The following is a 64,867-nucleotide window of genomic DNA, read 5'->3' as shown; positions in this document are numbered from 1 at the left end:
TATAGTTCTTTTGAACCAACATCATATACAATGTGTCAAAAATGGATAAAAATAACTCGGCTAATTGCTGTTAAATGTGCTTAGCAATTCTGAGGTTTCAGCAGCGTTATAGCTGCTGCTGTGTTTCCCTGTTATTTACAATATAATTGATTTGTATTTGTTTGATTTTTATATTGCTAAGAAAGAACTGACAACAAATATTACTAAATACCACTCCAGGCAATGAAGAAAAAAATATCAAAATGGGAATATAAATTAAAAACTAGCATTTCTTGCCACTTGAAAGTGAAAAGATAAAAAGGAAATTCTTGCAGATGTAACGAACAAATAAGACAGATTTCTTTTCTCAGTGTAAGGAGTCTTTAAATAGTATTGCAATTAAGTGCCTTACTGGCATATGAATTTCTGCACTTAAAGATGTATATACATGAGTACACAATTTTAGAAAAACTTTGCACTATCACAAACCCAGTGTTGCTGATCCAAGTGACAAAACTGTAATCTGCATCTGGGCCAAAAGTGAGATGGATCTTCAGGCTGTAATTCAGTATCTTTAAGTATACAAACTCAGCCTGCAGGAAAAAAAAAAAATCAAAGGCTGTCCTTGATAGCGTTGCCACCATGGATTACTCTAATGACAATTAGGCTAACTTTTGTTTGCTGCTTTGTTACTCAAGCTTTCCTCATTGTTTTCATATATGTGCTTCCATATACGTGGAATGTGTAGGTTTTGATACCCAATTGTTTGCAGAACAGCTCCAGGTATCTTTTGGAATTGCAGCCCAACATTAGCAGAGTATTTTAAAAGCTATCCAGCTGGCAGTGTAAGCAGGACTGCCAGCTGTCATTCCATGAACTGTATGCTCTGTTCTCTCTGATTATTAACAGCTGCATCAAATAAAAAAATCAATATACCAAATTTAGAGCACTGTAATGAAACTGTAGAGCTGAATGAATCATCTTTCCCCAAAAGCTAGGATGATACAAATCTTACCGAAACTTCACTGCATGTTGAATATCCTGTGTTTTGATGCAAGACCATTATTGCCTGCACACTCACACTGGAAAAGGTAATTACTGAGAAACGTTCATGCAGAGATCCAAGCAAAGAAATAAACCCCACAAATTTTCTATTTTCTGGCCAAACATAACAAAGAAAAGATAAAAAGGAATAAAGTTATCTGCGATTTCAAAATAGAAAGTGATTTTCTAGTGAAACAGACTGATTTTGGGTCAATTTTTTTATTTTGTTTGATTTAAAGAACTTAATTTTCATTTCAGGATTTAAAAAAACTTAATTATGAAATATAGCTATTTTCCAAAATGTCTGAAATGAAAAATGAAATGGCTTAATTTTGAAAGAGTTGAAATGAATATTTGACCTCTTTCAATATATTTTCTTTCTTTCTTTCCATGACTGCTTTTTACCCAAATTTATTCAGTTTTCTCCTCCCTACAACTGTTAGTCAGTTTTCTGTGGTGAAATAATAAAAATACAACTTTGTTCACTGTATTCTAAGGCTGCCTTCAGCTGTGAGTAACATCAGACTAGACATTTTTAATGTTGATTTAACATGTAACCATGATAACTTGTCAGATCTAAAGCAGAGTATCAGGGAATACAAGCCACTTATTTAAGAGCTGGACACAGCAAAGTATCTTCAGCCAGAATCAGTGACATAAAAACCCTGCAAAAACTAAAGAGAACTCTTAAAAGAGTTTGTAACACTTCATTTGGAAATGAGGTGGGCTAACAGCTGTTGTGTCTTTATCTTCAAAAGTGCACTTTATGTGCATGAGCACAGGAAGTAAAATACAAGTTCACCCCAAACAATTAAATCCCAGGTTATTTTGAAAAAAAAAAAAAAGAAAAAGTAAAAAGAAAAAAAGAAAAAGAAAAAGTAAAAAGAAGAAAAAGAACAAAAAAAAAAGGGAAAAAGAAAAAGTAACAAAACCCATGAAATCTTATACATATATACATATACTCTGGAGGGCCTGTCTGTGGAGGTATCCCTGTGGAGAAGGAAGTGGGATTTCCACAGAAGAGTAAGAAACAGCCATTGGTTAATCCTTGGCTTCACACTGAGCCTTTCAATTAAAAAAAGAGTAAAAGAAAATGAATTACATACAAATATCTGCAGGCAGGCTATTCAGCATTCTGCAACTTGGTCTCTGTTAAAAGACTTAAGTAAGGATGGAGGCAGAAGTTGGAAAGAGAAGTTGCATTCTCTAAAAATGTGAGCTTTTCGTTTTTACTTGATTTTCCCAGTTAGGCTAGGTTTGTTAAAGCTTACAGAAGATAAGACTTGGAATATCAGTATACAATTTATAAAATCCTAAGGTTTGTGTGAATTGGGCATTGAGGTGAACTGACCAAACCAGTGGTGTTAATAAACTAAACCTAATACATTCAATTCTCATTAACAGTTTTTCAGGGAAAGTGAACTTCCTTCAGCATTTAGAATTCTGAGTTTTTTCAGTAATACAGTAAGGCCAAAGCTATATAATACTGGGATTACTTTACTTCCCAGAGATATCCTCAACATAAGCAATTCTCATGTTTTAATTTACACATATTTACTTCTTAATTTATCTCATCTGTACCACGTCTTTCTATTTAAGACAGAACCTTATCTGCTTTACACTCAGTAACTGTTTCCTTCATGAAGAATGGTCTATTTTAAATAATTTTTGGAAATTAAAAAAAGGAGGAAACCTCAAAATCTCTTTCAAAAAGCATTTCCAGAGACTAAGGCACTTATTTAAGCATTCCCCAAAAGATTATCTCAATAAAGTATTTGTTCAGAAATCCTGCTGACTCCAAAGTTTGGCAAGAAACGGAAAGGATCTTTTTTTCATACGGGCAATTTCAGAATTGGTCATTCAGGCCAGAGACAGACCAAAGAAACACTTTGCCCTCTGTTACAGTCTACGCCATGTCCAGTGGTTAGCCTGGGACACACCTGGGATCTTCAGAGACAACATTTTTTATTCCTAAGGAACATAAACTATCGATTTCTATTCATTAATCAAATCACATAGAAGCATAGAATAATACTATTGACAGGCACGTCTCCTCTACCCTCTCTCTTACTCTCCTACTCTCATTTATGTCTTCTCACTGTAAAACGGCCTGTACACTGGAATTTATTCTGCCTATATAAACCAATAATCCTCACTAAAAAAATGTTATTTGAAAGAAGTATTTCATTAACACACAGTGATCTATAGCCAAAGAACTGGAATGTGATTCAAGCCTAACAACATGCATCTTAGATGATTCCTTCTTCATTGTTTGCTTTCTAGCACTCGTGCTGGGACTGTTTACTAAACCACTGCATTGCCTCATAGTACTGTGTTCTGGGACACACATCCTCGGGAAGCTGAAACATTCCCAAGTCTTGCTGGACACATTTCAGAGCCCTTCCTGTAAGGAATGTAGACTGGTATATTTATTTAATAATGCTGCTTGTGTTGGAAATGATCTTGTACATTTATAAGAGGCAGATACTTGACATCTAAAGCTGCTGGATGTTCGTTGCCAGATATAGTTTTCTCTCTTGCCTTGCTGGAAAAATGGACTGAAAGAAGGACTATGTTTTGTGATGCCGAAAATGTAGGCCCCTTGAAACAAAATCTGGAGCCTCCTCTATGGCACTGAAGCACCCTATGCCACATCAGACAATGAGGCTGTATTTTGATGAATGCTCTAAGCTATGTCACGCTGGCAGCACCACTGAAATAAGTTGTTATTCACCCCTGCTGAGACTACTGACCCTGCTGCATGCCACCCCCTCCTGGGATGGCACACTGTTTTTTGACCACAGGATGAACTGGACTGGAGAAATAAGCCAGCTAAAGCCAGCTTTGCTCAGGGTTAGTTTTTAAGCTGGTTCATTTCCCAGTCTAGATTGCCACGTGGCTGCACAAATAGGCAGGATACAGGAGAAACAGGGAAAAGAAGGGTAGATAGGACAGTTTCTTTAGAGACACCACTACACTATCTGTGTGTTCTTGGTGTCTCTTTGGCATCAGGGTTTGATGAACTACAGACTTTGGCATCTCAGCAATGTGACCTGGAACTATTCTTGTGGTGATTTTCAATGCTGCTTAGAAGTCTGTGCACTGGACAAGATACCGCCTACAGTTACTAAGAATACAGTAAATGTAAGGTTCAGATCTGCTCCTCTCCAGGGCCTGGCATTGCGCCAAGGATAGAAAGAAGAAATTTTTATTTGCCCAGGGTTTGTAGCATGTTTTTTTCCCCAATAACTTTGTGGGGATCACTAAGGATGGGAAGTGGTACAGCAGTCATCATTCCTTCTAGGTAGGCTAGCTGCCAGACAAAGTGCAAAGGACTGGGGCACCTGGGTTCACTGGGCTCACAGAGGTCAAACACATTTCTCCTGGTTGCTGGAACAGTGCTTTTACCACATGATACTAGTTGCTGTGGTACATGAGATCTTTGTTCTTAGAATGTGTGTAAACTTCCCAAAGAACTCAGGAAAAAAAAACCAGTCATAAACAGGAATCATGATTGTACCCTGCTATTATTAGGGGAAGTATTTGTGTGATAATGCGTGAACAGAATACCTAAGCCGGTCCTTGAAGAACAATTTGAAATTTTATTTCTTTTTTTTTCCAGGCACTAATAATAATCTACAAAAGCATGAACCATTCTCCAGACTCTGCAAATCTTGAAGACAAGCAGGGAAGGCATCACTAGCCTCTGTTGGCTAGGTTTTGAAAGAAAGCACAAAATAAACTGGATAGTCATGGAACATTATTCTGTCTGAGTATGAAAGTAACATACACGCCATCAGAACACTTCCGTGGCTGAATGTGGCTTCTAAGCATTATCAAGCTAAAGCACTCAGAACTGCCAACATTAAGATGCTACTAGATCTGTTTGAAGAATGAGACTCCTTTGCAGCTGGGGTACCTCAAGGATCAGACGGGCACTGAGCAGGATTTTCATTACGACAGTTATGATCTAAGTACCTGTCCTGGTTTCAGCTGGGATAGAGTTAATTATCTTCTTAGGAGCTAGTACAGTGCTGTGTTTTGGCTTTGATGTGAGAACAATGTTGATAAGGCACTGGTGTTTGTAGTTGCTGCTAGATAATGTTTATACTAAGTCAAGGACTTTTCAGTTTCTCAGGCCTTGTTAGCAAAAAGGCTGGAAGGGCACAAGGAATTGGGAGGGGACACAGCCAGGTCAGCTGACCCGAACTAGCCAAAGAGGTATTCCATACCATGGGACATCATGCTTGGTATATATACCTGGGGGGGTTGGCTGGGGTGGACAGACTGTTGCTTGGGGACTGGCTAGGTATATGTCAGCAGGCGGTGTGCAGTTGCATTGTACACCATGTGTTCCTTTCTTCCTTTCCTTCTGGATTTTATTCTTCTCTGCCCCACCCCCCCTTTCATTATAACTATTATTGTCATCATTGTTATTATTGTTCTTTCATTTTTATTCTATTTCAATTATTAAATTATTCTTATCTCAAGCCTTGAGTCTTACATTCCTTTCCAATTCTCCTCCCCACCCCTCTGGGTGAGGGGGGAGTGAGTGAGTAGCTGCATGGTACTTAATTACCAGCTAGGGTTAAACCACAACAGTACCTAAATTGCATTTATTTCCTTCATTGGATTGGTTCTAACTTTAAAAGAACCAAAATACTCTCACTCTAAAGGTAATGCCATGAGATTCTTAACAGTAACTGTCCAGAAGCTGCGGGATGGTCAAATTGTTTTGGTACTGATAAAAGGTAAGTGTATGGCTGTAAACCTTCTTCCAGCTTAAACAGTATTTCCTGCTGCAGATGTGTCCTAATCCTGTGCTGCCAGAAGGGTCATGGCTTTCTTTTGAAGTTGCAAGTTCAGATTTCTAGGCTCATCAAGACTATCATTTTCCTGAAGAACAAGTTTAGTATCAATGCAGACTGCTCAGAGAAATCCCGAGAGTTTTAAAGCTCCTTGTAGTCTATGCTACACTTCTTGATTTTGCCTTTTAGCTAGATTCTTCAGTTAGGAAATCAATGCTTTTCCTTTTATTCTGATTCATATGTGGTTAACACCAGAAATTCACAGCACAGCAGAAATCAATTAACATATCAACTCTGAGTCAACTCCATTTCAGTTAAGGAACCTGGCCCAGTTCAGTATCTCCAAGAAATTTCCTTCACCAAACAAGCACAAACACAATCCCAAAGCAGGCCATATAAACAGATTGGCGTTGCCGCATTCCCTGGAGCTCAGAGAAATAAGGCTCTTTCAGATCAGCAGTGACTTTCCCACATGACCATGGTTACTGGAGAACAGCCTGCCACTCTGACATTTAAATCTGAAATCTGATGTACTTAGGTCATATCATAATCACCTCCTCCTCCCTGGCTACTCCAGCTAAACCTCTCCCTTTTACTCATTAGTAACCAACTTTGTGTTTATAAAGCAATAGTAAACATAGTTATCCATTGTCAAAGCAGAGAATGATTTAAAAAAAAAATCTCGAATACAAGGTCATCCACTTATCTTAAAAAACATTTGAAACTGCCATAATAATTACACCATGGGTAAAATTGCCACTCAATTCGGTGGCACAAGGTGATTGCTATCCAAGCTGAGTGCAACCCCAGACTCCCTTTGTATAGTCAATGAAAACAAAAGTTCTGAAAACCTTGAACTGGCTGTTCTTGTGCCGGCCTCCTCAAGTGTGCATGCAGAGCCCGACCGATTCCACTGCACTGCTTTCCTGCTATACAGCCCTTCCTGCTCCTTTTGAGGGTAACATTTAAAAGAGTAGGCAGCTTAGTTTTAAAGGAAACCCGAAAGCAGTATGCTTTATTTTTTGCTTGGCCTAGGACATAGACACTGCCCAAATTTTATTCATGACTGCAATGCATCTATGATGAGTACCTAAATAGATAGTAAATCTTGAATTTAGTCAACTGTGTCAGACTGATTGTCTAGAATCTTGGGTGCATTTTGTGCTCCTGAATCTAAGAGCTATTAGTGAAAGACGTGGTACTTTCACCCACCCATGCTGAAGCCCACACACTTCATACCTGCCACCTGACAGCTCCCATCATAAGTCTTGTCTGTCCTAGCAACATGATCTGTGCAACAAAATGTGTCACAACTCTCTCAGGATGCGTAAGACTCTTTCCTTTAGTTACCTACCTGAAGAAGGATCAGTCAGTAACCAAAGCTTTTTCCCCTCCCCTTCAATGAGTTGCCAGTGCTCAAACTGATCATCACAGAAATAAAAATATTTTTTCCCCAAAGCAGCTCTTCCCTGAAATCTCTTTCAAAAATGAGTGCCCACTGGCTAACACAGCAAATGCTTGCAACCACAAGTCACTTCATACCAGTCCACATTTCATGACTTCTCTAAGCTGACTTGCATCCTAAAGCTCTCCTCCCTTTCTTTCTCTGTGCTGGAGGGAGTTGTCAGTTTGGTTCCCCAATCCAACTCACCAAGCACACACTGTGGTCAGCCAAAGGACTTGAAAAAAAACTCAAAGAAACCTTAAACACTTACTGCAGAATGAAGTTGGTGTCGCCTGTAGACTGCCCATCGATGACTTTGTTGCCTGATTCTAGGTGTGTCTGCCATGAAGCATTTTTACGACTCTATATACTGAAGGGTTTATACATCAGCTGTGCTCCCCTAGGAAGGTGGATGAAGCCCTCTGCTTGGTAAAAGATGGCTGCCTGCCCCTGGGCCCTCACCCCCTGCCCCATGATGGTGGGCTCCCTCCGAGATGGTGGGCTGCTGCTGTCCCAGGGAAAGGGCCACATCACCACCATCTGCCACATGGTATTCCAGAGTTTGTCCAGAAATTATTTCTTTGAATGTGGCACCTCCATCACCAAAGGGCCTTTCTGTCACTGCATGCCTTTTGCCACAGCCTGGTAAGAAAGACCTCTTCCTTGTAATAGAAACATGTAACTCCAGAGAATGTGGCTTAAAACAAACAAATGAATAAATGAATGAAACAAATTTGCCAGGATTCACTTGAGGATGCCAAGTCTTGATCAGTTTACCTCACAGAAAAACCCGGAGGCCAAACCAGAACCTTCCAGCTGAGTTCAGAGATGGGTGAAAAAGAGGTGCAGTGGAGTGAGGCAATGGCCGCCTCGAAGCCTTCCTGCCCGCCCTGAAGGCCCGGCACCGGGCAGCCTTTCCCAGCACCCCGCCGCTCCCCACCTTTTCTGGGATTTTCCCCATTTTCCGTCGAACGCCACCTGCGGGTGCTGCCCACGGGCTGTCCGCCAGGGCTGCCTCAGCGCCCGCAGCCGCGGGGTGGCGGGAAGCACCCCGGCGGGACGAGGGAGGGCGGCAGAGCGCGTCGCCGCGGGCGGGTCCCGCCGCTGAGCGGGCGGTGGCGCACGGCGGCCGCCCTCCTCCGCGTGATTTCCAGGAAGGCGGGAGGCGTCGCCCGAGGGGACGCGGGGCCCGGCAGTGTGACAGCGCGGAGGGGTGGGGGGCCGGCCAGCCCCTCCTCCGCCAGCGGCAAAGCGAAAGCGAAAGCTGCGGGGAGGTGGCCGGGTAGGGAGTGCAGGGGCTGCGGCGAGCCCGGCTGCGAGCCGAGGGACGTGTCGCCGTGCGGGGACCCGCGGCTACTGTAAGGTGTGTGAGCCCCGGCTGGCCGCCTGCGCCCGGGGGGCCGCCGCTCCCACCCGCTGGCAGCCGGCGCGGTGGCTCTGGTGGCGCCGGGCTGGTGCGGCCTTCCCCGCGGCCTCGGGGCGGCAGCGGCCTCCCCGCACGGGAGAGCGGGCTGGGGCCGCGCTGTCGCCCGAACCCGGGAGGCGAGGGGCTGCTGCGGCTCTGAGCGCGGCCCTGAGCCCGGCCTGCGGCCTCCCGGAGCGCCGGGACAGCGGGGTGGTGCGGCGGAGGCCGGCCTCGGCTGCCGGCCGGGCGCTCGGGGGGGGGGGGGGGGCAAGTGAAGGTGCTTCTCAGTTACCCAGCTTTACTCACCTAAATCAGGAATCGGTACCTAAGTCAGGACATTTTGGTTACTTAATGCAAACCAGAAAGGGATTCCTGGCTCCTCAAACCAAAGATGGCCTCAATTTTAAGCCTTGTTGTTGAATGTGGTTGGTGATGTCAGGTAAAAAACCAAGCTCAGAATTACCAGGTGAGAGCGACAGAAATGTCCCGCTGGGTCAGGACGAGGGCTGGCTGCTGCTCACAGCTGGACAGCTGTGCGACAGCATTGCCGGAGTGCCTCACCCCTGGCATGCTGCCCCGGCATCCGTGGGCTCCATTTGCTTGGGCACCTGGGTGCCTTGGCATCAGCGGGCCGGGAACGGGCCTAAACCGCTTTTTATCTGCCTCCACAAAATGTGGCAACAGATTCCAGATTTTACATGATCTGCTGTATAGAAGAAGTGCTTTCATTGGTGTGAAGCAGGTTTAAGGGTTATAATCACTGAAGCATAGGGCATATGGGATGCTAAGCATGTGTGTAACAGTACAAAAGTAGCATAAAGGTATGTACATAGGTTTCGGAACAGAAAAATTTAAGTTGTGCAATGCAGAATTCCTCACATATGTCTCTGGGTTTTATGCCTAGTAAGGAAGGAAGCTTCAGGTATCCAATATATATCACTTTTGCTTATAAAGTGAGACAACATTTACATTTAAAAATTCTTCTAGCGCAACACAGCTTCTGGTGCACCTTTCTGGTAGTCTATTCTGCTGGAAAAAAAAGTGCCAATACATGCAATATTATGATTTTTTTCTTTCCTGTTCCCTCAGGTTTCAATGGATTTAACAAGTCCCCCACTATCTTTAAAAGATAATGGTTTTGTAAGTATTTCCTGATGTACTGCTTGGAAAAAAATATCTGTATTTGACAATAGTATCTCTGAATGAAGGTTTGTGCAAGGACTGTTAGGGCAGTGCTTCTGAAACTTCTTGTCTCACTTTCTTCCGTCCTGTAGTACTTTGGACATTCCTTATTCCTGCCTCCTGTTTGCATAGGGAGAGGCCCATTCCAAAGTGTCCATTACAGATTCTGTTAGACTTTTTCTGTCCTACCTCACTTGCTCATCTGTCTCGGTGGAGGTTTCTCAGGGGAATTTCCTTTTTCCTGGTGCCTCCCTTGACTCAGTTCCTGCAGTGCGGCAAGTGGTTTAGATGGGATTTTCCCTGGGTTTTCTTGCATTCTCCATGTTATTTTTTTTCCTGCTTTCAGGTTGAAAACTATTGTCTTAGACCATTTTTCAGTAAAAAACAAGGATCCTTTCTTATCAGCTTCCAGCTGCAGCACGTGCATCCTTCTGCTTTCCTGCACTCAGTCCCTTGAGCGAAGGAATTTTTTTCTGGTTTTAAGTTATACGCAGATGGAGATTTCGCTGTTGCTTAATAGGTGTTTGAAACTGGACAAAGTCGTGGAAAAAATTATTTTATGTTTTATTGTTTTTAGGAAATACCCAGCATTACCAAGAGAATTGACAAGATTATCTAATTTAGACCTTTTCCATGCCTAAATTTCGTGGTTCACATTCAAGTTTTATGTAATCTTAAATAAAAGGGAGGGATTGTTTCAATAGGTCTCTTTGGATTCTTTTTTTCTTTTCTGCAGAATATTGCAGCCATAGAAACAAAACAGAACAGAGAAGATTTTCTCTCCTCTTGGGCTTTATCCAATTGTAGTTTTCCCATGCTTGTGAGCTTCTGCAGTGAAGTACTTAAATTCTGAAGTGCTTCTTTTATCGGCTTCCTCCTGCTTGATGTTACCTTTCCCTGAGCCTAGTTTTGAAATTTTTTTTCTGTTTGGCCTGAATACTCTATACATTCTGTTAGAGGAACTGATGAGAAAGCATATAGATAAACATCTGTGGGTTTGATGGGCTTAGTTCCCTGTGGAAGAACATAGAGGCAACTTGTTTTCATTATTTATCAAAATATTAGCCTGTGAGTTAGGCAAATAATGATTACTGACCAGGATCCGTTTCTTACATTCTTGTCCTGTCCAGCCATTAAAATAGTTCAATGATTTGACCTAAGTGCCTGAATGCATTTTTAAAAATTATGTGATATGTGCTATCCTCTGGCATGCAGGTTCTAGGTTCTAGGAAGATAGAACTACAAAATATAATTGATCTCTCAAAATGTTTGACTTACCACAAATCTTGCCTGCATGTTTGGAGAAAAACAGCAAATGGGCACACAGGCAAAATACATAGGACTTTCATTAATGGACATACATTGAAAACTACTATGGCAAAATTCTTCATCCAGCTGCAAAGGGTTTTTTTGTTTGTTTGTTTTGAAGAACTCATTTGAATTGTTTTATGTGTCTTAGTTACTGCCTAATAGAGGGAAAAACTAGTGTGTACCTCTTCTTTTTTCTCCAGAATGTGACAACCCCTGACCCATCAAAAGATGAGATGGAAAGACTTAAAGAAGAACTGAAGAAATGGAAGGCAAGTTCTATAAAGCATATAGAATTGTGAAAATTAGCTGAAAGATACTTGGAACGCCTTTAGTCTGTCCTTCTAAAATGAAATAAACTCTCCCCCAATTATATAACATCGTTGTCTAACTTGTTCTCTATTCTTCAATGCTACCTGCTTCTGTTGATCTCAACAGTAACTATACTTGTAAGTCTAAGAAAAATATTTACCCAAATATTAAAAATAAATAAAGGGCTTACTTAAGGTTTTGTATGTTACCATGGAAGAAATTTTTTTTTTCTTTTTACTATCCAGGAAAGAGTTGAAAAAGCTGAAAAAACAAAAGCTCATCTTCTTTTCTGTAAATTAAGTGCTGATAACGAGTATGATAAAGCAGAGGAGGAGCTGAGAAAGATAAAGGACCTTCAAGAGAAGCAGCATAAGGACATTATTATGCCTAGGGACACTTTTGAGGTATGGAGAAGCCTTACTTACAGCTGTTAGCATTTGTGGAGTTGTGAAGGAGGTGTTGATTAGATAAAATAAGAGTAATACTGCCTTTTCAGTTTAAACAGCTTTACAGGTTTGCAGACTGTATGACCAGCATGTTCTACACATAGTTTTTCAGTGACAGATTAAGAACCAGTGCAAGAAAATAAGTCTTATGGCAATGTTGGAAGAGCAAAGGCAAAACTGAGACCTGTTTTGTACAGAGGGTGAAGACTGACAAAACCACTCTTCCAAGATTCTCCACTAACAGATGAGTTACAGCTTTGTGTGATGCATATAAAATCGAATGGCTTCATTCCAGTGCTTTGGCAACTCCTAGCCCATCTTGCAAGATGTTACAGCACCCAGGGGATTAACATTTAAGTGAAAATGAGTTGGGCAAGAGCCAGAACCTGTTTGAAGAGGGCACTTCTTTCTAGAAATAATTGGTTCTAGAACTGACTGGTCATTACCTCAATGTGCCACATGCAGTTGGTACAGTAACAGGCTAAGTTTGCATAGGCTGTCAAAGAGGTGGTTTCAGCAAAGTTTGGTTTGGTCTGTAAATCACTAGTGAGAAATTATGGCTTCAATATTGCCAGCTATTACATATAATTAATAGGTTAAGTACATTCAGGTTGGTGTGAGATTTTTCTGAAAGCTGGCTTTGGTTCTGCAACCCTAAGTGTTTGGATTTTATATCCAGAAGAGATCGTTATCATCATCTAGCTTTTGGTTACATTGTCTCCTACTGATGGGAACTGGTCTTGTGATGTTCCCAAATGGGAACATTTGTCTCACATGGTTGATGACTTCAAAGGAGCCATCTGCTAATTGTGGATGGTTGGAGCTGACTAAGTCTGTGGTGTTTTGTTCTCATTCAGTTGTGTTCCCTGACCAGGAAATACTGGTTTTAGTTACATAGGCTTTGTGCCCATTTAGGATTCACTGGTGTGGTAAAAGTATGTAGCAGATAGGAGGCAGAAGAGGTGTTACTCTTCCTTCTTTATACTCCTTCAGCGAGGAAAAAGGCCGAGTGTATCAGAACTGTCCTCACCTGGTAAACTTTTCAGAAAAGGGAAAAACTTTTACTAAGATCACACATGGTACAAAAAATAAAATGTTTGTGTGTTGACGTAGGATCTGACCTTGCATGTGTAAGGAACTGATGTAACTATGGAAAAGCACTGTGCAATTTATGGTACACTGTATGTGCTTGGAAACACTAATGCCTCTTTTCAAAAACCCTCTTACTGTAATGTACTTTGACTGAAACTGTTCCTGGGTGAGTGAATTTACCTTGCAGATAGTTAAAGCTATGCAAAAAGTGTATCATGCATGGCTGTCATGTAGAATAATTAAACGTTGAAACTGTTTTTAATGTCTAGAGGTTTTGTTGAAATATATTTTTGTCTTTTGTGTGTTTAATTTTGCCTTTAATACTCTGGGCTGTAGGAAGAACTCTGTCTACTAAACCAAGAAAATGCGATGCTTAAGAAAGAAATTGAAAAGCTCAAAGAAGACCTTGCAGAATGTAGTTTGGTGCCTTTGCGGGATGGTCAGGTAAAGTTTGAAACATTTTGCAGTTTGTCTTTTGGAAGGGCACATTTTCATTTTGCCATTCTAGACTGTTGGGACCAGTCTTCAGCATTTGAACCTCTACTGATTTCAATATGAAATATAATCTGAAGTTTTATTTTCTGATTTTACCTGGCAAGATAATGGGAGGTAGGTAAGAATATGGAAATGAATACAAGCATATGAGATCCTTAAAACACGAGAGGAATGAAGACAAGCAGAAAACTTTTAAATGGAAGACACTGGAATAAAAAACCCACATAGCATTAGTAGTTGTCAAGTAATCACATTTTATATTTCTTGGGCAAGAGGATGGCAGAAAGGTAATAAGTCCATCATATGGCAAATGTAGCATTTATTTTAGCCTATATTGAGCTGGACTTGATTATAGTCTCTCTTGCGGTACTCCAAATCAGAAGTAACTCAATTTGCCACCAGATAAATATCAGTGATACTAAATAGATTTAAACTCAGGATCCAGAGTGTCTTTTGGTGAAACTGCTGCAAATTCTGAGGTGTTCAGGAATTAGAACTTCTGTTATGGAAATTTCAGCTTTTAAAAACCTGTTTTTATTTTGAATTGGAACAAAACCAGATATTTTGGGGACTTTACAGTAAAGTGAAAGCTGATTTTTTTTTTTTTTTTTTTTGTTTTATACAGAGATTGAAACTCTTATAGAAGTGTTACTTTATTTAATGTTAACAATATTACAGTTTAGTTTTAGCTTTCTAAATGACATTTCTAGGTTTAGGAGATGTCAGTTAAGTCTGGCCTCCTAAATTTCCTAGGCAGTCATTGGGCTGGGCAAGGCTATCGCAGAAGGAGATTGGGTGTAGACCGGGACCTACACCCAGTGTCTGAATTATCTTTAGGAAGAGTGTCTCTCTTACCATTGGCACAAGAGGAAATGGAAAGAAAGCAGGCTTACAGATAAGATGCTAGTTGTGAAGATAAGTGGCAGGAATGCTTTAATTACTCTTGTTATTTTATCTTGAGACAAACCAAGATATTTTTCTTCTACACAGGTTTTTATTTTGAAGTTATTATGTAAAGGGGAAAAAAGAGTTATCTAAAACTCCCTAAAGTCTGTCAAAGCAGCCTTTCTTAACCAACATTTTAATGAACAGTTCTAATTTATCCTAGTTACAAAATATGTGGATATTCTTACCTGTTTTACTAAGATGGCAACATACAAAGCTGTTTATTGGCAGACTTCCCATTGCTGTAGAGTAGTGATGCAATTAGGCAAAAATAAATGGCAACACAGTGACTGATGACTTAGCTACCAGAAGTACCTTACTTCTGTAGGTGGAAATCCCTGTGGTCTTCAACTGAAAATTTACTGTGTAAGGTCACGTTTCAGTTCAAAGTTAATTAAAGGGGAAAAAAAAAACCCAATTCACATCTCATTGACAAAAATAGACAAATACAACTAGTCAGTTCATTAGAAATACCTGTTTCACCAGCCATGACTTCAATCTGCTTGACTCTTAAATTTTGAAAAAAAAATATATATGCAGCACTTCAAGAAAAGACTATCGTTAACTTTTCTGTTCTGCAATATATTACAGAAATTATTTTTTTTTCATTCTAAAATACTAGATTAAAAAAAAGGTAGCAGAAATGAAACTGAAGTTTACTCACATGGAAGACATGAAGGATAATTATCAAGATATGAATACTCACTGTGTTTTTCGTGTAACTACAAAAATCCCATTCAGACTGAATCAAAACCAGGCACTGCTTACTTTTGAAGATGAAGAAGGTATGATGCATATTTTAAGTATAAAATTAATGTGTCTGATGTATTTCATTGCCAAAGTGAAAAGATTTATATAAACTTCTTTGGGGAAAAAAAATCAACAACAGCCAAAGAAAGAATACACAGAGAAGCTTTCACTATTATGATACCCATCAGTAGAAGAAAATTCTTGCAGGCACTCTGCATGTTTTTGTTGGATTACCAGATTTCTGCTCTCAACTAATGCAAACAGTACTTGGTGTTTGAAATTGGGAATGTTTCTACCTCACAGAGTATTGTCAAGAATGATTCAAAATGTTTTGACAGCAGAATTTGGTTATTTTCTTTACTCTGGGCAGTACCTTATACTGACAGCAGTTATGTTGGTTAAGTGTACACATCAGATGATGGGTAGATGTGAGACAACAGCGGGATGGTGCAGTCTGTAAGTTGCCTGCTTCCCACTGAGATGCTTGCCTTTGGACAGCCTGGTGCCTGCCTACAAGGAGCCTGCAGGCAGTCTGGCTGTGCCTGCTCGGTGGGTCACTCCATTCCGCAAGTATATTCCAGATACAGAGCTCGTGTCAGACACATTTCTTTCAACTAAAGTCTAACATTGCTAATGGGCATTTTCTGCACCTGGTAGTGATGTGTCTTTGATCCAAGGATATTTTAAATGAAATATGAAATGTCTAATATTAATATTTGATACAATGAGAGCATCTTTTGACAGTATAAAGATTTTGCTATTCTGTACTACCCTAAACATAGTGTAATATTTTACCTGTTGCCTATAACCAGTGAAATTTTATGGAAATAGACATGCCTGAAGACATGTATAGTGGGATGTGGTTGCTTGTTATTTGTTTCTCCTTTATTGTTGCAAAGGGAGATTTTACTTAAGAGACTGGGGAATAATTTTGGTTTTATAATGATTAAACAAGGCTTTTTATGTCTGAAAACTTGTGATTTTCCTTAGTTGCCCAGCGACTAATAAAAATGGGTAAGCATTCTGTGAACATGGACAACAAAATAACAGATGTGAGAGTGAAGCCTTTTACACTTGAAATGGGAATCAAATTTGAGGTAATCAATTGAAATATGAAACTATAAAGATATGAACTTGCAGTATTTAAAAAGCTTTAGGTTCAGGTTTTTGGGTGTTTTCAGTCACAAAGTGCACAAAAATTTTATTTCTTAGCTCCATGTCACTGTTTCTGGAAAGAAGATTAATGTTTCAGAAGTACCTGAGCTATCCATTCCTGAAGACTGGATGAGAGATAAACTCGAGTTGAATTTCTACAAATCTGAGCAGGGAGGAGGAGGGGAAATAGAAAATGTCGACTATGACAAGCAGTCTAGAACAGCTGTTATTACGTTCCTCAGACCTGGAGGTATAGTATGTAATTTTTTTAGCTAGATGTACAGGCCTTACTGTCCATTCTGTGTTCCATTCCATATTACATTCTATGTTAACTTAACCACCACATGTAGCAAATTCTTCCTGTGGAGAGTTAAGCACGTAAGGAAAAGATGTGGGTTTACCCACACATCTATACGTAAAGCAGTATTTAATCATATTCCTTTTTGATTAGACAAGACCTAATATGCTCTTTGCGACCTTTATTTTGTTCTTAACTTTGTCAAAAATCTATTTTTTCTTTGCATTGCTAGACATTTATATTGCAAAAAGAAAATTAGGAAAATGTGTTTGATTTTAGTTTCATGACAATGAAGTTAGACAGGCATTCAAATTGCCCAACTGTATGAAATTCTATGAAGATCAGTGGAGCCACATCCATTTAGAGCAGCTGCTTTAGATTTATTTCAGAAATTTTTGTGGGTATTTAATGATTTTGGAATTTTCTTTTGGAAATGCCAAATAAACTTTTTTAAAAATGCATATGAAGAATCTACAAGTGTGCTATCATATATTATCATATTTCTAAATCCATATAAGAAAGATGAGTCTGTTCTTTGATATACTTACAAAATACATTTTTGATTATATTACTCTTACTCCTCTTTTTCTCATTCTCTGTTACAGCAACTAATGGCTTTGTGAGATGTACCAAACATCCTTTCTTTGTAAATGGAAGGTGCTATAGGGTTTCTGTTTCCCCAAACACCGATGTACACTTGGAAAAGTTTCAGGTAAAAGAATCTAGTTCAGACTAACACCTAAATAAAAAAGATCCGTGGGAAATATGAGATACGGGCAGAATTTTCGGTTCTGAGGACTGCAGAAGCTTTTGTGACATGCACTTGGTGAAACTTAATAGCAAGTGTGAGTCTGCAACATGCTGCTCTGCTGATAATCTTGTTTTGCAATGTGAAAGCTGTAATTTATTTTAAAAGGGTGTGCGTGTCTTTCCTTTATCAAATTATATCATTACTTTACCATAATGTCTGTGCTAGACAGGAGGCAGATACTGAATTGTTTGTGAAGTAGGTTAATAGTAGATGCAACAGTGTTTTTCCAAGTCACAAAGCACTGTCATACTCACCCCTAACAAAAGGCCTTGTTGATATTCTCAGCAGAGACCCTTGTTCTGTGAAACATTTGCTCATTCATTTTTTCATTCACTCATTCAACGCAAATAATAATTTATTTTCCTGTAAAACCAGTCTGCTTGCTAATCGTATTCTCACTGAAATTGTCTTCTACTTTGTATGAATAGACTGTAATCAAGTCAATATTGTATATATAATCAGGCCTTTATAATTAAAGCATTGACTAGAGTGTGTGTGTTTATGAGACACAGCAGCATCTCTGCAGGTGTATATCATGTATTGGCATGGACTTTTATGGAACGATGCTGTCTGGAGTCATCAGAGATCCCAAAATTCAGTGTCTCTGCACATTAAGAAGTGTAGGACACAGCAGTTAAGGAGGCTCGGTGCATTGCCAATTGAACTCGGTAGTGTATGACAGGGTTCAGAACTGCTGCTGTTTTCAGTGACACAAATATACCACACTGTCCAAAGTCTTAAAACGTAATAAAAAATCCTAGCCATATCTGATCAAGGGTACTTTTGTTTCCAGTAACTGCCAGTTCCTTTAGATGTACATGCAAGAGCAGATGTGCAATACACATTTGGTTTTCTTTCCTCAATAGGTCTATTGTGGGATTTCTAAGAAGACCATTCTGTTGAAAGGAATTCAAGAGACGGAAGAGGATGAGGAAAGCGTACAGGACATGATTGAAATTCATTTTCAGAAGCCTAGTAATAGTGGTGGGGAAATAGATAAAATCAAGTATGTATCGAAAGGAGTAACATGGGTTTGTTTTGAGGAGGATACTTAGAATGCCATGTAGGAAATTGTAGACTGAACTCATGAAGATCTGGGTTTTCACTTCATCAGAGGCATTGAAATTTACATGGACGTTGTGCTTTAACATTCTGAAATTTATACTTGGAAAAAGAGGAGCTACCTGTCTTTTTGATTGTAACAGCACAGACTTTGCATAGAAATTCAGTAAAACTCACTGCTTTGTGTTCCACAGGTTCCTGATGAAAGCCATAGAAAACGCCTTTGCCAACACTTGAAACTTAATCCAGGATTGCTTTCTGCAAATTACTGGGTTTTCTTTCTTGCAAAGTTTAGATAGGTTGCGTACTCCCAAGTCGGATAAATCTATTCCTTCTTGCATTTTGGTTACAAAAGCCATATGTAATCCCAATCAAAAGCCTCTTCACTGACTTGCTGTTTTAAAGTGCCATAGCTGCAAAAGGTAGCTCTGACAGAACTCCAGTCCTGCTGAGCCTGCTGTGTGCCACCACAACTTGCATACCTGAAAGCAGTTATTGTGTAGTTTCATAAAATACGCCTTATCAAATTATTGATAAAATTAGAATAGAAAAAGGGAGAGTACAAAAACATCACAGATTTACTCAAGGAATTGTACCTTTTAAGAAATGCCATGGCAGTAATACTGCTTTTAGCTGACAAAATACTGTTACTTCTCTTAGGATCTGATGCGAATTCTGCTGAGTTTCTGTCAAGTTAATAGTGTGGTTAATTGTTTGATTTTTATATTTGTTTCTACAATTAGATTTTTCCTCACTTTTGTTCATGATTTTATTTCCTTTAAAATATTACAGTTAAGAATTGAGATGATTGTTTAAAGCAATTGTAACAGTGCTGGGGAAACAGTCCGATGGCGAATGCTGTGTTTGAGGCATCTATTTCAGTGTGTGTGACTGGGCAGGCTCCTGGCTCTGGGAGGGTATGGGGAGAAGAATCAGTTGGGAAAAAGTGTATTGAGTTCAGGGCAAATTAATTTTTCAGCATGTAAAGTCCCCCTTTTGCTTCCAGTTTATCCTTCCAGTTCTCATTCCAAGAGAACTTTGAAATAAAATGGAAGTGCAAAGTCAGAGGAGGATTTCTTTTCCAAGGAGGAATGTTTTTCCTTTTCTGCTGTCGTCCTTTTTATTTGCTCCCCTTGGGGGCTGAAATGGTTTGGCAACCCTAACCTTAATTTCAAAGCAGCATGGGTCTAACATTGAAAATAACTTATTTTCATAGTATTTGACATCTTAGTATGCAGGAAAAAGACAGTGCACCAAACCAGTGCAAGAAGAGCACGACAAATACACCTCCGGTATTACTATTCTAGGAAACTGTTAGTGGGCAAATAGATACAGTTGAATATGGGAAACCAAAAGGCTGCTAGCACTGCAGTTGATTTTTGATTTGCTGCTGGCTGAGGTACGTGTGACTGTAGCACCTCTTGCTGTTTAGCGCATGCAAAGGCATGGATTGATTACCTGCCAGTATGGAATAAATTAAAAAAAAAAAGTAGTAGTGGAGTATTTATGGAGTTTGTGTACTTTTGCATGGAACGATCTTTAAGATTGATGTTGGTAAGATCAGATGCCTTAAAAATAAAGGCTGGAAAAACCTGATGAAGGTAATAAACACTTTGGATTTTATCTGTACCTCACTAACAAATGTTGAGAAGTAAATCCTTAGAAAAAAAGTTTTACATTTTCCTAGGGTATCACGGTGCATGGGAGTAGTGAGAAGCTATAGGTTTTAAATCAATAGGCTTTAAATCTATAGGTTTCAAATTGAGCTATAGGTTTTTAATTGAGCTATAGGTTTAAAATCAAGGTGAGATGTTAAGAGACGTTGTAAAGCAATCAGTGTTTGCAAATATCTCTGTTTTCTCTCTGATGATGATGGTGTTTCGATGTTAAGAGCAGCAGTGGTGCCATATGAAGGCTGGAGAACAGTCTGAGGGATGAAAAGCATGCGGCAGGGCCTGGGTGCCCTTTCTGTACATGCTCGTACCCTTTGCCCGCCCTTCCCTGCCCCTGGAGGTTGGACGAGGCGCCGTGCCCCTCCGCACCCGCAGCAACACCGGGTCTTTCCACGGCTGCAGCTCCCACCGGGAGCCGAACCCGGGGGCCAGCGGGCGGGCAGCCCTCCGCTGCGGGGAGGGGCGGGACAGCGCCCGGGGGCTTCCCGCCTCCCGACGAGCCCCCGCGGCGGGGCGGCGCGGAGCAGTCGTGTTCCCCCGGCTCCGCCGTTTCGCTTTCAGTTTCAGCGGGGTCGGCCGGGCCCGCGGCGGAGGCGCCGCACAGGGCCGAGGCGGCAGCGGAGCGACGGCTATGGCAAGTGTCTGCGCGGCGGGGCCGGGCCGTGAGGGGATCGCCGGCAGCCCCTCTGTGGCCCTGGCGGCGGGAGGGCCCAGCCTTCCTCCCGCTGCGGGCGGGCCCGGGGGCAGCCCCCGCACAGCGGCGGGCGTAAGGGCCAGCGAGGGGCGCGGGGCGGCGGGATGGGGGCGCGGGAGGCGCGGCGCCCCTCACGGCAGAGGGCAGCCCTCGGCGCACGGCCCGCGCCCCCCGCCCTCCAGAGCTCTGCTTTCCCTCGCACGGCTCTTCAAAATTCTGTTTCTTACTAACGGTGAGGACCGGTGAGGCCTGTGGGTAAGTCTCCATATCGGATCGCTTTGTGGGCGGCCATCCGTGTAGCGGTCTTACCGAAAAAGCGCCGAACGGGTGCCCTGACGGGTACCGGTGCCCAGCCCAGCACAGCTCCTCGCCTTGCCGCCGAAGGCAGCCTTGACTCGCAAGTGATTCAGCACAAACGAACTGTGTGTTCACAGGGTGGTTTTCTTTCTTTTTTTCTTTCTTTTTTTCTAACCCCAGTAGTAGGCATGAGAGTTGCTCCAAAATACCAGCTGGCAAGGTGTGAGATGCTGTCTGGCAGTTGAGTGCTCCTGCTCGTGCGCGGGCTGCGCAAAGTGTGAGAAAATCCTGCGTATAGCTCCGTCAGTCTCAGAAGCACCCTGTTTATATTCTCTTCATGTTGTCTCATTAGTGCAGAAACTTGCTTTCACATGAACGTTACCACCAAAATAATTGCCCGATACAATTAAAGCTCCTGGCTCTTTAAATTTGATGGGTGATAAAGGCCTCATGTCTTTATGAATTAAAAGCTTGCTTGGTTGCAGTGTCTCATTGAATGTGGCTCCTCACTCCCTTCAGAAACACTGCTATGGTGGTCCACGAGGCTTTTGATGCACGTCAACGAAGCATTCGCCCCCAGCAGCGCATTCTGCAGACTTTATAACTGCTGTGCTGGCCCTAATGTATTATGCAGCCCAGGTCCCAAAGAAACTTTGTAAGGGATGTCTGAAGAATTTAGATGGAGCGACTGACCTCAAGTACAGCCACTGAAGTTACTGACCATTCCCATGAACGCTGCCACGCAGACATACTAAATTATTTACTTTCTTCCAAAAAGTCAATGGGCTGTTACAAAATTTACTTGGTGGTCCACCCTTTACAGTAACTCTGCTGTGATATTCCCAGTGAAATATTACTGTTTATGTCTGTGTAATGAGAATGGAAAGAAAACATACTTTTCTTAACAGGACATGGATGCAAATCCTATTTAGGATGGGTTTTTGTGGTTTGCAGCATTGGGAGGTTTTGCTCTGATGAAAATCATGTGTGTAGTTAGTTGTTTTACGCACTGCGAGTCTCAGATGACTGGGATTATGTTCTTTCAGTTTAACAAGGTTATCCATTTAGTAAGTGGAGAGAGATGAATCGAGCACAACCCCTAGATCCCAGCTCTCATGAATTTAATAAGTAAGGACAGTCTGAATCTCACCCTTCCACTCTGAAAAGACAGTCCTTACTGAACAGTACATGCAATTAAAATTTTCATTCTCTTCAAATTTAGGATATTAGTATGAGAGGAAACAAACTTCTCAGCGTGACACTGGACCTTTCATTTGAGAAACTGTTAAATTAAGTTCTTAATTTTACTGGTGTAGGAAAAGAGGATACAGAGGAGGTGTAAATTGCACTTCAGAGTCAGGCCGGGTTTTTTACTGCACAGTCATTAAAGGTGCCTGAGTGAGTCTGGCGTTCACTGGAGTCTGATTCACCGGTCTTCTTAATTACCTACTAAACATGCATGTTGTCTGTGCAAAAGGAAGGGGAGTCGCTTCAGCGATGGAGGTGAATCTGGGTAACCTCTAAGGGAGGTCACTGGTACTCCTTGTGTTTACAGCATGCCATGTTTCTGTGTGCAGGCGACGGGACAAGCTGCTAAATCGGCAAGGACGGTTGTCATCACTGGTGTTCCAGATGGCCTTCTGCACAATGATGTCATGACTGACATACTGATAATTCATTTCCAAATGTCAAAGAATAATGGTGGAGATGTGGAAGAAGTTATGTATCCAACAAAGAAAAAAGGAGTTGCATATGTAACTTTTGAAGATCAAGAAGGTATTTAGATTAATGTACTGTAGTAAATACAGCTGTCCCCCAAAGAATTAGCCCTAGAATGTTAACCCTAAACCAGATGATTTTAAATTGTTTACTGGTACTAGGGTTCTGTAGAACTGGGAGGCTAACACCTCTGTGTTAGTCAAAGTTTTAGGATGTTATTTTTGTTCATTGAAGTCTTGAGTCTACACAGGCTTCATGCAAAGCATTGTTGTTTGTTTTGAGGAATAAATTTATACCATGCATAACAGATACGACTTTTATAGTTGTGCTTTTGAGAATAAATCTCTGCCAATTAACATTCTAAGATGACAGGCTTCTGTCTCTGAACAGTTTTGGCTAATACATAAAATATTAAGCAACCATATGGAATTGTCTGCATGTATGTATGAGAAATTGCAAGGGAAAGCATCAAGAGAAAAACACCCATGAAGTGTTCTGCCATCAGACTTGCAATGACGCATTATTTTACTGCTCAACAAGTGAAGCTGGTTTTCTCTTTAGTTGTAGAGAGTGTTCTAAAGAAGGATGAACATCGACTAGAAGACAAGAGACTGTCCAGATACTATCCGCTGAAAGTGACCCGTTACTGTGAAAATGTAAGCTTATTTTTAATTTATCTAGTTGTACTTTGATTGCTATGTTAACCATTACATAACTTCTCTAATTCAAAATTCTAGGTCTTCAGCTCTGTCACATCTGTCCTCAATATGTCTGTTTTCAAAGATCAATTTGTTTTAGAAGATCTGATACAAGAAATTAAAAAGAAGAGCACAGCTTTGCACTTTGGTCCTTTGCAATCCAATGGGCATATTTCTGTTCAAGGGTCATTTCCAGCAATCAAATTGCTCAGAGACTTTCTCTTACTAAAAGCAAAATCCCTTTCAGAGAAGAACAAAAGAGAAGAAAGTCAGTCCTGTCAGAGACGAGGGAGGAGGCTACAGCAACACAGACTTACCATGGAGATGAGTAATTTCGTTCGTGATGCGGAGGGGGAAAAACAAATGGTTGTTCTTGACACAGATATATTTCACTACATGAAGTACTGTTTCCCCAGGACATTCCTAGTAAATGATGATGTTGTAATTTCTGACATCACTGATGGTGATATAACTACAGTATATATTGAGAATGCTGGAAGTAGGTCTGATGTGAGACAGGTATTAAAAGTCAAAGAGAAAATTGAAAATAAGTTTATAAAACTCCATAACTTTTTACGTAAAGAAAGGATCTACTTTGAGGAGCACACCAGAAATGAAAAGCAGAGATGTAAATGGGCATGTGAAAGTCTAAAACCCCATTACCCTTATGTTTTGGTCATTCCTTATGATACTCACATTGATGTTATAGGAAATGCTGCTGAGATTTTTGCATTTACAAAGGAAGTGAGCAAGAAGATTCAGAGCCTGTTTCAAACCAGGTAGAAACTTAAGTATTGATGTTGATTACACATTGTGCTTCTCACACGGACTGTCCTGGTGCAACCTGTGCACCTCCATGTCACTGCAGATCTCCTGTGTTTCTCCCACTCACAGGCTGGGTAAGTTTGCACATAAGATCTCTATCTCTCCTGAGCTTCGAGACGAAAGAAGTTAGGCTTTTTCTGCCCAGATACAGCCACCTTTTTTCCTTTCATTAACTGCGTTCTGGGCACATGCACACTCATTCTGTCTTGTTGTCAGGGAGCATATGACAACAGAATTTTTTTAAGAGTTCTCAATTAGCATAAGAACTCAGACTGACAAAGCTGGGTGAGCCAACCTGATAGGAAATGCTGCATGGAGGCTGACTTATGTTTCTTTGTGCAAAGAGATGACCACTGAAAACAGGAATGGTGTCCTTTTTCTGTTGCCTTTATCTGCAGAAGGAAGTTCTCATCATTGAGATGCACAAAGAAGATCAGCCTTTGGCACCTGAAGGGATTAAACGCTTATTAAATTTGCAGGCTTGTCATGTCGTGATAAAGACCTGAGAAGGTGGCATTGGAACTTCTTCACAGTAGAAAATAAGTGAGTTTGTTTTCATAGGAGCAATAACTTTTTTTTTTCCCCAGCTGTAACAGCATCAGCAGCATCCCTTGACAGCATGTTATTTAGACAGGAAGTTTTCATGTGGAAATCTTGGGGTATTTAGACTTTTGAATCAGTTTTTTGATTATGCAAATCCGATTCTATATCCATTACAGGGTCCGAATACCTATCCTAATTTAGGTGTTTTAGAAAATGGATTTAGAAAATAACATCTGTTTTGTGATAACAGTGTGTTCAGAATACTGTCTCAAAACATGCAGTGGACCAGCTTTTTTGTTGTATGTGCTGGAAAAATTTTAAGTTTTTGTCATTAAAGAAACTAATTATACAAACTATTGCGTCCATGTTCTATTAACCAACCCCCAGACTTCTGGTTGGAGGCCCAAATTAATTCCTGAGAAAGGCTTTAGGCATTTTCTTGTCATGACTGATTATCCATTGCAGTTATGCCAATGAAAGATAAAGTTGTTAAAACCGTGCCAATGCTGTGTATTAAAATATGCAGTTGAAGTGGGAAGATGATGAGCTTAAGTACTTTGCTGAATTGGAAGGGGAGGAGCAGTATTTAAAGGCTTAATCTCTTTCAAGTTCTGCTGGAATCCATAGGTTCACCGAAGGGGTCAGAGATGGGGTGGAAGACGGATGCCCAGAGGCAGGCCCTGGAAGAGCCCCTCTTCCGTACCCTGTGGAGCGCAGACAGCTCTCTAGTGCCGGGCTGGTGGTTTCAGCTGCTCCTCATAGAGCTTAAGCAAAGATGGAAAGTTTTTCAACCTTATAAAAGAGAAAATCCTGTATAAAGGATAATCCTTTAATGAAATTAGTGAGCTTTTCTAGTGTCTTGATTGGTCTTCCCTTTTCTGAAAAGCCTGGGTTTTCTGATTCCTAACAGTATTATTTCCTGTTCACTTCAATAAATATTTAGGGCTAGACTGGTAAGCAACTGGCATTGATGTTAGTTTGAATCCTGACTGGTTACTGCTGGCTGGGTGTCGCTTTTTGAGTCAGGTTTGACAACAGAACAGCTTGCAGCTCCAGTACAGGTGTCATTCGGGTCTGGCTGGCAAGCAGGCCATTTTTACTGGACGGTTTTCAGTCAATAACTTAAAATCTTGAAAACATCACATTTGAATAAGATTTTATTGTTGAATCCTGGTTCAGTCATGACAGCCTCTCTTCAGATTCACTCCTCAAACACCCCTTTGCCACAGTGGCCTTGGCAGTGCCTGGCTGCTGAGCGCGGGGCCTTTCTCACCCGCTAGCCAGCATTGTCTCATTGTTTCCCCAGCGCTCTCCCATCTGCTGTCTCTGGTCTCATACTGAGGATGTCATTTCTTTAGACAAAAAGAGCTTTGCCATGGTTGTTTTGTTTATGGAGTGCCTAATAAATGGGGGTCTGGGTCCAGGGTGGATTAGTACATAGTAGCTATTGTTATGCTCCAGGCTTTCCAGGGCTACCTTTTCATGTCAGATTTGCATCGGCATCAGCCAGAAACACCCCACCTTTGTCACCTTCGATGGTTCCTTGTAGCTGTGCAAGGACAGGGCAACACAGGGTCTTTACTAGCAATAGTAGTGAGGCTGTGGCATGTACGGCCTGTGACTGAGCTACTCTAATAAGATTTAGCTGTAGAGAGGAACCTGCTTTCTGTAGTGAGAAAAAAAGCTGTGATACACCAGGACAGACTGGTGTTTACTGTAAAAATATAAACAGCATTTCAACAGAATAACATTGTAAGTGAAGCACTATTTGTTCCTTCCTTCATGATGTAGATATGGTGGAAAACAATAGATGTTTAGCAAAACAAACAAACAAAAAAGTACTATTTTGTCATTACCATGAATACTCAAATACAACAAAACAAAACAGTATTAGGTCTGGTAAGAGACTTGCCAGCTCTCAATCTCAGTTATTTTTACAGCAAGCAAAGCACTGCTGTATCTGTTAAACTCCACTTGAGAAAGGCATTTAGTATTTGTGTGTATTGGATAATATCCGGGAAATCATATCAGATGTTACTCCTAGATCTAAACCACCGTTTCTCACTCAGCATTCTCAGCGTCAGGTTTGCACTTCTAATTTGCATAATTTGCTTGTGGGACCTCAACAGAATATTTGTCCTTATTGCTGTGCCGATGCTTGCTGCCCTTCACCAGAAGGGGATATGTAACAATTCATGTTGTATAAATACAAAGCCCAATTCTGACTTCAGGGACAACGCCTATTGGCAAAGCCCAAAAAATAATAAAAAAGGTCACAAATAACAACAGAACCTGAGTGCAGTTCCTGGCAGCGCCCCACTACAGTCAGTGGCCTAAACGCCATTTCCTGTCACCTGGAAACCTGAGGATTTGCGAGACGATATGACATCCCTTAGCAGGGAAAATATTACACAATTCAGAGGCAAAAGGAATCTCCTTGTTGGCTGGAGGGGGTGGAGGAGGTGGATGGAGGAAGAATGATTGACTGGAGACCTTTCGCTGACACAAAGGGCTGCTCTGGGCAGCAAAAGGAGGACAAAGCCTCCTTTAGTCCCCATTGTACCTGTGCATTTAATATGCAATGTAAAAGATGCATTCAATTCCTGCAGGAAGGAGGTTGTTCCATTAGGAAAAAACCCCTTCTTGCAGGTTTTATTGTCATCGAAACTGTCTGTGCCACCTTTGAGTTGCATTGAAACTTTCTGTGTGCTTGTTAAAAAAGCACATGCTACAAAAGACCTGTCACGTCTCCTGAAAGACTGCAATGCCAGAGTGACATTTCCTTAAAGAAGCACTTGCTACTTTTGAGATCCATGTGTCTTATTTAAAAAACAAAACAAAACAAAAAAGAAAACGATGTGTAGGAAAAATAAATAGTGTTACTAGCAAATAACTCATCGTTTAAGACAACTTTTAGGCTTACATCTTCATCTGGCCACACTGGAGACTGGAGCATAAAACCCAGATGAAAACAGATGATATTCATCAGCTGAGTGTGAGCTCAGGGCGGCCGGTGAGTCAGTACCTGCAGCCCACTGGGGTCGGATGGGGACATACTCCCACCGGGAGAGGAGATGAATTTAGCAGTCTGTGTATCCGGAGGAGCTGTGGCTCTCGCTTGGCTCTCACTTGGCTTCGGTTCGGCTCTCAGGAGGCTCCTGTAAACAAACACACACATTCCTGTTTTGTTGCACATCTACAACAGAAAAGCAGCTGTAGAGCCAGGCCAGGCTAACGCTGGGGCAGTTCCTTCTCCAGTGCACAACATTTCTGTTGTGGCTTCTTCCCTCGCTGGTGGGTGTTCATGGGATACATGACTTCTACCCAATTTAATCCAAAGTAACTCATTTCTTATCCTTTGGGCTTCTACCCTTCAATCTGCTGCAGTTACTGATGAAAGGACCTTTTCCATCCCTCTCTTTTAAACTAAGAGTGTAGCGAAATCACATGTAGATACTTTACCATTTTCATCTACCATTAGAGGATGGGAGTCTTCCCTGATTGCTGCAGCAGGCTGCCTGAAGAGAACCAGACAGTTTGGCTAAGAGAAAATAAATAATTCATTACAAATTTTAATTAAGATTTTAAAAAACAAACAAACCAACAGAAAAAATGAGTCAAAACTGCACAACAATTCAGAATTGACAGCACCTGGTCTGGTTGTACTTACTTTTTCCTTAGCTATAGCGAGCTGTGGAACATCTGCTGGAAACAAGTCCCTTTTTCTGCTTCTCCTAACACAGCTTTCCTTTGTCTCCTGACACCCATTACTGACCTTTAAAGAAATCTCCTAAAAGTAACTCAGTTAAGAAGAAATACTACCTCTAAAGGCAGCAGCCACTGCTGCTGGAGCATTACATTAAAGCCATTTTTCAGGTGTATTTCCCCCCTCGTTACTGCTACTACCTTTGTAACAGGAGCAGTATGGATCAGGACCTGCTACACAGAGTACTTTAAAAAAGAAAAATAATGATCTGTACGAAATAGGGGAAAAACAAAGTTCTGTTATCTTTGCACAGGTGAAATCGTTTCATACTCCTTAAATTCCTGACATGGTGGAGGAGGAAGCACATTGCATGCCAAGCGATATACGCACAGATGGCAGCGCTGTCGCTTGGCCCAAAGCGCGCAGAAGAAGGGTGGATCTCCTCCAAGGTAGAAGGTATGGCTGACAGTCACAACTCGTCCTTGATCAAGATATAAGCAGCAGGCTGTGCATGGTGCATATGGAGCTGCACAGCCTATTCCTGAGCCGTGCTCCAGGAACAGCTTGATATTTCCTGGCAAGCTCAAGGGTACCAGAATACAGAGATGGTCCGTGTCGGGTCACGTCTTGACTAACAACTACCGATGCGATCTGCTTCTCGGGCTGGACAGGAGCAGCTGAGCAGGGGCCACCTCCCGCAGAGGGTTCCACCAGCAAGACTTTGTCCCATCCGACTTCTCCTGCCATAAACCCGAGGAGCACAAGAGGGAGCCAGATGCTTTGGAGCTGAAAACCCAAAGTCTCTGCTGGGGTCCTGCCCAAAGGCACCCGGTGGAAGGAGGAGATGCCAGAAGCAGGTCCTGCTTTGCCCCTTAGCCGGTGGAAGCAGAGCCCAGATCACATTTGCTTGGAGCAGATGTTGGGAGTGGTTGCTTCCAGTCTTTCATCGCTCACGAGGTGCTCTTACTTCACCTTCTTTCAAGTTTATAGGAAAACGGGTAAGGAAATTGAGCACTTACTGATTTCACACTGAAATTACAGATGGCTAAGATGACCAGAAGCCCAAGCACTGCTGTAGTTAATCCCTTCTTAAACACTATTACTGCAGCCTGCAGAGCCCTGAACCAGGCCAGCACAACACGGCACCACGCATGGCAGATCACCTTGGTGTGCCCAGGAGCTGGCGGGGACAGCCACCCCATTACCGCTGCCCTGAGACAGAAGGGAGTTACCAGAAGGAGGAGGCGGCAAAACCCAGCAGTTCTGCTCGCTGGGGGTGATTCTCCCTGCTAACCCCCATCCCTGAAAGGTGAGGACCTCCTGTGGAAAGCTGTGCTTGAATCCTGGCTTGCCTGCACTGCTCTTGGGCTTCTGGTCTCCTCCAGATCTCACCACGTATAAGAGCTTTGGTGGAGAGACACCACCAGCTTGCAGCCACTGCTCCATTGAGGAATTTAATCCTTCCTGCACGTAAGAATAACCCATCCCACCTCCTCTTGTCGTGGCTGGGACTGAAGTCAGTGGGCAACACTGGGATACAGCCATGGGTTTGATTTTCAGTTAAGACACCCTTAAAAAAAATTACAAAATCTTCACTTCCATTTTGGCATGGATTCTGACAAATTTTTCCTAGTAGTATGATAAAAGCAACATCTCTCCTTGGTGTTGCAAATAGATGTGCTCTGCCTGCCCTGCACACGGGGACTTATTTTGCAGAAACTCACCATTTTTACCATTGTCTGGGTGCTTCTGTCTATTAGCAGATAGCTCTTGTGCAGATACAGCCAGTTCTTAACAACAGGGAAGTTTTAATGCACACAGTAAACACCCCCATGAGTACTTTCCCCCACCCCCCGTCCAAGTTATATGAACGCTTCCCCCATGAGTTAAGGGATTTGGCATTTCTCTCAGGCATACTTTACATTTTCCAAACTTTCTGAATAACACATTGAGAGACTTAAGCATCTGCACTGCCAAACCAAATGAGAGAAGAAACGATTTTGCAGGCTCATTAATGCCTAGCACTGACAGGCCTGGAGGGGCTGCAATTTTATTTACATAGGGTAGAGACAGGCCTTTAGGGGAGTGCAGTATTATTTACATAGAGAAGAGATGTTCCTTCAGGGGTGGGGTCTCATTTAGATGCAAAAGGGACAGGAATGGAGAGCACAGTCTTACAGAGATATGGTTTTACCTGTGCTTCCAAAAACACACTTAAAACCAGTCATAAATGCTGTTCTTGGTAGCAGCTGGAGTATTTCACCCACACGTGGAGCCGTTAAGAGTTCAACTACATCAGCTATCCCACTGCTGGCAGAGCCCCTGAGAACAAACGGGAGTGAATCAGCTGCAAAGGAAAGAAACAGAGAACTTAAAGATGGAAAGATTAAGAAAACCCACAGAACAACAGTGTGTATAACAACCCAAAGTCTCCTGAAGTCAAAACCAAAATAACTGCATTTATCTAGTCGTGGGCTTGATGCTATTTGCAGAGCTATCCCCTGCCCCCCCAGTGTGTCTAACCAACATGCTCTGAGGTTGCCCCGCCACATCGCAGCCTGCCCACACCACCCACCTCCCCTCAGTCCCTCTCCCCGACCAATGTGGTCTGGTCTTCACCACCCCGGAGTCATCCTCCCAGCCTCCTCGAGAGCTGATGATTAATCGAAGCCAGCTGCTTGGCTCCTGCTCCTTCTTCCCACACCACTTTGCATTCCTCTTGGAGCACACGTGCTGCCCCAGAGCTGCTCTTGGTTGGCTTCCTCGCGCGCGCAGCAGTGATGCTGCAGGAACAAGGCCAGCTTTCATAGCGCTCCTCTGTGGGCTGAGCCGTGTGGGTACCAGCTGTCCGCAGTGGTGAGCTCCCTGTGCAATGTCATCAGCTGCAGAGTCACGGATTTAAAGTCTTGCTGATTTGGGGCCAGTGTTATGTTTTTAGCTTTTTGTGTCGTGTTCTCGGCTTTTTAATGTGGGTAACCTTGAAGAGCCTCCAGACTTGCAGTGCTGCCATAGGAATCACGTAAGGAATATCTAATCAAACAAAATATCCTCAAGAATTCTATTTAACTTAGCACAATTTAGATGCCTGGTGTTAAGTCAGTTGCCTGAATTAACTTTGTAGTTTTTGGGGATAGCAAGCCTCCTTGGAAGAGTAATTTACTCTGCTTTGGAACAGGTGATGTGCAGTGCTGCCTACAGACAGCAGCCGCAGCCTTTCTTACTGTACAGGGTGCCTAGAGCAGAGTGTAGATGACAAATGTAGGTAGTCTTGGATTCTTGTTGCATATTTTAAGGAAGTCCTTTGCCTCTACTTAACTGTCTGCTTTGTTGTCCAGTTGGGACTAAAGGGCTCGCAGTGCCTCTCCTGCAAGAGCCCTCGCTCAGCCTTGCTTGCCACGCGCATCCAGTATCACCCAGGTCAGCCCTTGTGTTTACAGTTTCCATACAGTGTATTTGCTGGGATTGTGGGCTGGTTCATGCATTCCTGCTTAGCATTCTTCCAAGTCTCCCGGTATTTAGAGATAAAGGAAAACCTTCACACATCTTTCAGATCTCTTTCAACTCTAGGTCAAGAGCTGAATGCAGATATACAGCCTAGGTGAGGCATGATTTAGTTTCCCGAGCATTTCAGGTGCCTGGAGCCTGCAATTGCCCTGGTATCTGATAACAGACCTTCCCAGTCAGGTGTCAGGTGCCTGTGCTCCTGACCTCTTTTGCTTGGGGATGAATTCTGCATGCTGAGAGTGCCACCAAGCTGGAGCTTTAAAAACGAGCATGCTGGAGGCCTTGCAAGTGAGCTGCACTTGGTTTGCTTGGCACCTCTGCCTGAGCCCATCAACTCTTGAGTTCTTATCTTCATGTCAACTGACGCTTATCCTGCCTCTATATTAGCCAGTCCCAAGGCACATCCATCACCACTCTGGAGCTTTGCACAAATACAAACAAAAGTAAATAAATACCTGGGTCACAGCACTAAAGAGTTAAGAAAGCCGTGTTCTTCCCCAGGGGAGAGCCTATTGCAACTTGTAAACACTTGCTGTCTATTTCCAGGTGGTAATTAAAACAGCTTCCCCTCACCAAGTCGGTATTACATCAAGAGGCTGACAATTTCCTGGAGAAAACAGCTGTGTTTCCACTAATGAGCCTCAAGATCAGCAAAACGCAATGCCTGTGCACAGTTGTAGCTGCAGCTTTGGCACGTGAGACCCGAAGACCCTTTGATAATTCTTACTGGTATTTCGTAGAGGGTTTTGTTTCTCCTACTGTTGTTATGCCAACTTGCAAAAGTCTGCTCATCATGCTGTGAAGTTTTTTCTTTTAAATATTTACTGTGGGCTGTTGCTAATTCAATCAGGTGATGGTGACACATGGAATGGGCTCTGTTAGGAGCGGGCAAATAAACCAAAGCAGGAGAGGGAGGAGTGTAGGGCAGTGTGTTTCTGGGTTGCTGGAAGAAACGTGTTTTTATATCGTGCAGTTCAATGAAACATAGATTTTTTTTTCATGGGGTGAATTAATTTTTGCACGTCTGGAGCAGGCATGGGAGTTTGAGAAATGGTTTCATTCCCTTCACGTGGCATATTCATGCTTTCACAAATTACTTTGCAAAATCACTGGTGTTCTTTGATAGGGAAGCTGGGCAAAATAAAGCAGAATTGTCAAATATTGCTCCTAAGTGGCCTCTGCAGATTCGTCACAACCATAAAAGGCTGGCAACAGCTAAAAGTGAAGAGATAAAATAGTGATGTTCATTAATCTTAATGGTTATATCAGTGAGTAGATATTAGTAGTCCTGCTATTGGGCTACATAGATCTGGTTTGCACATCCATGTGTGGTGTTGCTAATGGCTAGTTTATGAATTGTGTTCTGCACTGAATTTATACTTGAATTTGTGCTGTTGTATGAATAGGCAATAAATATAGGTATGGCAGGAGCATGGTGACAGCAGCAGATTAAGAGCAAAAGTCCATCCTTCCTGACTCTAGACTGCTGCTGAGGTCAGCCCAAGTTTCCCATCACCTTGAAAGGAGTTGGGACTTCAGGACATGTGGGCACTCAGGGCAGCACGTGAGGCCATGCAGAGCTGTGTCAAACACAGGTAGATCATGTGAAAAAGGTCTCCCCATCTCATGGGCCAGCTGCTTGCTGCTGGCTTGTACTGGTCCCAGCTGCACAATGATGGGGTGCATCTCCCAGGAGGGCGCAGGTTGCCAGGGATGCAGCTGGATTCCTGAAAATGAGGTCTTATGTGAATTCTTGGGGCTTGGTCACATTGAAGCAAGCAGGAAGACTCATGCTTTCATTTTTACCTGATGTGGATTGACTTGGCACCTCCACCAGTACCTCCTTGCTCCCTTGGGAGACTGCTCTGAAAATAATCTCTGTCACCTCTGTTTCTTGGTCTGTTTATCAGTAGTTTCCCACTGCCCTCATGGTGGAGGAGCCAAACCCCCTCGGCTCAAGCAAATCTGCTGCCTAGAGGAGGTTTGGGAGAGGCTGAGTTTTGCCTGTCCCAGGTTGCATGGAGGAACGATGCCAGACTGCCTGTTTGTGGTGGATCTGCAAAGGCAGAGGCACCCAGTGATGGCAGGTTTTGTATTAACTGCTCTTAGTATGGGCACTGCTCATAAGGCATGTGCTAAGGCTGTGTTCCATACCAGTACCAGTTCACCGCCGCTCAGGAAACCAGCTGTACATGTTTCATATATTAAAATATTTCCATAGATTACTAAAGGGAGGACTCTTTTCTTCTGGGCAAGATTCAACCACAGCTGAATAGATCAGTCCCGCTTTTGGCCCCTTTGGGAGAGCGTAGCAGGGAAAGCTTGTGCTCGTTGCGTTAAAAATGAGTATTTTCACTATCTAGACAGAAGCCTTCAATCTCCAGGGCCATCAGTCTGTACCCCTGACAAAGACTGAATGAAAGGCAAAACATAATTACTTACATATTACTCCATCTGACATCTTAAATATTAAGACATCTATCTAGTCTAAAATCATTCATATAAATGTGTTTGTGGCACCTTAGGCTTAGGAAATTTTCGATAGATGAAGTGATAATGTTCTTTGGTTCATTTGGGCTCCTGGTGTAATAGGATTTGGTTTTCCTCAGGTGCAGGGGGTTTGCTACAGCCTCATGCTGTGAAGTTTTAGTTCCACCTGCCATGAGCTTTATGCTATTTCTGTTTGCCTTTGGAGGTATTTTCCATGATAGTCCAGCACATTAACATGAAATTTGAGGCAATGCATCCATTTTTTGAAAAGTAAGCATTATGTAAAATGACTATAAATGCCATGTGTTTTCATAACTGTCAAAGTATTGTAATTCCGTTGTTACTTTATGGATTGAAAAATTGAGGCAAAGAGGGCAAACGCTTGCCTAAGGGTACACATTCAATAGCAAAATAAAAATTGACAATAACACACTAAGGTCAGGCCAGAGAAATATTAACACTTTGTGAGCCTCAAGCACTTGGGAAGCGTGGGACAGGAGACCCCACACCACGTTTATGTTCCTAAAGCCCTCCGCGTCAAGCTCTCTGCCTTTTGAAGGTGTGTATTTGCAGCCCTTTAACTGACAAGCAGATTAAAAAGCCTGAAAATGAAAAGAATTGAAAATTATGAAAATAAGGACTGCTGAGAATCTCTTGTATGTGCAGGAATTGACATTGGCATGAGAACAACAGTAGGGGATATATCATGGCTCATGATAATGCCTGAGCTGGAAAGCGGTGTCATGTAGAGGAATGAAGCTGGGTTAATTATCATTGATAATATACAGCTGTGGGCTGGCTTCAGGGGTGGTGGGTTGGCTGATGTAGATAAGGTGCAGCTGTGGCTTGTTCTGGTAAGTGATTGAGAGCCAATGAAAAGAGAGCAGCCGAGGAAGAAGTAGGGAGAGGAAAGAGTGGGTTCTGGGTGAGATGAGAAGGCAGTAGAGGGGCTGGCATGAAGAGTGTGTTGGTATGAGATGGTAAAAGACCTTGTTGCAGTTTGCTAGTTTGGAGAGTGCTGCGACAATGACCTGCTGGTGTTGAAGCTGGCTGAGTGTGAGCGGGGACACTTGTACAGATTTACCAGGTGCTGAATTTGTGTGTTCACATTCAGACTTTTCCTGATCCTCTCTCCGTAATCAGCTCTGTGCTTTTGCAGTCCATGCTTTGGGCCATTCACAGAGCTGGAAAAAACTTGGTGAAAATTGCATAAATTGAAGAGAAAGAAGAATTTTGAAAACTCTTCCCTAGACAAAGAAGTAAAACTGACTTAGCAAGCAAGACTTCTTCTTGTTTAGGGAAAATAACTGCTATGTTTGACATGGTCCCTTGTGAAATCTGTTTTTATGCAGTACGCTATATATGCCATTCCCAAAACTTGCATGTTTTGTAGCCAAATCACAGAGCATGTTGGTTTATTTTGTGTAATAAACCATGTTTCTGCTCTTCTTTGCCTGAAAAAAAGAATTAACTCCAAAAAAAAGAAAACAGGGGAATTGAATATTAGAAAGTGGAGGTGTGAAAACTTAGGGGACATGGGAATAATTAAAATTATTTTACTACCCACTGGTACTTAATGTGAGCTACACTTCAAACATACACCATTTAAATTACCTCTGTAGCTGTCAGTAGTTTCACGGTGCCTGTGGAAGCTGTGCGGAGCTCGCTACATCGGCCTCTCATAGCCCTGAATCCGGGGGATTTGTTCATCTTCCAGACCACAGAAAAGGGCTGTCCTGTGCGCTAATGAGACTCTCTGGCATTTCAGGGTGAGTGGCTGGAGTCCCGGGGTCCCTGAGTATCACAACTCGGGTGCGGGGCTCTTTTTAAGTCCGATTTCAGCCGCTGCTTGCCATGGAGGCCATAAGGTCAGAAAAGCGACCTGCCATCAGCTAGGGTGGGGGTTGTACATCTGTCTAGGTATTTGTGTTTGATCAGCGTCACAGGGGCTGTAGCAATAGGGGAAGCTGGGGATGGCCCATCTCAGCTCTATAATGTCATTTTAAAAGCTATTATTTTGATGAATTAGATGGCAGCTAATGAGGTAAGCAATAGGCTTTCACTCCTGGCTCTTCCCCGCTGGGGATGGTGATGGTCTAAGGACTTTGCAGGCAGGAAGCAGGAGCATGGATACATACACCTGGGGCACCATGTCCTCTGGGTATCATTCCCGGTGCCCTTCCCAATGTGACATCCCGAGGCTTCAGGACCCCCTATACACAGCTTTACAGAGCCTGGACGTAGTGAGCTCATGTATAAAGCCAAGAAACATGTCTTTTTTTTTCTTTTTTTTTTAACCTCCCCATCAAGAAATGCTAGAAAACAACATTAATAGCACTTCCCAGATTTGTTAGCTGCCACGCTCCTTACTTTCATCTCTGGCAATAAGCAGCTCATTAAACAAATCAAAGGAGTTTTTATGAAACTGCCTTCATCCTGTGAGCCGTGCTTCACCCAGATGCACACACAGCGTGTCCCTGCTGGGGCACTGCGGGTGCCCTACAGACAACAGTGCTGGCACAGGGAACAGGACCATGGGCTTTGTGCCTGGGAATATGTGCTTCAGCTGAATAACTTCAGGAGTGGGGTTTCCAGTAGGTCCCATGGTTATGCTCAGGTACTACCAGCTGGCCTGGTTTTCCTCTGTTTGCCAGGACGTATCTGTCCTGATAGCCTGTGCCGCTAATGAGAGCAGGTAAGTGGTTTGCAAGAGCTGTCCTTATTGGGGTGAGACCCATGTGAAAGGCAGAAGCAGAAGCAAAGGGAAGCAGGGCTCGCTGTTCCCCATCTCGAGTTACCCTTAGCCCGTACAGGAAGCGCTGGTCCGTGGGTGATCTTATACGCCATATGTTCTGCGGTATGTGCTACAGCAGAGAGGCACAAAAGGGTGTGTTTATATTGTAACTGTTTTGTTTTTATTGTTCTTTAAGGTTTATTTTGATTTTTTTTTAATAATGCATTTATATTTTCCTCCATGGTGCTTACCTTTAGAGTTGAAGCTGTTAACTGTAGCCAGATATTTGGCAGCGATGCATCGTTTTGTACACTCACAAAGACCACTAACGTTTGCTCAGAGATCGTTGCCACATTAATGAATTGCAGGACGTGTATGCATGGGTAAACACAGCCTCAGCTCAGCCATAAGGTGGGAACCAAGATGTTCCAAAGAGCTCTACGAGTCACTGGCGCCCTTTGCTGATACCAGAGCACGGCTGGTCCCAGAGCACATGGTGAGTGGCAGCATCTGAGGGGTTTTAGTTTGCTGCACGTACTATAACACGGTACGGTCACCAATCAGGCTCCTGCGAAGGAATGGGTGCCATGTGAGTTTGCACGGGTAGCTTGGAGCTGCCCATGCATGGAGATACGCCCGGGTGTGCTAGGGGAGGGCTCTGCTGAGCCATGGGGTGAGGAGCCAGCCCTGCCACCTTACGCCCATCACCCTTTATGGGGCTGGGATTCCCAAATCCCAGGGGAGAACCACGGAGTATAGATGGCATAGCACCCTGCTGGTGTACGAAACCATGGCAACACCATTTTAAGCATTTGTAGGCTGTTTAATTTGGCCTAAATGCTTTACAGGCTTTTTTTCCTTCAGCTATTTTTATTTTTATGTGGATTTTAATAGACTAATCTAAGTGAGATCTTTGTCCCTCCCTGCAATTGCCCCTTAAAGGCAGCCTTATGATGTACTTACTGTTAGACGTTTCTTGCTAAAAAGCTTTGGGTAGAAAATAGCTTGGCTTGCCAGAGCATCAGATCGCCTGCATGGCATTTTGTTTTTAACCTTTGAAATTGGTTTAAAAAAGCTCAGACTAAGACAAGGGCTCTGGCTGGTGCCAGTGGTGAGGACTCGATGCTTCATTTTTGTGGGAGCCTGCAGGTCCCCCCCTGCCCTTAATCACAGCAAAACTGGTGTGATACTCAAGTCGACTAATTGTCGCTATTAAAGGAAGAACAAGAAAGCTCAGACAGTTAATATGGGAGATGGCTTTTGACTTCTGCAGAGGCATATTTTTTTTTTTAAGATTACCTTCAAGAACAAGAGAGCCCATTTAATTTCAAATTTAATGACTTTCCACCATACCTAATTCTGCCATTTCCAAGTACATTAGCTACATGATCTCCAGATTGTTAGAAAGATGTCGTCAGATACCAGACTGAATGTCAGACATAAAAGCTTAATAAGTGACGTGCTTTACATTTTTGGTGCAATCGAATATAAAAGCATCCACTCAGTTAAAATTACCAGAGGTAATTTCAACAGAGCTGTCAAGTCTTTTTTCCTAGAAATTGAAGTTTTTCCTAATGTGCTTTTACTGAGATTGAGAGAAGTCATTTCTGATGTAATTTCTTTGTATGCAGGTATTATCGGAGAGAGGTGAAGCTTGACATTTTTCTGAGAAAGTATTTCTCTGGTCGTCCTTAGCAGAATGCTGCTGGAGATGCCCCCCCCCAGTTCAGATTGGGTCTGAACGTGTGGAGCTGAGAGCTGAGGCTACTTGGGGCATGCTGAAACCCATATATTCTGTTAAATGATAGATCTCTCTCTTTTTTTTTTCCTTTCTTTTTTCTTTCTTTCTTTCTTTTTTTTCTCCTGTAGAGGTGTGACAGCAAGGAACTGCAGTCCCTGCCTGAAATAGTCCCAGATGGGTGGCATGGAGCACTCCCAAAGCTGCCTTTTGAAGGCAAATGAGTCATCGGTGGGACCTGTGCTGTAACTCTGCAAACCTGCTCAGGTTTACCATGGGATGTGGTGGAGGAAGGTCTGAACTACTTTGTATCTACAGAAGAGAAAGGGGGGGGGGGGGGGGGGAAATCAGTGCTTTCAGCTCTTTATTACTATCAACTCTTCATTATTATTGCAGAGTCAGGCATGGGAAAAAGTTATTAGTGCTGAGTTTAGGATAACAGAAAAATGTCATTTCCATGTTAACAGGCTGCAGTTGAGTCTGCAAATGCTCACTCAGCCCTGACAAAACAGGTGCTTAACCCGAAGTACTTTGCTTAAGCACTTTGCTGGTTTGGGGGCTTTATCAGTATTGACTTTTAAACCAGATGATGAGCCAACCTGAGAGCCACTCAGCTGCCATTGTGGCCTCCAAAAAGGCCTTTCTTTTCAATGGGTGTAGCTTTTTGAGATGCTAATGATCTTTTAAAGTCCACTGTTGAATGTTGCTGGGTCCCTCTGAGCCCCAACTATCCTTTCAAACAGTAATAGATGCTTCATCATCTCCAGATGTTTGTTTTGCTCTTTTAAAGAAGGGATGGGGTGAAACTGTTGTTGTTGTGTTTTGGTTTTGTTTTTTTGTAGTTTTGGCTCTGAGGAACCTGCGTTTGGACTGCCCAAAAGCTTGGAGGGAACAGGGATGGGAGGGATGGGGGTGAGCATCAGGGAGAGCTGGTGCGCTGCTAGAGATGGCGAAGCAGGAGGAATTGGGGGCAGCTCCTGAACCCCAAAGCCTTGCAGGAAATGTGGGACAAGGCTCCATCCTCTCCTCAGCACTTGGCAGCACAAGATGAACCAGGAATGGGGGAGGGGGAGAAGAGTGATGGATGGTCCAAGGGGTCCCTGCTTTTGTGCTTGGGGTGATGCATGTGCCCCAGGCCCCCTTCCCAGGGTGGCAATGTCTCTGCACGCTGTGAGAAACCCACCCTGCAATGTGACACGGGGTGGCCAGCGGCTGTGGATTTAATGGGTGGATTACGCACGTGTTGCCCATGAGGGACCCTCGGGAAGCAGGGACAGGCACTCCTTCAAGGGCTGGATCCTCAGCAGGCACTTAGGGCAGTGCGTAGCCCATGGGAGCCATTGAAATGAGAGGTCAGGACACAGCACCTTTTCAGACTGCTTTGTGCTCTGCAGCTTTCCAGAGCCAGCTGGTCCTTCTGCTTGGCTGTCGTTGAAGGTTTCTGTGGTGATGTTGATGTGTCCCAAGAACTTGCATTCCACCTCAGCTGTGATATCGGTGTATTGTTCTAAAGGGCAAAACACTTGCTAAGATTTGATAATACACTCATCCACATACCTTCTAATTCCTCCCAAAGCACAATGCTTGCATTCTTTTTTTTTTTTTTTTTTCCCAAACAGTAATCAGGCCATGTGGTTTTCCCAGTTTGTCAGGGAACTCGGCAATCTATGTAATCCCATCTTTCCTTGGATTATATCTCGTTTTCCCTTGGATTATATCTCGTTGTCCTGCTCCTTCCCCTTCAAATACGACTGGCAGTGATGGGGATTGTCCTTTCTCAGCTGCATGGGAGAGCACTTGGGTGCTGCTTGTCTGCTCAAGCCCCTGTTTCACCCTTGACCTGAGACAGGGTCTGGAGGACAGACTCTCATCTCCCCCTTCTCCAAAAGCTGCTGCATCTATCCCTTATTTCAGTGCTCTTTTTCTCTTCCAGGGCTGCCTTAACTGTTGCCTTCCCTCCTGCAGCAGACGTGTTGTGGGCTTGCAGCTCAGCACAGCCCACGTGCGCTGCAGGGACCTTTTTACTGCCTGACTGAGCCCATCACCAATAGCCAGGATGAAATCACTCTGCTTTTTATTTCATCATTACAAGCCCATAACCAGCTTTTAGGGCAAAGGGAGTATTTTCCTCTAAATAGTTGTAAACATTAGCAGAATGCACTTTAAAAGCAAGAGAAGAGTGAAAAAGCACAAACCCAGACCTTTGTCCCTCATGCAGGAAGAGTCCTACCCCAACACTGCACCTTGTTCCCTTTATGAGGTCTCTGAACAAAGAGGTTAAAGCATAAAACTCTTCAAAATGCAATGTTTATGTGCCATTGGGAGCAAGGAAATAAAACCCTGGGTGTGCTCTGACCTATAGTTTGGAGACAGAGGAAAAAGAGGAAAATCTGAATCACAGCAAAGAGCCTTTTCCCATATGGTTTGGTTCAAGGAGTGAAAAACTGTACCCGGGTGTGCCAGCTTGGCTTTTCTCGCTGACCCTGGCTGTCCTTGTGTTCTGCCATCTGAGGGTTCTGGTGCTCTTCCAGCTCTAATCACACAAGGCACACACATGGCCTTGCAAATAGATTTTCCCTGTTTTTCCTTACCAAAAGGGACTTCACAAGAAAAGCAGAGGTACATTTGATAAGGTTTTGTTAAATTCAGTATTTTCAGGGGAGAAAAATATTGTGTGGAAGCCTTTCTGCCAAGGGCAAGCTCTTCCCTCCAACCATCGCAACAAGGACCCACTGGGCACGTGCCTTCCCGAGGGGTGGCTGTTCCTGATGGGTGAGTCAGCAGCCCAGAGCAGCATCTCCCTGGTTCTCCATGTTGTACAGCTATCTTGGCTGTGCAATGGAGGTCATTCTTTCATGACATTTATCTTCTGCCTTGCTGTTTCTTCTCTTCATTGCTATTGCCTTCCAGCTCATGCATGTAGTAAGAAGTTGTAGATGACCAAGACCATAACCTGTTCCGGTTCAGCTGTGGTTTGATTTCCAAAGAGCCAACCAAGGCCGCTGAACTAAGATTATTTCCTTTTTTGCAACCCTGCTTGTCCAGTGTAATCCATTACTTTCTCTTCATGAAGATGAGAAGATGGGTGAAGTTCAGCTGTGGGTGTGCTCCAGGACAGAGAATACTTGTGGGCTTTGGTGGTCTCTTGGGAGAGGCCAGGAAGGGACCTGTGGGCAAGGTGAGGCCTTGAGGCTCTGCTGTTCCTCCCTGAAGGGGGAAAACAAGAGATTTATGAAAGAAACTGGGTAAGTTTTGGATGGTGGATTCTGTCTGGGCCTCCCATGTCTTGGCCTTACACATTCTGTGTGCCTCTACTCTCTCTCTGGGCCACCATATCTCCAGCAGGTCTCTCCTTCTCCTTGGAACTACCAGAAATTTTGGTCTTGTAAATTCTCTGGCCCTCACAAAGTCTGCACTCATCTTCCTTTCAGCCTTCAACACGTTTTGGCCTCCATCTCTCTCTGGGCCACAGCTATTTGGAACAACACTCACTGGGCTTCCCACTGCTTGTGTCATGTCTGGTTGTATGGCAAGTCCTGGGACTGGTCCCTCAGCAGGTGCTGTGTTGCATTCCATGGAAGCTCTCTTTGGACCTCTAGCCTTGTTCTACAGCCTTTGCTTCCTTTGCTTGTTCAACCTTCAACTCAGTCTCAGCCTCCAAAACAGTTTTGGCCACCCCTACTTATTGGGCCTCCAACTCTCCTTGGTCTTCTCCTCCATGCATCTGCCAATCTTTTTTTGCCTCCTTAAATTCTCTGGGCCTCCCAAAATTTGTGTGCCTGCTTCTCAGCTTTCTCTGGGACTCCACTCTTTGAAGCAACAATTTAGGGGCCTCTTGGTCTCATGGCAGGTCTCAAAACAGGTCCCACAGTGCTGTGGGAGGTGCCACTGGGCCTCCCACTCTCTGATTCCCACACTTTTTTGATCTCACACATTCTCTGGGCCTCCTGTTTTTCCTTGGCCTCACCTTTTCCTAGGTCTCCCACTCCCTGAGCCCATCAGGTCCCACAGCAGGTCCAATGACCAGGGAATGCCACTTGGCTTGCCCTCTCAGAGGTTCCCACCGTGGGTCCCATGGTGTTCCCCAGCAAGTCACATCATGGGTCCAGTCATGGTTTAACCCCAGCCAGCAACTCAGCCCCCAATGGAATGGGGGAGAGAACCAGTAGGGTGAAAGTAAGAAAACTCATGGGTTGAGATAAAGACAGTTTGATAGGTAAAGCAAAAGCCACGCACACAAGCAGAGCAAACAAAGGAATTCATCCCCCAGTTCCCCTGGGCAGGCAGGTGTGCGGCCATCTCCAGGACAGCAGGGCTCCATCACGTGTAACGGTGACTTGGGAAGACAAACGCCATCACTCCAAATGTCCTCACCTTCCTCCTCCTTCCCCCAGTGTATGTACTGAGCGTGACGGTCTATGGTATGGAATATCCCTTTGGCCAGTTTGGACCAGGTGTCCTGGCTGTGTCCCTCCCAATTTCTTGTGCTACTCCAGCCTTCTCACTGGCAGGGCCTGGGAAACTGAGAAGTCCTTGGCTTAGTATAAACATGATTAGCAACAACTAAAAGCATCAGTGTGTTATCAACATTATTCTCCCACCAAACCCAAAAGGCAGCGCTGCACCAGCTACTAAGAAGAATATTAACTTGTGCCCCAGTGGAAGCCAGGACAGTCTCATCACCAGCCCAGCAGTGGGTTCCCCTGTGGGCCCTCCTGCAGGTCCACTGGTGGGACCCACAGGGAGCAAGCCTTCCCTTTTCTGGGCTCATCCAGGCACTTTTTAACCCTTCTGGAGTATCCTCCTAACCCTGCCACCCCCCAAATAAAGTTCATTGAAATAATTATAGAAAAACCTTTAGGGATTTTAAAAGAATATTTTTGTTCCTGTTTAGATGAACTAAATGCTGCACCTGATGCCAGTGAAACACACTGTCCTCCAACACCAGAAACCAGTACTCGGGGACCAGTCAGCCAGTCCTAGGCCAGTACACCTCTTTTTTTATGACCTTAGTAGTTTATTTTGTTTATCAGTCTTACGCTTCCTCAGGGAAGGCAGCCCCCGGCCTACAGCTGATGGCCCAAGGACACCTCTGTAATTGTCTTTAAGCTCATAAAGGACGAGACAGTCACAGCCCGCTGTGTCTGCCATCCACAGCACATGACGTGTGGCACATTGCCTCCGTGCTGCCGTTGGCTGCTTTTACAGAGACCCAGACCTCAAGGCTGAATGGCCTTTACTGCATTTTCCTGAGATCTGAGATGCTTGTTTAAGGCTTTCTTTCGCTTCCTAGTTAACGAAAAGGAATTTGTATCGTGAGGTAGTATACGTCACTGCTGGATGGCTTGAGTTCAACGCAAGAAGCGTTGCGGGTGAAATCCTGCCCCTGCCAGCTCCAGGGCATTGACGAGGTTCTCTTCCTAATGAGAGAAATGAGCTAGCCAGCACATCTGTGTGGTGCAGAGCAGTGTGTCTGGAGGATGCAATGCTGTTTCGATAGCACAGATGTTAGCAGCTTTTCTTTGTGCTTGAACAAGGATTGGGAAAGGGGAAAGAGGACGGAAGGAGGATGGAGAGCAGAGCAGGCTGCTGTTCCTGCACACACAAACCATGACTTGGGTGCAGGTCGGGGCTGATGCTTGCAGCAGCCTCAGCATCACTCCAGGGCTTCTATCTGCTTGTGGTTGGTATTCTGCTTGCACAAGCCCAAAAGACAGGGTTTTGGCACTCTTCAGGTTTCTGTTAACAGAGATGGTGAGACGTGGTCAGGACCCTTGTTTCTGAGCCCTCTCAGGCAGTCCCACAGCTCCCTCTCACCTCTTTGCAAGATGAAGGCTTTAAGCAGCAAACCCCACTTCTCCTCTTCCCAGTATGCTACGGAACCAACCACTGCCCAATTTCCAGTTCTGCCCCCTGCCCCTGAAAATCGTCATGTGAGGAGACTAGAAAGATACAAATTAAATACTTTTAAAATTTTGAAGAAATAAAGTATTCAAGGAAAAAAAAAAAGAAGGAAGGGGAAGGAAAACATCTTTAGGATCATGCTTTATAACTCGCCATATCTAATGGAGTCTCCACCGTGCATTATGGAGCAGGCAGTGGAAGAGCTGCTTGAAAGGATCTGACCTCAAGGGGAGATGCTCACATGCAGGGACCAAGGCTCCCGCTCCTGCCCACATCAAAAGCAGGGGCAGGGGGAACAGGCGTTACAGGGATTTCGGTTTTGATCTCACTAGAAATCCTTTGAACTGAATGTAAGAAGGAGCCGGGTACCAGTGTCTTTGTGACGGAAGGATATTGCTAGTTGTTAATATTTTATACGTTGTTTCAGGGCAACTAAGATTGTTTCTGCCACCTCTCTCCTACAGAATAACCCTAAAACTGCCAGCAGGAAAACCTGCGTATCTTTAATTTGAATGCTGGCAGAGCAGGCCTTGAAAGAAATGAGTTAAGATCTGAGTTATGATCGTTTTTTCTTTTTTTAAAACAAGTGAAATAGAGAATAGAACTTCACGGTATAGAAGTAGAGCATTGTCCCGTGCATACGCCTGCCGCGTGACCTATTGATGGCAAATGCAAGCTAGCTATTAAGCTTATCTCCTAGCTGCTAAATATAGAAACATATGCATGTATACTGTCAGATGGATAATGCCTGGGATTTTTATGATTTGACACAAAAATGACATATCTGAAAATTCAGAACTTCCAGTTTTGTTCTACATGCTGCTTTAAAGGTTTCTTTTTTTTTTACCTTTTAAGCATCTCTTTCTCCTGCAGTTGAGAGAATCCCAGCAGACAATTGATTGAATCAACACTACTGAAGGCAAAAGAGCATGCACAGCATAATTCTGCTCCCTGTTTGTTTGGTTTGGGGTTTTTTGGTTGGTTGGTTTTGTGGTGTGTTATTTTTTTCTGAGAACAGCTTCATATTTTTGTTAAGAAGTTCACAAACACCTATGCCAGTATACAATCAGGAAAGGTTAAAAAAAACCCCCAAAACAACAGCATGAATACAGACTCTCAATATATCTAAGATCAAAACAGTGGCCAAACAAGATAAGAACTTAATGTGAGGGAATCATAATGAAGAGGAAAGGTCGTAAGGAGGAAAAGTTTCTGTATCTAGCCTCTATTGGGTTAGAGCTTAAAGAATAAGTTATTCAAAGGACACAGGAAAAGATAGCTCTTGTGAATTTAGCAGAGATTTAGGACATATAGGAAGTCAACTTGAAAAAAAATAGCATTTGAAATATAATTTTGTTGGACCTTTAATAAAAGAGGTTCAGAAATTGGAAACATTTGAAATGTAGTTTTGTTTAAAAAAAATAACTGAGAATTCCAAATATAGCAAAAGGAAAAGATGATGTAAATGTGCTTGGAGAAGTCCTAGGAAACTGAAAGGAAGAAGAAAGAGAGAAGGAGGTGGGAAAAGTGCAAGTAAGAGATGTCGAAGAACAGATGGAGCTGAGGATCACTCTAACAAGATTAACGGTGATTAGACAATTGAGCAGAAATCTCATTTATTGGGCACTGACCTTTGAACTGAGGTTGTTGGAGGTTAAAGCGGAAGATAATTGCCTCCGAAGACTTTGCTTTGGAGCGATAGCTGGGTAGTGTGTGAGGATGGGATTCCTCCAGTGCCACCATCTTCCCGGCACCCCCAAGGGGGCAGTGGACAGGGAGCAGCGGGGAGGAGCTGAAGTTTCTTTTAAACCAAAGAAAACTCTTTCAGCCCTAACTCCTAGCACAGCAGTATATTATAGCGTTGATGGGGTGAAGCAAGTAGAAGAAAATATACTTGGATGTTTGGACTCCAGAACATCCTTCTGTTTGTTCACTTAGAAACTGGTGATGTATGAAATTAAAGTATCAAGGTGGATGGGCAGCTCATCTGTGGGTGAAGATGCACCAGTGAGTTTTGGAATATTTTCTGATATGATTTTCCATCATGATAGGATGCAGAACCTTCTAGTTTCCTTGGGTTGACTTTTTTCTTTTTTCCTTTCTTTTTTTTTTTTGTCCTCAAGTTTCTTGCCAGAGCACATTAGTGTGCTTCAGTACTTACTGCCAGGTGCCATGGAGGTGAGGATGCTGTGTGCCGGCTCCGTGCTGGGAGGAGAATAAACTCAGCTTAATGTTAAAGCTTTTACTACTGGGGAAAACACAGCCATTACAGTACAGGAGGTCTGAGATTTGTTTATGCAAGAGAAATTACACTGCTCATTTACAGCAAAAATAGCATAGGAAGAAGAGTAATCAGCCATTTTATTGGAAGATGGGTATTAAAAGTGCAGCAGTGAAAACTATACCCTGTATATATCCTGTACAGACAGCAGGAGGATATAGGTACATTACTAGACTTCTACCATCTCTGTATTTTATTATTCCATGAAACACGACTATGTTGAGTTATGTTGACTCATGTTGAATTAATTACTAATACAATACCCAACAGGTTTTGATGTACCGATTAAATTTTCAGCGGATACTTACCATTTCCTGCCACAGACTTGGAGCAGGTAGGACTAGGAGGAAACGACCCTGGCGGGACTGAAGTTTCAACAAGAAATTGCACAAAAGCCACCAAAACCTCATTTATCTGCCCAAGTAGCAGAAGAAAGGCCTCTTCCTCAGTGCGGAGAGGGCAGAGATGGGTTAGTGACCAGAGTCCACACTGAAAGCACAAGCAAAGTCTCGTCAGGTTGTGCGGTATCACTCTGATTTTCTGCCCTTGCACGTAATAGGTGTATAGTGATCACAATACATATCAATTAACTTACAAGAATAAACACGTAATGCTGCCAAACCCACTGTTATCCTGATGGTGAAACCTTCTAAAAGAAGAGTAGCTTGTTTTCAGAAAATCTGCTGCAACTGAGGAGTGGGGAGCTGGCTGTTCTGCAAATCATAGAAAAGCTGGAAATTTTGCTGTGGGAATATAACAGAACCATAAAGTTGTTCAGGTTAGAAAAGACTGTTAAGACCATCGAGTCCAACCACCAACCCAGCACCGCCCAGCCCATCACTAACCCATGTCCCTCAGCACCGCATCTACGTGTCTCTTAAATCCCTCCAGGGATGGTGACCCCACCACCCCCTGGGCAGCCTGTCCCAGTGCCTGACCACCCTTTCCATGAAGAAGTGTTCCCCAGTGCCCAGTCTGACCCTGCCCCGGTGCACTTGAGGCCGTTCCCTCTGGTCCTGTCGCTTGTTACCTGGGAGCAGAGCCCGACCCCCCTGGCTGCAGCCCCCTTCCAGGGAGCTGTAGGGAGCGATCAGGGCCCCCCTGAGCCCCCTCCTCTCCAGGCTGAACCCCCCCAGCTCCCCCAGCCGCCCCCCATCAGGCTCGTGCCCCAGCCCCTGCCCGGCTCCGGCCCCTCAACACCCCCCTGCAGCGAGGGGCCAAAACTGACCCCAGGGTTCGAGGGGCGGCCGCACCGGTGCCGAGTATGGGGGGGCCATCGCTGCCCTGGTCCTGCTGGCCACACTCTGATACAGGCCAGGATGCTGCTGGCCTTCTTGGCCACCTGGGCACACTGCCGGCTCACCTTCAGCCAGCTCTCGACCCCCGGGCCCTTCCCCGCCGGGCAGTTCCCAGCCCCCTGCCCCTGCCCGCAGCGCTGCCTGGGGCTGGTGTGCCCCCCGTGCAGGACCCGGCACTGAGCCCTGTTGAACCTCCTGCAGTTGGCCTCATCCATCGGCCCAGCCTGCCCAGCCCCCTCTGCAGCCCCCTGCCCTCCGGCACATCAACACCCCCCAGCCCGATGCTGTCTGCAAACTGGCCGAGGGTGCCCTCGATCCCCTTGTCTCAGAGTATGTAATAGATAATTAGAAACTCTCTGCCCTTGCAGAAATCTGATTTTACAAGGAGTTACCGGGATTTTAAAAATCAGGGCTACTGGGGAAGTTTAGCAGCTTACTTCAGTATAACATAGGATAAAAATATGTGGAAGGCTGGAGGAGAGGGATTAGTGCATGTATATGAGATACTGTAGGAGAACACCAATTACTGGAAAATTACATTTTCCAGGAGACTAAAGTAATCTTTTTACCCATATTGCAAACATATTATAAATGTGCTTTGAAATATTATGACTTCAAAAAGTGCATTTTAAGAGTAAAAATCCCACAGTATCAGGAGTGCTTTCCTCATGGTTTTGCACATCCATCCCTACATAACGAATAGTAGCAGTCACTGCACATAATTTCTACTTTAAAGCAAGGAATGGGAACCATAAAATGACCTGGAGTTGGGTTGGAAAGCTAAGAACAGGTGGGAAAGAAGAGAATTTAGCTCTGATCTGATGGGTGCACAGATTCTATTCCTGCAGGCGTTGGTCAGTGGGAACTGCTCTTGCAGATGGAGGTAGCAGGAGGTTGGAGTGGGATCAGGCAGCCACAGGAGGGGCTCGGAGCTCAGCAAGAGCTTCAAAGGGCATCTGGAGTGATGGGTTGTAAATATTGTATTTAATAATTAAGGGGAACATTCTGTAAACTGTAAAGTGATGCCAGGATCAACCTAATCGTCACTTTGAGAGCAGTAGCCTGGAGGCCTAAGCTTACAGGGGCCACCAGCAGCAGGGTTTGCAAGGGGAAAGCAAAACAACAAATTCCAGGCAGGATCTTCCTGCACTCAAAGGCCCTTTTTATTTATTTAACAGGCAAAATAAGGCTGACTTACTGAATCCGCAGCAGCAGTTTTTCTCCCTTGAACATGCCACTCCTGTAGGATGAAGCAGCAGATTTGCTGGTGGTGTCACCAGCTCTCGGGGGGAGGCACAGACCGTGCCACATTTCATGCTTCCCTGGCTGGCACGGACCGAGCACTCGTGCGACAGCCCCTTGTGTTGCTGCAGCAGCCCAGGTATGTCCCACGCTACTTATCCCCTTCCTTTTCACAGCTACTTGGAGCAGTGAAGAACAGAGAAACCAAAGTGACACTTTTCCACCTAAAGCTTTGCTGCTGGCAAACTTCAGTGTATTTTCCTCTTCCGGCAACACTTTACTGCTGATTTTTATTAATTAAAATAAACTGGAGTTTACCTAGTCTTAGTAAGCTGTGCTTACTCTTCTATTTAAATGGCTTTCTCCAAATCTTGACTGTGTTCTCTTGCCAGCAGGGGCTTGCAGGCAGCTGCCCACCGCCCCAAGCTCCATTGGGTATGAACACAGTTGCTGAGCAACGAGGCAACCTCCCTACAGCACAATTTTGGCACATAATCTGTGATTTTTGTGAAACGGAGATGGCTTTGGAAAGGCAGATAATTGACTGCCCTGCTGCGTAGCACGTATGGCAGGAGGTTATAGCGTGGGTGGATGTTGAGGAGTCCAGCCCAGGGCTTGACCATGCTCTTCCCAATTACTTCTGGGATGATATCACTGGAATCATAGAACCACAGAATGGTTTGGGCTGGAAGGGACCTTAAAGCCCCCCCAGTTCCCACCTCTGCCCTGGGCAGGGACCCCTCCCCAGCCCAGGCTGCTCCCAGCCCCATCCAGCCTGGCCTGGAGCACTGCCAGGGATGGGGCACCCACAGCTGCTCTGGGCAGCCTGGCCCACCGCCTCGCCGCCCTCATGGGGAGAGGTCCTTCCTGATATCTGATCTGCATCTGCCCTCTTTCAGCTTAAAGCCGTTCCCTCTTGTCTTATAGCTACAGGCCCTACGAAGAAGTCTATCCCCATCTTTCTTACAAGCCCTTATCTCTCTGAATATTTGGGAGTGCTGTTTGCATGGGCACCATTTTTGCTGTGTTTGGGGTTAAAGATGCAGGGATCTGGAAATGAGGTGGTGCAGGATCTTTTTTTAGGTGAACCCCAGAGCCTGAGCCCCTACCCTGGGACAGCAGATGCAGGGTAGCTGTAAGTTGTGGTGATGGTTCAGGGATTTTTTTAGCATTGCTGGTTTCATTTATGAGGAGGAGATGCCATAGTAAGCATTAAGTCAGAGCAGTGAGCTGTCCTGGCTGGCCATGTCCCAGGGAAGTGTCCCAGTGCCTCTTGGATGGGGTGTTGTCTCCAAGGCCATGCAGCTGCAGGTGCAAGAATTCCTTGGGGAGCACAGAGGATATGAAGGAAAGAAAAAAGCCCGAAGTTGTAGCCCCTCTTAATGGGCTTGATTGCAGAACTGTCTGCTTTGCCAGCAGAGCGGGCAGCTATCATATCAGCAGATGTTTGTTATCTACAGGTAGAAGACTTGGGAAAAAAGAAACCCATCATTCTCATATGGTTTTCAGTGTAATTTGCATCTGGCTAAAACTTGCCATTTCTACGGAATTAACAGTTACAATTTTGAAATTACTCTTGTGCCGCATGGTGCTTGCAAATGCACCATGTGCTCGCCCTTTGCAAACCTCGTACCTGTGGCCTCCTGGGAACAGAGTGTCTTCCCGAGCTGTTTCTCTTGCCAGCTTGAGTGGCTGCAGGCATCTTGGGCCAGGACTGTACATCGATCCTTCTTTAAATTTACCATTGTCTAATTAGTATGAGAATAATTTGAAGAGGAGGAACGTATTGTTGTGCCAGGGGACGGGAGCAGAGCTGGGTATGCGCCTCTGCGCACATAAAACCTGCTCGGGGAGCTTGGGAGGTTCTGAATTAAAACATCGCTGAGTTTTTCCAAAGCACGCTGCTAAAAGGGTCCCAACTCTGTATAAAATGTTTAAATATTAATTGCAATACATCCGGCAGTGCAGGTGTCTTCCTCTTCTCTCTTCCCATGCCTCTCTCATGAGGTTGCTTGGCTGTTCCTGTGCTTTCCTCCTCCGACTTGCTGAATATTTCATACAAAGTGATTCAGCTGTGCATAGTCAGCTGGGAGGTCTGCAGGAGATGTGCCTGAGCAGCAAATAAAACTCCAAAGTTAGGGAAAAGGAAGACCTTGCTCCAAAATCCTGTTTGGTTCTTGACCCTTCCGCAGAGGGGGTGAGCACTCTGATCTGCACCCTGGGGATGCTCTTGGTGACCACAGGGAAAAGAGAAGTGTTGTAGCTGCGTCTGATAGAGTTGATGCTCTCTATAAAGTAATTATACTTTCACTAGTCAGAGAGAGATTGCACACTAATCATTGTGTAATTGTGCTCTTTCTGACCACAGAGGACTAATCCCAGCAATGTGCTGCCCACCAGTGTAATCGGAGTGCTGCGTGTGAAAGTTTGCCTTCAGCAGATAAAAGGGTTGTTTACACGCTGTTCATCAAAGCAGAGGATCCTTGCCAATGCCCTGGATGGGTCCCACACCAACCTGTTGCACAATAAAATTGTATCAGGGGTTTTTTAGTACTAATCTGTCCAGGTGAGTGTGTGGTAGGGGAGCAAGTGCTCTTCTCTGTAATACTGAATTAAAATAATGTATTAATCTGACACTGATGTATGGATTACATGTTGGCATGTCTGTCAGGAGAGTGGTATCATCTATACTGAATATCAGTATGTGTTTCCATAAACTGCTAGCAGTGCGTGCGGGGACAGCCCTGCAGACCGGAGGAGCCTGTGCACCACTGCAGAGGTATTTCCCACCCCACCAGCTTGCCCCACTTTGGCTCAGCACCCCGTTTTATCACCATCCAAGGTGACCATCAGTCCAAACCCCGCACTTCAGGGGGAACCAGCATCCCTTTGAGACCTGGGTAGCTACCAGGACGATGCACGGGCCCCTTGTCCCCCAGCTTCAGGCACACGCTGGTGCCTGTCCTACCCTGAGCACCTTTCCTCCTGCCACTGCTCAGGATGGCTGTGCACCTTGCTGGGACCCAGGTGTGCTCCCACCGCCAGGGAAACATAAGATATCCTGCTGAGAGGGTTTCCTGCCCAGCTTGTGCATGGCTCAGGGGAGCAGCTCTAAGCGTGGGTTAACTCATGGTATGCCTGCGGAGCAGCGTTTCAGTTCCAACCCCCATGATGAAAAACCTTTCGCATCTGACTTTGAGGAAAAAGGGAGGAAAGTGCTTCCCTTAGGTTAAAAGCAATGCCATTAAAGCATCTAAAAATCTTTCTGTTCCCTGTTTGTTTTGACAATATTATTTTTTCCCATTTTTTTCCCCCCGAAATTTTAATTATCTGCGAAACGCTTGCTGTGGGAGTTGTTTTGGTTTTGAGAAAGCTGCATAAACTCTGCTCAGGGCTGATATTTGAGCATGCTCGAGTCCCACATGGAGCGAGAGCGTACCGGGGAGAGATGGATTCCAGATGTTTGTAGCTGTCACGTGGTAACAGTAGATTTTGTAAGTAATAGAGTTCCTTGAGTATCTGATTTTGGCAGCGATCTCCACTTTTGTCTAAAGAGAAACTGCAGAGGAAGTTAGAAAGTACAAGACAAAGGAGTATTTTTAGCTAACTCAGCTGTGAAACTGCACAGAGTGGCAGGGTCGGAGGAGCGGGATGGGGACACGCCAAGGGCACTCGCTCAGGTTCCTGCTGGTTGGGGCAGAACAGAAATGCCCCTTTCCTTTGCAATCTTGCCCAGCTTCCAGCAGCGAGTGTTTCCCAATAGGTTGTGCCCAGACCAGCCCTCTGACAAGTCACTCTCCCTGAGTTTGCCTCACCCTTTCCTGGCCCTGCCTGTGGGTGCACCAAGTCCACCAGCAGGTCCTGGCCATCATTCCCAGCTCCATCCCAACAGCTTCCTAGCGACTCATTTGTTATTTTTCCTCTCACTGAATCGACATCTCCTGAGAAGGGGGTTTGTTCAGTGCAGGTCCCTTTCCTGAGAAACCAGCTTATGTGCAGGTTTGGCCAGGGATGTGCCGGTCACTTCACTCCTTGGTGTGTGGCACTTCCCCAAGCTGACGTGGAGCTCACGCAGAGACGACTTTCACCGTTGGGTCTTGTGGTTGAGCCTAACTCAGACCCGGTACTGGCAAGCTGCTGTCCCCACACAGGTTTTTCTTGTTCCTTTTAAAGGCTTATTTTTCTGTGTTTGACAAACACTGGCCCTGCATACGGCCATTCAGGAATAAGTGACGGGGGTAGCCGTGCTTTGCTTTTTTTGGATAATAACAGACACGTTTCTTTGGAGCAGGCAGTAACTGGCTGGAAACAGTAAGATATATGCACCTGCGCATGTGTAGAAAGGGCATTTTAAAGATGATTTAGCAATGTTTCTCTATATGCCTGTAGTCTTTGCTTAGGTTAAAAAGAGCTGGTCCCCAGCCTCCACTATTACTTCTAAGAAGGTTATTAGCCGCCCTGCAAGCACCTCGTGCTTCCCTGCACGGCCCTCTCTCTGCGATGCAGAACGTTTTCCTGAGCTCCCAAGCGTCCCCATCAGCACACAGCAGCGCTGATCCTTGGGTAGTGCTTACCCTGTGTCCAGTACAACACGTGTGATGTGTCCTGCCTATGCATTTAGGGGGGTGAAGCTGTTAATGTGCTGAGAGAGGCGAGGGAAGGATTCTGCTTGTGCGGGCGCAGGGCACCAAGCCCCAACAGAGTTCTGGCCTCATTGTAGATAATGCTGCTCCAGTAAAGGGAATGCGGCTATGTGGGATTTATGGTAAATCCTCTGAAAAGAGCATCAAAGAAACGAAGTGGCGGCAGAAATGTGCTTCGTAGAAATGAGGCTTATAACAGTGATGGGGCTTTCGTGAGAAACGCCTGTTAACTGCATGGATCTGCCCTCTGCAATTTCTGTAATGTTATCTATAACGTGGGAGAAGGTTGGTTTTTTTTAGAAAAATCAATTATTTGACAAAGAAATAAATGTGGGAGAATAATATTTGCTCAATATATTATTTGCTTGAATGATAATGCATTTTGTCAGGGCCAAAACGTTAAAAATACATTAAAATATTTCAATATAAATAGAATGAATAGGTTTTAACATTTTCCCAAATTGCAAATTCATAACTTCATTTGCATGGGAACTTCTTTTGAGTTCTTCAATTAATATTATAATTAAATGTACATAAAAGGCACAAGAAGTGTGTAGAAAATAAATGAATAAAGTAGAACTCTAGGAAAGAAAAATACGAAATACAGATAACGGAAACTGCAGACAGTGCAGCAAACTGTTTGGCTCTTCACAGCATATTTTTAACTAGACCCTCTTGGTATTTAATAAGCTTTTGAACCTTCTTCATGCTCCCAGGCTAGCCTCAGGTAAGTGGAGCCTGGAGAAACTTCATGGGTAGAGTAGCTGTGGGTAAGATTGGTCCTAGCCACTGCTTTTGGTAACGCAGGTAAATGCTGCACAGCCTGGATCCAAAATATCTGATGTTTGGAAAGGTGAGCAATGATTTCATGCATCAGCAAAACTGAAAAATAAACTTTCCCGTCACTTGTCTATGGGAAGAGGAGCCAGCCAGCTCTGCTGTTTGGAGTCATGTAGCTGTGCTGCCTCTGATGGATGGGGGGTATGAAAAGAAGTAGCAGTGTTGTATTGGAGAGGGGAATGGGTCTGCGCACAGAGGTGTCATTTTTGTGTAATTTCTTCAAAGGCAGGCAAGTTCCTTGACCACATCCTTCATTAAATGTCCAGTGAATGGTGTGTATTGGTGGGGAATACAGCCCCTGAGCATCCCTGTCATTCCATCCCACCTGCTGTACTGTGTGAAAAATATAAAACATGACCAGAGTTCTTGAAACTGCAGTTGATTTACGTTCTACACGTGTATTTTTAAAATGGCCATATGGGAACGGTGTTCTGGTGAGAAGCAGCATGCTTTGGAGCCAGGACTGCAGGTGTATGAGAGAGGAGTTGTCACAACACAGCCAGACCTACTGCCTGCCCCACTGCTGCAGGTCCTGTGCAGAATGGGATGCAGGCATCCTGGTGGAGTAAAGGCCCGAAGGCAGCACCAGATCTTGCTGGGACCAGTGGTGACATTGATCTGTTCCTTCAAGTGACAGGGTGGTCTTCAGGCACTGCTTTCCCAGCACAGCGCCATCCTGCTGCTGGAGCTGCTCACCAAGCACCTTGTGTCATGGTAGCACATTGTGTCATGGCAGCTCCTTCCATCATCATAGCAACTTGCATGGTGGTGGCACCTTGCATGCTGGTAGCACCTTGCATGACGCTGGCACCTTCCACTGTGGTGGCATCTTCTGTTGTGATAACAACTTGTGTGGTGGTGGCACCTTCCATCATGGTAGCACCTTGCATGATGGTGGCACCTTCCATCGTGGTGGCACCTTCCATTGTGGTAGCTTCCATTGTTTTAGCACCTTGCATTGTGGCAGCACCTTCCATGGTGATGGTACCTTCCATTGTGGTAGCACCTTATGTGGTAGTAGCACCTTCCATTGTGGTAGCATCTTGTGTGGTGGTGGCAGAGCCTCACCAAGCAATGTGGGCAAAGGCAAGGCCATTAATGCAAATGCTTACCAGCATGAAGCAAAGTAAGGTTGGGAGAACAACAAAAGTTGCTCTGAGTTTTTCTTCTCACCCATGGGGTTTATTTTAAAAAGAATTTATTCGACCTGAAGATTATTCCTCTACATATACTTACATATACTGCCTATACTGGCTTTGAGGGAATAAGTACAGCTAGGCGGTAAGGACAAGACACAAAATAAACTGAGCATGTAAAATATACATAAAACAATGAATAACATAGAGGATGTCAACTTGATTTTCAGAGACTGCTGTAGTGTCTCTGTCCCGAGACATTTGGGGAAGGGGAAGACACAGTGAGAAGCATGCTTTGGGGTATTTTTGCTGTTGCCTTGTTAAATGAATTGATTCATGATATGTGTTTGAACTAGTTTTATTTCATGTTTGATAAAGCGTGGTATTTTAGGTATCAAGAAGGGATAAAACAAATAAGGAAAACCTCCAACTTTGTCTTATTTCATGTGCTAGAATGAGAAAGAATTAGGTGAACTGGGATGCAAAGTAATTAAAATGGGCAGAAAAAGGAGTTTTCTTTAGAGTAAAGCCTAATAACCTGAGGACCAACAAACCATCTCATGTTATGAAGATGAAGTGTTCAGCTGGCACTCATGAATAACTAGAGCACTGTGTACGTTGGTAAGCAGCTGAAAATGCACAGCACACTCCATGCTTCACAACGTACATACCTATGGCCCTATATATCCATGTGTGTATATCTATATATATCATTGGATGTCCAAGTATCTTCCACAAACATGTTTGTTGCTTTCTTATCCATCCTGTGGGCTTAACATGATCTACTAAAGCCTGTGAGTGGAAGCTATCGGGAAGCCCCGTATAGCTTACGATGCAGGGCAAAACATTGAAAACTACCCGGATGATAGGCTTGTTGCCCATCATGATGGGGTGTCAGGAGAAAGCTGCAGTTTAATACACTGGAAACAGTAATTTGAAATCAGTCTAGGAGCATCTAGGAGTGAGGATTGAATGCTTACTTTAATTCATTCCTGTAAAAGAGGGTGGAGATGCCCAGCACCTCTGTTTGACCCACCGGTGTGGTGTCCTGCCTGGGCAGCACGAGCTCGGGGCTGCAAGGGACCCGCAAGCTGGGGGGCTCGCTGGGCTCTCCCAGCCCTCCCAGTAAGGCTCTGGCCTTGCAGGAGGTTGGTGCACCCACAGATCAGATGCTTCAGTGGCATTTTCTGGGTGAGTGTCGGCAGAATTGGCTTTGTGTCATGGGTTTCAGTCATCTGATGCTTCAGTGGAATGGGTTACGCCGGAGCAGATTAAAGCGAGTGCCACCTTTCTAACGCAGCGTGCTGAAGGGAAGGAGGGTTTTAAACTGCTGAATTAAGCAGCACAAAGGGGCACATTTCAGAGGCCATGTGCTTTTCCTGACCAGAGGCAGGAAACGTACAACATCCATAACAGAAATTCATTTCACCTCTCTAGTCTCTTGTAGCGTTATGGTTTTTTTTAATTTATATTTTTTATTGCTCTGAAGGGCAAGGTTTAATAATGCTTTCTGGTGCACATGTCAATGGTGTCATGCCGATCACAACAGCCCCGAAAACCTGCAGCAACAAATATCATGCTAACATGTTATCTGTGTTCTCCCACTTTTGAGCACTACAACAAAATAACTACAAGGAAACCAGACAAAGAAACGCACCAAGTTACAATCCCTGACAGGGTCTGCCTGTGCAGCCAGGGTCATATTTGGGTGTATATCAGGAAAACCCAAGCACAGAAATCCTGGTCATCATGTTCTAGTTTTTCTCATGAGGACAGGAGCAGAAATGTCATTAGTTTCTGGCTGGTGGGACCAGCAATCTCTCGGCCGGGAGGTGCACAGAGGCAGGGTCAGAGCCTTTCCTGCGGGCTGTAATTATGCCTTGATCACACCAGACAGCCCGCATTGGGGCAGGACAAGGAAAATGCACATCTGCATGGGCTGCTTCCAGCACTGTGCAGGCAAGGGTGCGAAATGGTGATATGAATCCCAGGGGTTTTGGAGGTTGTAATGTGAAACATTAGCATCAAAGCAGAACGGGTCAGGAGTCGATCCCAAGCCCTGAATCTAAACTTGCACCGCTATAGCATGCAGCAGTTGTGTAAAAATAAATGCAGAGCATCGCAAATGACTAGAGTTCCCTGTGGATTTGCTGTTTCAGATGTGAGTAGCTCATGATTAATGCTGGAAAGGCTATAAATGTAATTTTCTCTGGTCTTTTCTTTCCTGCATGCCTGATGAGCAGTCTGTCCTGCTGGCAGGTCCTCCAGCTCTTGCTCATGGCTCCAGCCGAGCCTGTCCCCAGTGGCACGAGATGCACCCATGGCGACCAACCTATCCCTGTCCCACCAAGCCAGCATACTGACAGTAGCATCTCCTTTCAATATTCAGGTGGGAAAATAACTCTGGCATCAGGAAGGATTTGCTGACAGGCTGGGCAAGACGCAGTGGCGGTGGATGGACAGTCACTCTCAGCCGCTGGTTGTTCCTACCGTGTTCAGCCAGGACGTTGTACTGGACACGGGTCCTCAGCTCGTTATCCCTAATAACCTGCTAGTGACACCATGTTCAAGAAATTCTGTGTGTTTACTGAAAAAATTATTGGTTGATGAATACAGTATAAAAGGAGGGCAGAAGGGTGATGGCATATTAATACTTCATAAGGTTAGAAAAAGTGATAATGATTATCTAGTCTGAACTCCTGTGTAAAACATGCCTGGGGACTTTCCTATTTGAACTAAAGCTTTTGGTTTAGAAAGAAAAAAAACCCTCTTCAAATCAGAAGATTTCTCAACGGTTATTTCAGCGGTTAATAACCTACACTGCTAAAAATGTGCTTTTAATTCAAACCTGAATTTTAATCTTGCAGGCACCGAGTTGTATATACTTTCATCTGCCTGACCAGGGAGCCCTCTATTATCACATTTAAATTCCAGAAGTAATTAGAGGCTGCGAGCAGATCCTCTCTTAACCTTCTTTTCGTTAAGGAAAACAAATTGAGTTCCCCATGTCTTTCATTATCAGGCAAGCTCCTCCATCGTTCCTGCGGCTCCCCTCTGAAACTACTCCAATTTAACGATTTCCATCACAGCCGGTGGATGTTGCCTTCCACCGACTGTATCCGGGGGGTCCTGGCTATGGAAAAATCAGTTCAGAGTAATTCCCCTTGAAAATAAAGAAGTAGTAAGTTTCTCATTGCAAGATCTTTTTTTGTGTCATCCTGGCAAATTTTGTTATATGACTGGCTGGAAAGTATCCTCGGCAAATGTATGGTTTGCACACGTGCCTGTGCGTGTCCTGGTCAGAGCCCCTTGAACTGCACAGCAAGAGATGCCCACTGCATGCCGGGGGTGCAGGCGAGCAGGGGCTCCCCGGGTTCAACCCCGGTGCTGCCGCACAGGACCACGCTGTTGCTTGAGGGGTATTGCCTCGTGGGAATAACCTGGAGTTGTCCACTGAAGGTCCTGAGAAATTTCCCGGTTTGTTTGCTCTGAATCCTATATAGTGTCAAAAAAACACATACAGAGAAATATAAAAGATAAAAGCTGAAAGCAAGTGCAGCGCATCTGAGAGAGGAATAATCTGATGTATAACTGCATTGGGGTTGCAGTAACCAGCACGGAAGGTCACGGTGGGCACACATCAAGTCAAAATAGGACCCTGATGCAAAATTGATGAATGTAGCTTCATCAAAAGCCCAGAAGGCTGCTGTTCCTGGTGCAGCAATGGTTCGGTGTCCCTCGGCATGGCATCAGGTGCCCAAACCATCTCCTGCACAGGGTGCTGGGGAACGGTAGCATCCCAGGAGTGTCAGTGGGCTTGGGAAATGAGCCCAGGAAAGAAATGTTTGGAGCTGTCCCAACGACACTCAGTTTGTTTAAAAATAAACCTGATAAGAAAACCCCTTCATCATCTGGGCAGGACCATCAGAGGGTTGGTGAGGCACCAGGACAAGTGTCCAGCCAGAGGGCACCACAGGCATGCATGCCTGGGGACAGCTGTGCCACCTCTGCCTCTGTTTGCACCAGGGTGAGATCGACTTATAAATTAGTGGAGGGGAAATATCATTCTCCGCTGTGATATGCTGCGTTGTACATGGAGCAAACACAACGTCAGCCCGCCCCAGGCTTGTGCATCGTTGTCATAGAGACCCCACAATCGCAGCGCTCTCGAGGAGCATTAGGGATATCTGTGTATAATGCACACCGCGCGTTGCAATGGCACCGCGAGTTCATCAGGTTCACACAGGAGGAAAACTGAAAGCAGGGAACTCGCTCGTCATTTAAAATGCAGATGGTGTTGTTAAAACCAAAAGTGACTAAAAGGAAGGAAGGAGAGGCATTAAAGTGAAAATGAAGTCTCAGATTTGCTTGGATATAATGATACAAGCTGAATTTTGATTGGGGTTCTTGTTTCCCCTGGTAATCACCGCTGACATACAGAAACATCAGGGATTTCAGAGCCTTGGGTACAGCTCTGTAGCATGCTGGGACTATGGGGATTTAGGCCAAAGAGAGATTGGGACTTTGCTTATGCAGGAAAATTGAGAGGGTGAATTTTACATCCTGAAGACCTGCTCTGGGAGGTTCCCATGTGGGTTTCCCCGGGCATCGGGGTGCCATGGGGCTGTTTGGGTGCTGCGGGAGGGATGCAGCCACCTGCACTCCTGCAGAAGCACAGTGGGCTTGACTCTCATGTATTCACGTGTAGCCACCTTAGATTTAAGTGCTGGTTATTAGACACCCTGTTCTTCTATCCTGGTGCTAACCAGGGCTGAGGTTTTCAGGAATGACAGCTAGATTTTGCAAGAAGAGCCTCTCCCTCAAATAAAAACATATGTTTTACAGCATCTGCTGGCCAAGGGGAACATAAGTGGAAAATAATGAAATATGGGGTAGTGTATTTTCATCTGTCATCAGTCCTAAAATCTCCATCCGAGGAAAAGGGCTTTAGAGAGTTAAGCAATGTAAAGTAATAGATGGTAAGAAGAAAAAAAAAAAAAGCAGTCTCTGCTCTTGGTTGCTGAAGTAGAGATGGTGGCAGACCCTGCTGGGGAATCATTGCACGTTTTGTGGGCGTTTGCCTATGACTATAATTCTGTTGCCCCAAGTACACATTAGGAAAGAGGACGTTCTCCAAGGACTCAACATCCTAAATGCAAAAAAGAAAGAAAAGGTGAAGTCTGGAGCTAACTCACAGGCCAGCCTGGCTGGAAAAGGGCTGAGTGCGCTGGGCATGGGGAAAGGAGGAAAACGGCGAGGTGGTTGATGCTGAAAGTCGGCTTTGCCAAGAGGTCCGAGGGAGCTGGTGTAAGCATGCCAGCTGGCACTGTCTCTACTTGGGGAATTTCCTGGTGGCTTAAGGAAATGTTGGGGAGCAGGCATGATTTTGCAGGACCCATGCAACGCATCATTCCCAGTCAAATAAGCATGCCTGCCTCCATCGTTAAGCAGCGTGGAAACACCTTGGAAAAGTAATATGGCTTTGGTGGGAAACAAAGGCAGAAGGAGCAAAAGGAGAGAAGTCCCCAGACCTTATGTCTCTCCATAGCAGCTTGGATATTTATTTCTTTATCCTCCTGCATTATGTTTCTGGAGATTATGCTCCTCCTCACAAGGAGACCCCCCGTAACTGCAGGGCACTGGGGGGGACCCCAAAACCAGAGTCACAGCAAAGCTGTTGTCACTCAGCAAGGAGCAGCCCCAAGGCTGCTTTAGGGCAAACAAGAGGCAAGTCAGGCCCACGGTGCTGGATCTAAAAATAGAGAGGAAGATTAAAACATAAGATACACCCAGAATCGCAAAGAAACCAGAGGGAAAAAATTTGGCATTGAAGAAGAGAAAGCAGCAAAAGTGTAAAGCAAAGGTTTCCTATTTCCAAAAATAAAAAAATACATTTACTCATATTCCAATGCAAATGATACAGATATTTATCAAGTGATTTACTGAAGTATCTGTCCCTCACCAAATGAAGTACCTGCAGTGGGGAGGTTTGATTGCTTGAGCCTGAAGCGAATGCAATGCTTCAAAATCCGTCATAGGTAATGTCTTCGTGAGCTGCTTAAAAGTCCTCATAACCTGAAATGTGTAACATTATTTATATAGTACATATTAGTACAGCGTGTTATAGCAGAGTTTATAATAATTTATTAGGGTAGAAAAAAGCTATCTCTATTAATAATTGATTCATTATAAATAATGTATTAATAAATGCTCCTTCGATTTAAAGCCCATGCTGTTAATGCACGCTAAATTCTGGTGTACTTGATGGCAATAAATCCAGGACTATCTTGCACATTTGTGCCCCGAACGCACACTTCTGCCCGCGAACCACAGAGGGCAGGTGGAAACCTCACCAAAAATGATGGGGTTTTTATGGGCTTGCCAAAGGAAACATGGGTTACAAAGCGGAAAGGTGCGGTGCCAGTGAGACCTGCAAAGAAAAATAAAAATAAAAGGTTCCTGTTTTACACCGTTAGAGAAAGATGTATTTTGCAGCAGAAAAAGTTCACTGGAATCACCCCCTTACAAATTGCCCTATGTGTGTGTTTACAGACGTAGAAAGATTTTTTGTAGCTGAAACTCAAGCACCTCTTACTTCTCTCGTTTACTAGCATATATATTCCACATTTATGTTATCGGGATAAAGCAGAAATGAGTGAGAGAATGTGAGAAAGTACGTTACACTTTTCCAGACGCTTCCTGAAAGCGGTTTTCTCATAAAAACTGATACTTTAAACATTACAGATCTCTGGATATGTCAGTAAATATTGACAGAAATTTGTCAGCAGAGATTATGAGTCAGCTCTGGCCTCGAATTTACAAAGCAACTTTTCATTCATTTATTAAAAAACCTAATCCCCGTTAGTCTATAAAGCACAGGCTCAGTGCAAGCTGTAGGAGCAGATGGAGTAATTTAATGCCTTTAAACTGTTGGACTGGTGACAGGTAGGACGCGGCGTTGGAGCAGAAACCTCCATCTGCTGCGTGCGTACCTTTGCAGCAAGGCGATGCTGAGCAGAGGTGAGAGCACAGGCATGCAGTTAGGGGCAGAAGAACGTGTCTGGGGCCTGAGTGTATTGCAAGAGTGAAGGCTGCGGGTCGTGGTCCACAGGAATCCAGAGCAAACTACGTCAAGTAGCCAGGCTGGGTCACCGTTAATAATAAAAGGGCAATTTTGTGACTGAGCTCCCTTCTGCCTGCCGGTGCCACGGAATGAAATAAACGTGGGTGTTGAAAGGAAACAGAATTGTCTTGCCTGGTTTTTCCACTTTTTGCCAAAAGACTAGTTGGGATCTAACACATCCATGCTGCTGGCTGTAATGCATTAGCCTAGGAAACTGCGATGCTGAATTTTCATGAGATGTCATATTCACCCAGTGTTCGTAAGAGATTGTCAGTACCTGAAACTGCATTTTAAAACCATTTGACTAAACCCCCTTCTTTTCCCAGCGTTCAGTCTCCTGTGATATTATAATATAACTTTCCTTCCCAGTCTCCCAGGGCTGACAAGACTTTAATTTCTAATTTAAAAACCAAGATAACATTTATTCTTAGAAAATATGCTTGGCTGGAAGTCTGGAAGACTTCATACAAAATGAGAAAGGAAAAGGGGTGAAAGTGGCTGTTTTCATTTCTAAGACATTTTCCTATAAAACATGGGAACGTTTCTTCCTACATTGGTTCAGCTGAGGAATTCATCATTCCTGCGCTCCCATAATTTGCAAATGCTGGTTCGAAAGGGAGGGTTACCAATAACACTCTCCCCAGGGCTGCAGCAAGGATTTGCTTGTTGTTGTGTTTTGTGCCACCGTGCCACCGTCCCTGCCCTCAGGGCTGGGCTCTGGAGATGGGGAGCACAGCTGGGTATCGCGATAACGCCTTTCCTCCCTGGGGGTGCTGCACCCCCAAGCTCTCAGCCTGGTCCTCAGACCCGCACTAACCCCGTGCCCAAATCTCCGGCATTGCAAGAAAATGGACTTTAGGTGGGACTGGTAGGGGAACCCTTTGAAAATTTGTTATTGCATATATATACTGTGCGTGTGTGTATATATATATATATATTTTATTTTATTTTTTCCTCCTGTACTGTAGTGGGTTTGCTTGTCAAGGTTTTGGTAGCCAGGGGGCTGCAATGGTGGCTTCTGTGAGAAGCTCCCAGAGCTTTCCCTGTGCCCAATGGTGCCCATGCCAGCCGGATCCGAGATGGACCCACCGCTGGCCAAGGTCAAGTCCACCAGCAACGATGGCAGTGCCTCTAGGATACCATGGTAAGAAGGGGGAATAAACCTGCATGAGTGCAGCAAGTGAGAGGAGTGATGCCTGGGGAGAAGAGCACCTGGGCCGGGGCGAGTGGTGCAGGGGGGGGC

General features: G+C 44.2%; 2 protein-coding genes and 1 long non-coding RNA gene across 4 annotated transcripts; all 3 read left to right on the top strand.

The window, feature by feature from the left end:
- The first annotated feature begins 8,465 nt into the window (after positions 1 to 8,465).
- On the top strand, positions 8,466 to 19,601 carry NMI (N-myc and STAT interactor). Its single transcript, XM_055718309.1, has 10 exons — positions 8,466 to 8,638; positions 9,770 to 9,820; positions 11,374 to 11,442; positions 11,728 to 11,886; positions 13,357 to 13,464; positions 15,083 to 15,245; positions 16,201 to 16,307; positions 16,423 to 16,615; positions 17,269 to 17,375; positions 18,341 to 19,601. The coding sequence occupies exons 2-10, from the start codon at positions 9,776 to 9,778 to the stop codon at positions 18,527 to 18,529; spliced, it is 1,140 nt and encodes a 379-aa protein (XP_055574284.1). The 5' UTR covers positions 8,466 to 8,638; positions 9,770 to 9,775; the 3' UTR covers positions 18,530 to 19,601.
- A 1,424-nt stretch (positions 19,602 to 21,025) lies between these two features.
- On the top strand, positions 21,026 to 24,690 carry RBM43 (RNA binding motif protein 43). Of its 2 annotated transcripts, XM_027814623.2 has the most exons (4): positions 21,026 to 21,158; positions 22,778 to 22,976; positions 23,481 to 23,575; positions 23,657 to 24,690. In XM_027814623.2, the coding sequence occupies exons 2-4, from the start codon at positions 22,856 to 22,858 to the stop codon at positions 24,398 to 24,400; spliced, it is 960 nt and encodes a 319-aa protein (XP_027670424.1). In that variant the 5' UTR covers positions 21,026 to 21,158; positions 22,778 to 22,855; the 3' UTR covers positions 24,401 to 24,690. The 2 variants fall into 2 exon arrangements, with proteins under 2 accessions (XP_027670424.1, XP_027670420.1); XM_027814619.2 differs by lacking the exon at positions 21,026 to 21,158 and having other exon boundaries at positions 21,440 to 22,976.
- A 4,148-nt stretch (positions 24,691 to 28,838) lies between these two features.
- Positions 28,839 to 40,039, top strand: LOC129736707 (uncharacterized). The gene is made up of 3 exons (XR_008733726.1): positions 28,839 to 29,689; positions 29,800 to 30,000; positions 32,742 to 40,039. It is a non-coding gene; the product is annotated as an uncharacterized LOC129736707 (long non-coding RNA).
- The last annotated feature ends 24,828 nt before the right edge of the window (positions 40,040 to 64,867 follow it).

The sequence above is a fragment of the Falco cherrug genome, chromosome 8 (assembly GCF_023634085.1).
Source record: "Falco cherrug isolate bFalChe1 chromosome 8, bFalChe1.pri, whole genome shotgun sequence".
Lineage (NCBI taxonomy): Eukaryota > Metazoa > Chordata > Aves > Falconiformes > Falconidae > Falco > Falco cherrug.
The sequence above is the reverse complement of the archived record's forward strand: the minus strand, read 5'-3'. Positions and strand labels throughout refer to the sequence as shown.

Excerpts from the sequence above, each read along its gene's own strand:
- RBM43 (XM_027814619.2), top strand. The coding sequence starts at position 22,757 with ATGCCATGTTTCTGTGTGCAGGCGACGGGACAAGCTGCTAAATCGGCA. Across the intron at positions 22,977-23,480 it reads AACTTTTGAAGATCAAGAAG|TTGTAGAGAGTGTTCTAAAG; the intron begins GTATTTAGATTA and ends TTTTCTCTTTAG. Across the intron at positions 23,576-23,656 it reads TGACCCGTTACTGTGAAAAT|GTCTTCAGCTCTGTCACATC; the intron begins GTAAGCTTATTT and ends TCAAAATTCTAG.
- NMI (XM_055718309.1), top strand. The coding sequence starts at position 9,776 with ATGGATTTAACAAGTCCCCCACTATCTTTAAAAGATAATGGTTTT. Across the intron at positions 11,887-13,356 it reads TGCCTAGGGACACTTTTGAG|GAAGAACTCTGTCTACTAAA; the intron begins GTATGGAGAAGC and ends TCTGGGCTGTAG. Across the intron at positions 15,246-16,200 it reads TACTTTTGAAGATGAAGAAG|TTGCCCAGCGACTAATAAAA; the intron begins GTATGATGCATA and ends GATTTTCCTTAG.